The 72,089-nt window shown below is 37.7% G+C and overlaps 4 protein-coding genes across 4 annotated transcripts; all 4 read left to right on the top strand.

The window, feature by feature from the left end:
• The first annotated feature begins 32,261 nt into the window (after positions 1–32,261).
• Positions 32,262–33,233, top strand: LOC124164965. The gene has a single exon (XM_046542203.1). It carries the CDS (start codon positions 32,262–32,264, stop codon positions 33,231–33,233), a length of 972 nt encoding a protein of 323 aa, XP_046398159.1.
• Positions 33,234–35,334: 2,101 nt separating this feature from the next.
• On the top strand, positions 35,335–36,318 carry LOC124164964. Its single transcript, XM_046542202.1, has one exon. The coding sequence runs from the start codon at positions 35,335–35,337 to the stop codon at positions 36,316–36,318; it is 984 nt and encodes a 327-aa protein (XP_046398158.1).
• A 9,546-nt stretch (positions 36,319–45,864) lies between these two features.
• LOC124164963 lies at positions 45,865–46,836 on the top strand. Its single transcript, XM_046542200.1, has one exon. It carries the CDS (start codon positions 45,865–45,867, stop codon positions 46,834–46,836), a length of 972 nt encoding a protein of 323 aa, XP_046398156.1.
• Positions 46,837–48,937: 2,101 nt separating this feature from the next.
• On the top strand, positions 48,938–49,921 carry LOC124164962. The gene has a single exon (XM_046542199.1). It carries the CDS (start codon positions 48,938–48,940, stop codon positions 49,919–49,921), a length of 984 nt encoding a protein of 327 aa, XP_046398155.1.
• The last annotated feature ends 22,168 nt before the right edge of the window (positions 49,922–72,089 follow it).

The raw sequence follows: 72,089 nt of genomic DNA, 5'->3' as shown, positions 1-72,089 counted from the left end.
TAAATTTTAATTTTAGAGAAAAAGTTGACATTTTCGTGGAAATTCCCAAAGGTAAGATATGAGGTTATAAGCCTCTGTGCATTTGCAAGCCTAATGTCAAGGGTAATTCCACATAGAGTAGTATTTTTCTGCTGCATACAGTATACTTCGATAAGTTTGAGGGTGGATAGAATTGTACGAGTCCTTACTAAATAATGATCTCCAAGCTTTATCTTCGCGGCCTACGCGATGGCTAAAATGCCTTTCTTACCTAAAAAGTGCTTACCATTTGATATAAGTGGAGTCCAACTCCTTATTTAAGCTTTAATATGATCATACAATTTATTGAAATCCTTTTTAGATATTCCTTTGATGCATGAACAAAAAATATTTAATCTAATTCAAGTTTTTCTGAAAACCCTTCGGTAAAAAAGTATCCATTTCAACTAGTTTGTAATGCACTTGATATTATTCAGCACAGTATGAGGAGGAACGATTTTGCGATTCTTACCAAACAAAAAAATCTCAAGCATTTAGTTCTCTGATAATACAATCGAACAATATTTTTAAACATGCCAATTATAAGATTCACGTGAATCCCATCACCTCAATCACCGTTGAATGTGCGGTTACTAAAGAGCCTCCAATTGCCATGGTGTCCATTATAAGTGGTGTTTTACCCAGTCGAGGTAGCTTGTCCCGTACCGTCCAAAAATGTCTGCAAACTCGTCGAGCAACGGAAAAGGAACAAATATTTTGAACAGGAAATAATAAATTAAGGGTCTTAACCGCTATTTCCTGTCAATTACGTATGGTTTATCTATAAAATAGTATTTTCGGAACCTTACCCTAGAAGTATAGAGACATGAATTACGTTACGCATTTAGTAGTCACGTGATGGAAACGACGGCTGGAAAGTGTTACATTTAAAAACAGAAATATTTTGTAATTTTACATGCAATAGAATTAGGACTACTAAATTGGCAATGAGAAGAAATCAACAAAAAGTTAAAAAGATAAATGCGTTCTCACTTAACAGCCTAAATAATAAAGTGAAAATATCCTCATACAAAAAACAGGTATGATTAAATGCTTAAATCATCATTTTCAAGGGTAAAAACTTATCCTCGTGGCCAAATTACCATTAAAATCAAAGTTCTCAAAATTTCTATTTATTTACAATTTCTCACATGTACCGAAAATCTACTGTCCTTCTACAGAGATTGAGACTTTCTTTCATTGGGGCATTAGAAAGATAACAAATTAAATTGGTATACTAATTTAAATAACTAAATTGGTGGTACCTTTTTCTCCAACACATACTTTAAGTCCCTTGTCATTGAAACTTTCAAATTTAAATGTATTTTCAGCCATGACTATCGTAAAAGTCCACTGCTCTTTATTTTCTATCGAAACATCCGTTCTGATTTTCGATTCAATCCGTCTTGGTGGCAAATCATATGAAATTTTATGAAAAATACATTAATTGAAGGACTATTCAAGGTTCGATTATCTGTTCCGTACCAGAATTTTTTAAATAAATACTTTCAATTTTCCACGATTATAAAATATATTACGACCTAGGTTTCAATCCTTATGTATCATCTTCAAGGTACCACCTTAAATGTTAGGTGCAGTAAAATTGAAACCAAGATAATAATAATCGTAATAAATTTTATAATTGCGTAAATTGTAAATATTCATTTCAATGTAGAAAACTTTCACTGCACCACGCTTGAATCTACGGGTTTTATGCATATCAGAATTATCGAATATTTACAAGTTACCGTTTATCCCACACCAAGCGAGTCCTGAAGTGATGTAAGTAAATCCATTACTTCTATTTATTCCTCATCAAAATTCCAAATTAAAACGTGAATTTCCCTGCGTAATTTCACCGGTTCCCGTATTCAAGTTTAGAGGCATTTCAGACACGAATGCCTGCACACAGTAGAATGTTTCTCGCTGTTGACGATAACGTAATACCCATTCGGATCGCCTGTTTTATTTTGAACGGCACGCCTTTTACCGGGGGTCCATCAGTTTTCGGCAAACCGAACTCCGAGCGTGTCGATGCGGGCAAACACACGAAGTTGAAAGCCCGCATCCTGAAGGATGCAGGTTCCGCAGCTATTTCAGCATACACACTCCACAAGGCCTGAGCTAAAAACCCATATCAAAGCATTTGCGTAGGCAAATTTCACGTTTTCCACGTGTCTCGTGGTGAATACAGCGAGTGAATAAAGACTTGGGTTCGGATGCATTTGTCTGCTAGGAAGAGGAGGTTCTGCGACACGTAGAGCCTTCGCATGCTTTGGATGGATACAGCATCAATAATGCATTTGGAGCGTAGAAGCATCCATGAATCAGCGAACGTATTTCGAACGAAAAGAGTTGTTCGACTGAATAGCATCAAGGCCAATGCCACGTCGAATGTCAAGCTGCGAGAAATGGTTCCACATTTGTATCTGATGTTTACCCTTCGCGAAATATGGAAGAGCAAAGTACAACAATTTATATAAGTTCTCACAGCATTACGTAGATAATTGAATATGCCACTGTGAATGGAAAATAAACTAAGAAATTGGAGAATTTATTTACAAAATCATAGCCTTAATGTTTATCAACACCCCATTTAAATGTGTATCAACATATAAAAATGAGTTTTCCACGATAATTTCCTCAAAAATTTTAAAACAAACGGGATTGAAAATACTTTTTCTAAAAAATACCAGTTTTGTGATAATTTTTTACTATATAGCAATTTTATCTTAACGTTATGGCTTAATGTTACCACTATATGCGCACGACTTAACTGGCATTTATTTACTCTGCGCGTGAAAACCGAATTCAGTTATACCTTAGGTAACTTACAGTTTATATTAAAATTACCGTAAATAAGCAGATGTACGTATTGTAAACTTACCATAAATTACTCAGTTTGAAAAGAGTAGAATTTTGACCGCACACAATTAATTTGGATATGTCCTGCGATTATAACCATATTGATTGCCGAACCCATAATATATATAAATTTAATTTCAAAATGCCATGTTATCAGGCTCCAACGAAATGGACACAAGATTGTTATAATCATGCCTAATAAAATTAATATTTCTCTCAAAACACTTTAGTGTGTCTAGCTATAAGTGGTTTTGCCATTTTTTTTGTTTTCATTTTCTCAATATTACCTTATATATAAGTGAATACTGTTGTCTCACATGGGGTAAATACATAAATGACAGTTGACATTTGCACATATAAAACCATGAAAACATTATGCCATGATTTTCAGATAAAATTACGATACAGTAAAAAATTATCACAAATCATTGATATTTTTTCAGAGAGAAAAAATATTATCTATCCCGTTTTTTGTCACAACAAAAAAATATTCGATTGATAGGGCGACATAAATAATTTTGTATAAATTGGAAATTTTTCTCGTTCAAATAATACAAATATATTCTGCTTGAACTAAAAATAGTGTTTCAGTAGTAATTTGCATTGATTCAGGAGGTACAGGATTAATTACCTTAGAAGTGCTTAGTCCAAATTTTACTACTTACGAAACAAATGTCCACTTCCGGTTAAAAGAAACCATTTATAATGCTCTTGTTTATTCCAAAATCTCTTATGGCATAATCTGCTAGGGGAGTGCATACATGAACACAGTCAGCGTGTGCACTCACTACTGTGCACACTACTAAGGCATTCGTATTTATTCAAAGTTCTAAAATTGTTTTATACCAGAATTGGCAATATGACGAGTGGATGTGACAATATAAATATAATTTTAGGAGTGAGTCATCTGTAGTCATAAACGGACCAAGGTTAATATTATATAAATGTTGTTTTATTTACATGGGGCCAAAGTTATTTCATATACATCCCACTAAAATTGAAAAAAATTAAATCCTTAAATAAAATGTTAACATTTGCCAAAGACTGACTTTTCTCGCAAGAAATAATTGAACATTTACTTTGATGTTATTTATTGAAAACACTTAGGTACCATTTACTGCATTATTATTTTATTTTATTGGCATACATTTTTGTTATTTGATGGTAGCTCAATTCTGGTCCTATAACTATGGAGACTAACTAAACATCCTTCTCTTTGTTATCTTTGTTATTCAGCTGTAAAATCAAAATGTATGAGTAAATAAAATAATTATTATTTACTCCTACTCTTAAGTCACTGAACTATGGCATCGCTAACATTTTATTGGGTGCATTTACCATGGAAACAGCCGTTTTGACATTTAATTTAATACTCTAGAGTGTTAAGGATTAGAACTAAATAATTAAGGTTCGACGAAAATGAGCGGTTATAATGGTCAGGCAACAATATTCTTTGAGCTTAATTAAACGAGAGATTTGAGCAAGTATCAGCAATACGGTCACTCAATCTCACTCATTTTGAGATTAATCCTTAAGACAATCATTACCAACCTTAATTATCTCATGCCCTTAAAAATTCAGAGCATTAAAGAAAATGCCTCAAAGGCTGGATACACAAAAAAAAACTTTTCATGGTGACTGCAAAGTGGATCCAATGAAATATTAGTGGGGCTATAGCTCAGTAACTAAGGAGTTGAGATCCCACGTTTATGGACAAAAAATGCTTAAAATTGTCTCCCTTACCACTCATCAACTCTGTATAATGGAAACTTTTTTTTAGATTTATATAATGTAACTCATTTTCTGTATTTTGCTTTTGGTTTATAGCCCGAAACGAGTAAGTGAGTTGATTTCATTATTGTATGTTTCTATTTATTCTGTTTGTATTTGCCCTGTGATTTTTGTGCAGTAAATTCGTTTTGTTCTTGGAGAACATAAATCCTAGAACATCTTTCTAAATATAATAATCTAAATCTAACACCCTCTGAAGTATTGCAGATTCCTCCTGCAACAACCTGTATACTCTCTGACCTGATCGAACCATTCCTACTCAATCCACCCCAGTTGTTGTTTCTCCATAACCCAGGGGACCCTCCAACCCTGTGAAGTACACCTGAGAGACCCCATGGGGGGGGGTGGCACACTCTATTGCCCGCAACCCTAATACACCACTAATATCCTTTACCCTCAAGCCTTCGACCGACCACGTTTTTATCCCGAGCCGCGTAATATACACAGCAACAGCGCCGAGGGAGCAAAAGGAAAAATGCAGCAAAAAATAAAGAAAAAACAAGCATGCGAGGATACCCGACCACACGGTGTAGAATGCGTGAGCTAGCGCGTATTCCGCACGTGCACGAGGATTAAAATAAACGAGAAGCGAGTTGCGCACCGCCTTCTTTTTTTCCGCGCACCAGACGTCTAGTTGCACGCTCAAGTGGACCGGAGCAATCGAGACGAAGGTTATGCAAGGGTTGGTTCCCTCCAGAGAGAGACCCCCTCGTTTCGAAGACCGCATTTTACGATCACCCGCGTGTAAATTACAGATTAGTTTACCCACTGATATATTTGCATTGGGTCTTCCGTAACGTTTCGTTTCAAAGCAGAAAAAAGGTATATCAAGATAACAACACAGCACAATGCAAACAACGGATATTGCAATAGTTGATTCGGCCCCTAGACGTGTTGTTAAACATCACACCGCGTATTTAAATTTGTTTACGAAAGTCAATAAATTTCACGGAGAAACAAGCTAAAATTTGGGTTTTTGAACCCTTCGTTGGTCTCGTGGCGTCAAACAGACGCCAGACCATTTTCTTTTATTTGCCAACATCGTTTTGCATACTTAGAAGACTCATATTCCTTTTATCTTATTATTTATTGATTCTGAAATAGTAACCTATATGATTATATTTTTTGTCACGTTTATGGGATAAATTTTGATATTTTGTGGTTTTTGGAGTCTGATAGACGCCACGCGGTAACTGTAGTTACAATATTTTACATGCTAATAGCTTCGTGATAGTCATCGTAAGGTTTTAAAATACGTTTATAATTTAAACTAACATCTATTAAAAGCATTAAATTTTGGATATGCCTCTTTTTGCTCCGAATTTTATATTGTAATCAATTCAACAGCTGAACAAAACTATTATTGCGAAGAATTTACTATGGTTGTGACATTATTTGAGTAAACTTTGTTGTATACTACACCGTTTTCCCCTCTGCTACATACGTTTAAGGTGGCTCATTAAATTGTTTAGATACATTAAATTAACTGTAAACACACACATAAAAATTTTGTGGTTGCATAGGATAATAAATTTCCAATCTGATACGAGATAATTTGGTTCAAGTTCAACTGAACGCGTTATCAATAAAATGTTTCCAAAATCAATTCCTCCGGTAGACAAAATTATTTTTAAGGTTATCAGCAAAATCCGTACTGTGAAAAATATGCTTGCATTCACTGTATAAATTAAATATGCTGATATAATTTCGATGAAAGAAAAACTGAGAAAACTAAGAAACGTCAGTATAAGTAATATTAATCTTTTATTAATACAAATATCTCCATCATTATAATAGATAAATTTGTTATCCATGAAATTAAGTATTCAATAAATGAAAAATGAAAAAGGAGGAGCAATTTCCACAATTTTAAATTTATTGGTATATGATACCTGATGATGTTGTAAAGCGAAACCGGTAGTACCATTAAATTTAAAATTGTGGAAATTGCTCCTGCTTTTTCATTTTTCATTATGTCACGTTTCCACTCCATCTCGCCTGAAACCTCAGATTATATTCAATAAATGATTGATTGTAGGTAAAACAGTTATTTCTACTTTCATGTATTTGTTTAACCATTCCAAAATTGTCTGTGAGGCGCCGCGCGAAAAAAGCGTTCCAAAATGTGACCCTTGAGGGTTGAACGAAACTTATATTCGTGTTGATGTGATCTTTGTGGGATGTACAGAAAATAAAAGTAACGCATATTTATGATAAAAAATTATTTAATTTTTTTTAAACTGTGTGATACTGAAGGTAAATGTACTACTTATTTTTTAAACTTGTCACTTCAGGACTCGCTCACCGTGGGAGAAACGGTAACTTGTAAATCTTCGATACTTCTGATACGAATAAAATCCGAAGATTCAAGCGTGGTGCAGTGAAAGTTTTCTACTTTGAAAATAATATTTACAATTTACGCAATTATAAAATTTATTACGATCTTGGATTCAATTTTACTGCACCTTACATTTAAGGCGGTACCTTGAAGATGATGCTTTAGGATTGAAACCTAGGTCGTAAAATATTTTATAAACGTGGAAAACTGTAAGTATTTATTTAAAAAAGTCTGGTACGAATTCGATAATTCTGATATGAATAAAATCCGAATATTCAAGTGTAATGCAGTGAAAGTTTTCCATATTGATGTAAGTACTTACTTCCAATTTACGCAATTATCAAATTTATTGCTATCTAATTTTCAATGTTACTACACCCTACCTATAAAGATACCTTTATTACCGTTTTATGCACATTCAAGCCGTGGCGGAAGTTTTTTGATTCACTCTTCACAGTACTCTACCGCCATCACCCTTTTAATTATTTCATGTATTCTCATATACACTAGCAAATTAATTTATTATGAGTTTCTTTAATTTTTTATCTCTTTACGGTTCTATAAACCGATTTCATACGAAATTGTCGCAGTAGTGGTACATTTTTTTTACACCTACATTTTTACATTTTTATTGCATTTCAAATTTATGTACCTGAGTATGTATTTTATTACAACAGATCTTTAATTATGTTATTTCTTATAACAAAAGTTTATATTAATAGAATCAATTTATTTTAAATGTCCTCTTTTGACTTTTTTTAAATTTTCATTCTGATTACCAGAATTTTATCATGTTTTAACGTTTTTATTCCAACTTTTAAGCATCTGATTTTTGTTCATGTCCTTCACTGATTGGTGAGAATGCAGCCTATACTTTTATGTGTATTCAAGGTATTTGTTTTTTATAGTTTCAATTAATTATTTATTTTTTATATAGGTACATATCGTATATGTTTGATTTCCTGAGATGAACTCGAATGAAGCAAAGAAAAGACTTGACCAGCCCAACATCCAATGACCATTGAATGTCCACGAAGCTGAACCAAATCTACTAAAAGAAGAAAATAAATACATACCGATATCAAATTTTGTATTGTAAGAATGAACTGAAATACCTATGTAAAAGAGCCCTGGCTCGGGGGAAGTGGGGGCCTGATTGTGGCCTCACCCGAGCCAGGAAAAATAAAACAAATGTGAAGTCTCCTCCTTCCACGAATAGACCTCTTGTTTCACCTCGCCATCGGTTGAATTTTTTTTTTCTAACCATTCGACTCTTGAACGTGAAATGTTAAGGGGCCAAGTCAGGAGTGTATGCAAGGTTTATTGAAATGTCCCAATGAAACCAATGCAAAAATTACACCCGCGACAATGAACCATATGACAGCGCACACTTGTGGGGATTTCTTATCGACGTATTTCTCGGAAGCGGCCAACGACTTGAGTTTCGGTACTATCAAAGGTTGCAGTAGCTCAATTTGTTCAGAGACTATCCATACTAGACTGGTTTTTTATACCACTCAGTGTTGCCAATTATTGAAAAATAATCGCACGAAGTGATATCTCTCCGTGCTGCGGACATTTTTGAAAAGCGGTTAAAAAGCGAATGAAGGGGCAGCAGGAATCAAAAGTCTATGGAACGGAATGGGACCTCCTCGATGCAGTCCCCTTGAGTGGCACTCTCGAATAAAAGCTTCAGATAGGATTGTCCACAGGCAGGGATGGCAAGTGAAACTAAACGAAAATGTTTCGTTTTGACTCGGAGGGAATACGAGGCCTAGTTTCATACCCGCACGAAATTAAAATCACCAAGGATTTTAGTTTCGACCCGGGACGAAACTTTTCTCCCGGAAACGAATCGAAATTAATCGAAACTCCGCTGCTCATAGTAAAGTTTCGATACCAAAAGTGGAGCGTAGGGGTATATTTTATAAGAGGGAATATTTTCGACCCATTAAGTATGGACAACCTGTAGAGAGGTTAAAACATTGACCTAAAAAATCGAATGGCTGGTTTGCGTTCACCACTCTCCTGTTAGTGGTAAAAATTTGAGTGCATTTAATGGCGGTAGGCTGAACCTCTACTTCATTCAATCATACTCCGTACTCGGTACGTGGGTCGAAACTAAACAACTCGAAAGTGAAACACGTGGTCCTTGCGGTGCGAAGCATTACACAGGCCAACAATGAAAAAACTTTTTTACTGAAAATACCTTATTCTTATGTTCTTAAAGTTTCTGAATCCAAATATGATGATTTTAAAGTTGTATCACCAACCATTTATTCACATTTTCCATTTTATTTATGAATTAAGAAATATTTTTAGAATTTAACAGCTTTTTTATGGTTACAATAAAATTGAAAAAGTAGGACTAATGAACGAAGATAATGGGGGATTACTGTTGGTACTTCACCGAGAAGTTCAGCAAGCGATTCATCGCAGAAAAATCTACACAAGAAGCTTCAAGGAAAAAAAGGAAAGAAAATGTAGACCAATTCCAGTTGACAAGTGAACCCTGTATTATCACGCTGTATTAAATACAAACAATTTTATCACGATGCAGTGAACAGTAAATACAAACAATTTTATGATGTAACACAGTGTTTCATTGATTTCCCTACATACCATATAGGGTTATTAGACTAAATATTAAATACATATTGCTTGGAAACTATGGGTGATACAAAAAAAAATTAAGGCCAGGTTTGGATTCGGCACATAAAAGTCTATAAAGATCAGCTAATAAAATAAAAAAAAGTTTTCAAACAATATTGTTTTGTTGGCCTGTGTTATCTGTGTTTCGTTTCGTCCCAGAGTTTTAGTTTAGTTTCGACCCGAAGTAATTTTGACTCCGATTTCATTTCGACCCTGAGTTCAGCTCCCCGGGTATAAATACATTTCGTTTCGTTTCTACATTTCGCTCCCGGGAACGAAACTATTGAAATTTTACTGGTTTTTGCTTTCGTTTAATTTCCCTTGCCATCCCTGTCCACAGGCATTTTTGTGACAGGTATTCCAAAACGTTTGGCTTAAAAAGCGGACATGGTTGTGTGAAAATTCCACATAAAAAATATCACTCACCTTGACCGGGATTCGAACCTCAATCCACCGATTTCCGGTCGAGTGCTTTAGAAATTTAAGCTAACGAAAATTTGTGGACAAAACCGGGCAAGCAATTAGTGCATTGCGGTTCTGCAGTGCTCACCGTACATAGTCCCGTATACTTAAATCAGTAATAATCGCTAAAAAGAACACAATTTCAAACATAGCCTGAATTAGTGACACACTGCGCAGTCGCGCGAACTGATACATAGATATAAACACATCAGATATAATATACGCAAGAGTGTGCAATAACGCCTGCTCATTTACAAAGAGCCGAGGGTAATACATTGCAAAAAAACTTCCGTTTTCTAATGGGTGATCGTTTTCGAACGTAAATTTTATGTTTTCAGTGGAACATAATGATTTTGAACAATAAAATTGGCTATTACCAAGAATGGATTGAGCCGCGAAACAAAGTTGAGCCTCAGGGGCGTGTGCCACTCATCAAACGTGGGCCCATGCCGTGAGCAGCCTCCGATGACTCCGTTTAAACTCTGACGTGTCGATGTATTCCGCACCGCATTCAGAGGAAGACTCACGGAGACACAAATTCACTCCCGTCTACGGGGTGAAAACAAACGAGTTACTAAAAGCGAAAGTTTTGTGGCACCGCCAAGAGGTGGCGTGGCTCAAATTTAACAATTCAAAAGCCACAATCAAACGTTGGAAAGAGAAACAGGCAAGTTACTAAAGAAATAGATTACATTTGAATACTGAGATTCCCCTCTCTTCGTGAATATTGCATTCATGGAAATAAATTTTAATAATACACGTCCACATATACTATGATGAACTAGCGGAAAAACCGACTGAAAATTAGGAGAAAATGTTTGAATGCTCTTCAGAAATTTTTTTTCTTATAACAGCGGATCATTTCTCTTCATTATTATATTTACTATTAAATGACACAACTTCCACTATATTAAGAGTAATTAATGGCTTTTCATACCTTTTAATCGCTTAAATATTCATTAAAGAAGTTTCTATGCACTTCATTAGAATCATGTATGACCTGATGATGATGAATTCGATCAAAACCAGTCGCATTAAATTTTAAAGTGCGAAAAAATCCAATTTCTTGTAACAATGTTGTGCTGTTCTATAACGTCAAAAATGACTCGACTTGTTTGAGAAACTTCAAAGCAGGAAACACATTCAAAAAGAAAGTAAAAGACTAGACGACCCTGAAAGTAGTAATCATTTCTGGGCACAAATGCGTATGCGCCAAGCTCTAAATACATAAATCGCGGAAGCCAAGTGGCCACTGATCACGAAGCAAGTGCTTGCTTCACCTCGGAAAATGAGCCATCTACATATTTCTCTTTGTCATCATAAATTGCTTTTCGTTGATTGAGCTCGTTATTGACCATGGGAATATGATGTTATTGAGAGGAATTAGCGTAAATTTGGACACGATGAAAGTAAAAAATTAAAGGAAACTATTACCATCGCAAAACAAGGATAAAAAATCATTGAACGGCAGTTTTTGATGGCGCGAATCAATTGGATGGATTTCTATCGGAAAATTAAAATTGTGCTCAATCACAAGAAATGTTTTCTTCAAAAGCTTATGATAATGACCTACTTTCTTTTAATACTCTTAGCATATCTAAGCAATGTTAATTAGGCAGCGCCGGGTACTCATACCTAACGGCGAAGTATCTGATGATGAAACCATATCATTGAGTAGAATTCACCGATTAAGTCATTATTAGTCATTATTAGCAATAAAAAGAATTAAAAATACGCTGCCTTAACATTTTTACATTTTCCGCCAACCCTTGCTGATTAGGTTCTTATAGACGCTATTATTATAAAACTAATCATCACCCAAGCTCTAATCTTCGAGTGATGAAAATGCTATATTTTGCCTTTTAGTTCATTTTATACTTTTTTTGGAAAAAGCGTGCTTTAAAAACTTTGCATTTTCTACTCTTTTATCTTTACAATCATATGATCGATTACACCATAGCTGTTAACGAAATTTCTGCCAAAAAATGTATCACTTACGCCGTATATAGAAATATTTAAAACTAATGTTGCATATGGGAATTTAGTTAATTAAATACGGTACCATGGATCAAATTAATAAAACGCGTGTAAATATGACGTAACTTGAGCATCATTATGCCAAATGTTCCAATTCCTCTACAAATCACTCCACTTTCATCGTAATAATATCCGAAATCAGCATGTCAAAGGCTTTTGTTGTTTATACTCCCTAACACAACGTTCCCCTTTGCACCTCAGAATCAACATTAAATACGAACAGAAACAGCAATGTCTGCGTATCTTGGCACACCTTTTCTTCTCTCCGAAAACGCCACAATAGATCATACGACTAAAACCAAGTTTTCGAAAGAGCTTCCCCACGTTAGAATCCCAATGGTAATTTAGGAGCTAGGACAAGCATTTCAAACTAAATGGAAGACAGAGCATATTTGTCGCCGCAACAGTGAAAGGTCACGTCCGTATAGCAAGCAGGGAGAGAAAGATAATCTTCGGTGCATAGGTAGAGAGGGCCAAACTTTGATATACGCGACGGGCTTTTCTCGGAATGACTTTAATGAAAACGGGAGATGACATGGTGGCTGTCGAAGGACAAACAGAGAGGTCGAATGAAGATGTGACTCAACAAGGGAGATCACTGAGGTCGCAGGGCGAATTAGCACAAGGGAGAAGGAAGGGGGAAATCCGGAGCCGCACCAATCTTCTGATTGCAGGACGAGCGACTGAATACCAGGTGGAAACGTTGGAGGATTGTTTTCTCTCAGTTTCCTTGTCTATCTGGAAGAGCTAAATATTTATTCCGCCCAAGACGAATAAAAAGGAACTCTTCAGCCTCGGTTGGCTACCCTTTTCAAATAGTCTGGTCCACCTGCTTCGTTCCATTCAATCATGGAAACCAATTCTCACACAAGCTCGACGAAAAGAAAGTCCGCAACTATGTTGTATAAGGTCTGGGAAAGCAAGGATTCTGAGAAGTGAGGTACTCCCAACCTTTTCCAGTAAATACAACAACCTACATTTCCAATTCCCCCAATCAGCATGAAAAACTCTTGACGAGCACAAGATAAATAGATACTAAATAGTCTTAATTAACCCCTTATGTCAATCATGTAACTCTCCTCCAAAGGCTGTTATCTTACAATGTCATTTGCTAAAGAGTTGTACAGAGCGATGCGATTTTCTTAGACGACATGAAAGTTGAACGATAAAATGTAATGCATAGACCTTACATTAAATTTAAATTTCAGTTTTGGACTGTAGTTTTTACTCATAAGGCATATGACTTTCTATTCCCATGCACCCAATCGATCTCTATGCTGTTATTGAAAATATAAATATTAAGAAGATATTTAGTATTGGCTCTAAACACAAAAATCCCCTTTAATTATATGATATATTCATGGTGTTTTACATTATTACACACAGCTACAGCTATGAAGAAAAGTAAAACTTACCATTCGTTGAAATGAAAACTATTATCGCTTTAAACATGAACTGTTACATATGTAGTTATCCTTTTTTTTACAAAACTTCCAACAACGTCTCTAATAAGTGCCTATTAAACTTATTAATTATTAATTAAGAACCGTAAATCTAGCAACCGTAAATATGCAAAGAATTTTCCAATGGGGTGGGTAGATTAATTCGCCGATTATGTAGTACTCCATATTTAAAGAGGAAAAAACTATGATTCGGTATTAGATATTTAAAAATTTATTCAATCGGTATTTGAGTTACTCTTCATCCAAAGCTTCTCTTCTGGTACTCATTGCCAGAAAATAAACATCAAAATAGCAAATTCTCATCTATGATCCGTCAACACGATGACTAAGACTGTTGACAGAGATCGATTAACCCTTAACCAGTGACGTGCAATTCTTGTTACACTGCCAGTGACGTGCGGTCTGGGAGACCGCAATAAAAAAAATTCATAAAATGTTGCAAAGACATTTTTAATGGTTAGTTTAATTTTTCTTTGACTTCTCAACTATTATTAAACTTATATATTTAATATTATGCATTCCCAATACGAACCAAATTTTTCAGTAAAAATTGTTACTTGAAACAGGATCCAAACACTGATATCAAAAACGCTTGAATTATTATTTTTAGTATGGTACTTTTTTTGATTAAGCACTTAATTATCCACGTTATGCAACTAAAAATGCTTCCTTACAAATTATCAATTATTATTATTGAAAAATCACTAGGAATTGTTTTTAACAACTTTTTGAAATATTTCCACCAGCATTACGTTTATTGGTTTTTCCAATTTATTAACGTAAGGTCACACAGACCGCTACTAAAATTCAGTTGCGAATTTTCAGAAATAAATAATAGGAACGTTAAATTTTAAGAGTACTATGTCCTTATTATACCAAATTAAGATGCTCCCGAGGATTATAGATATTTTGAAATAGCAATTTTGAAAACATTCATAATTTTAGAAACGCAGCGGTCTCTCAGACCCCACGTCACCGGGTAAGGGTTAAAAAATGAAGCTTTTTGAAAAATCAAACAATAGGAAACTTTCGTTTCCCGAACGGAATCCACGAAGGTTCCCAGGAGGAAGGACTCTTCGGAATTTTTTGAGAAACCCTAGCCCGGAACGAGACGAGGGGTTGAAGGTTAAATGTTTAAATAGATACACGGTTCATCTCGACGGTGGAGAAGAGGGCACCGACGCTCTGTGTTTGTAGAAAGAGAGAAGGTGCGTGCATTATTCATGGGGCACTTTGCAGCAGATCGCAGCGGGAGGAATGCTGCCGTGACAACTTCGATGCCGCCGCCGTAGAGCATTGGGTGGACACAAGGAGATGGGGAAAAAGGACGTGGAGGGAGCTAGTTTCATGCATTCAGATGTGCTGCGCAATCGTAGAGAATGGACTGACGTTGCACCAGGGCGAAAGAAAGGCAAGAGGGGCAAACGCGATGGATTAGGTGGCGCTCAGAGTGGTGGAGGGGCGTGTGTGACGTAAAAGACCGTTCCCCCCCTGGAGCCGTGACCGCTCCGTGATAAATTGGATGGGGCAAGCCACGGATTGCACCTGTTGTGGAGGAGGGATGAAAAAGGAGAACGAGGCGATGGGTTCCGCCCGTGAGTTGCATCGGCTCCAAACCGAAGACGCGAAATATTCCCATTAATCCGAATCTCAGCACAAAAGGCGAATTTATCCCGATGGATTTTCATAGACAGATAGAAGGATGGGAATGGCAAAAGAAGTTTTAACGAAAAGAGTGTTGCTTAACAAGGGACTGGACTTAAAATTGAGGAAAAAAATTGGTGAGGTGTAATTCGTGGAGCGCGTTAATTGTGGATTGATTTAAGAAGAGAATTTCCTTGAAAATGACGTATTATTCATTATTATGGCATTCACTGAAGTCCAGATATAAATTCGCAAAGTACAGCGGCATATCAATTTGACGCCAACAGAGGTTGAATTTTATCAGGGGGAATAAATAAGTTCTCCTGGAGAAAAAACGTTTAGATGTAACAACAAACAGTTACAATAATCAGATTTCTCCTTTTTGGGCGGAAACATCTGGGCAATTCGAATGAACATAAGAATTTCTATATTTTTTTGTTTCCTTTAATATGAGATTCCACGCATTCGTAAATTTATAAAACCGTGTCTCGACTCAAATTATTATTTTACTAATAAAATCTGGTAAATAATTTTAATGTAGATAAGGCGTATGATCTTTGTAGTGCGTGTAATCCCATTTTAAGGAACACAAAAAAATGATAGACTCCTCCTCTTCTAACTGTATTACCTTGATATTTCCGAACTATCAGGAATAGCCAGATGCTTGTATTTGTATATTCTTAATATTTTATTTGGTGATTTTCAATTATTGAAAATATAACTTAATTAATACAAATAACACAAATGGAAACGAAGAATATGTTTTGCGCTCTGTGTAGAATTTAATACACAGTGAATTTCTTACTAAAATTAGAATCCGCAGTCTCAACGCAAGAAACACTCGATCACTCTCCATCCACTTGTTACCACAATTTTTCAGTTAATTCCTCATTTCTAGGCTGAAATTCAAAGTCTACCAATTAGTTTCAGGAATTCTATTTTCGGACAATTTGCGAGGTACATTTATGTACGCTTATTTGGTGCCAATAATGATATTTCCTATAAATGAAAAGTGAAGGTTTTTCTTGTTGAAATAATTTTCTTAAAAACAGAAAACTGAAACAATATTTGAGAAATGTTAAAATTAAATCTGTGGAATAAGAAGAAAAAATAAGAGGAATAATATAAAGTAGTATGCGTAAGTATTCAAATACGGTCTTTTATGCGTCAAAATATGTCTCTATTAATCTTACATAATTTAGGCTCAAATTGAATAAGAGATGTTTATTTTATTGGAATCCCATTTTAAAGATAACAAAGAAATTATAAAGCTCCTCCTCTTCTTTCTGCATAACCTTGATACATCCGAACAATCAGGAATAGCCAGATGCTTGTATTTGCATATTCTCAATATTTTATTTGGTGATTTATAATTATTAAAAATATAAATTACTTAATACAAATAACGAAATAGGAAACGAAGAATATTTTTTGCGATTTGTGTACAATTGAATACACATTGTGAATTCCTTACTAAAATTATAATCCGCAGGTACAACGCAAGAAATACTCCATGACACATTAGAAGAAAACATAGGAGGAATAATATAAAGTATTATACGTAAGTATTCAAATACTCTCTTAAATGCGTCAAAATATGTCTCTATTAAACTAATGAAATTTAAGCTCCAATTGAATAAGTCATGTAAATTTGAAAATTATAAAAGAAAAAAAAATAATTCCTAATTTTGTTTCATTACATTTATTTTAATTAATCACTATGAATAAGTATTTTTTATTGCATTTAAACGGTATTTAAAAACAACACCACAGAAACATTTGTTTATTCTGGCTGTTGAGAGTGATAATTTGGTTTGTATTAGTGATGGTATTTAAAGAAAAGAGGACACAAAAAAACAGTGAACTTTGATACCCACTAAATATTAGTCGGAGGATTAAATCAGCAAGAATAAATGCTCTAACAGCCATAAAACTCCGATAAATCAATAAATATATACCAAAATATAAGCACCTAGCTCAATAAATATATGATATTGAGGGATGCTACATCCACTTTGGAAATTTCGCTTAAACATCGAATTATAAAATGTGAACTCGCTTATCTCGATGCTAACCTCTATATCTAGAGATCAACCCTCCATACGAAACCCAACGGACGCTCTCGGTGGCTTCAAGCTCAGCCGCGAGGATTATTAATTATTAACTTTTTTATTAAAATAATATAAATAGAGTGTAAGTAAATTAAATTTCCTTAATAATCTAAAATATCCACACTGATTGCCCAATGCAATACTAATGCCTAATGCAACTCATTACCTTACGGTCAACAATCACAAAAACGTTGCTACGGAAACTTCAGTTCATTTGAAGCCTGAAAAGGTGTCGAAGCGAACGTGATCGTTAGAGAACGAGACAATTTCTCTGCTTTTGCTCACTTAAGAGTGCCAAAGACTGTCGTCTAGGGAGTTATTAAGAGTGTTGAAGACTGCTTTTCGATTTTGGTATCGAGTGTTCGTGACCATTGCCCGGCAAATATATTGAAAGCGTTGATCGCAAGATGGGTGCCCTCTGTGAGTATGAATTTCATTTTTTCAACCCTATGAAAGTTAAATTTGCTAATATAATGCGCATATGTGATTCTTAAGATAAGCATATGGATAAATACATGGCCGTTAAGACTTAAGGGTAGGTACCGAATATTATAAAGACATTATGTACGGAGCTCTAAAATGTCAAAATGCATTTTTTCACATTAACGATATTAATTGAACTGTTTCATGTACATGTTATTGAGTAGAGAACTTTGCAGTTCAATTTTAAGTTACAATGCCAAGTTTAGTAACTTCATGGTAATTTAAAACTAGTAAAGATTTAAAAGAAAAAGATATAAACCTAAAAAAAGGAAGAATTTAATTGTCACCGTTCCTAATAAGCATATACTAAGTTATTATGTTTTTTTTTAGATTTGAGGCCTAAAAATGAATTAATAGAGCAATATCTATGCCTTAAAAGAGGAATATATTACCTTTAGTATCCTAAATATGCATTTAGCAATAAAAAGTAAAATATTCATGTGGTGAGTGTTGACCAAATGTCGACAAGTAAAATACCGTTCAGCTCGTTTCGATCAATTCATCGAAACCGCTCAATTTCATTTATTTTCACGGTCAACTAATATGGAAAGAGGATGATGATCTGAAGTGAAAACAGTTCATCACACTTTGCAACAATCATTCTGATGGAAAAACTAATGATAATATCTGGTAATTCATAACACGATAATGAGTAACTCAAACCGCGGAGTATAAAGATATAAAAAAAAAACAGATTCATCTTAACATTAGTTCCATTTCTATTTATCCACCACTCAATTTTAATTTATGAATATAGTCTACGCTAATTTCTATTCCAAATTATTTCAAATCAACATCTTTCTGAGTGAGCATTTTTATTTTTGTGAATTTGCCGAAATTCTGAGTTGTCGTTGAGCCACGCTCTCAAAAAATCCTATGGGCCAATTCAAATGTCTGCTATTGTTAAAACTATTGGAAAATAAATTATTCGTCAGAATTTAAGATCTGGGAGATACCATGTGAAAAATAGTTCGGCATAATTATAGAAACTAATGGCTGGTGATCTCAAAGAACAAACTCCATGAAATTAAGACAGCAACATCCGAGTGGCAGACCTCCGTGGAAATCATATTAGCAAGTTTGATAAAAATCATCGAGTCCAAATCACTTCATAACTATTCACGGAAAGGAATATTCAGCCCGATCTGCAAAGATTACGATTTTCCACTAACAATGCGACATTTCCTGTCAGACTAGGAAATATACCGCGTCTATATACGCGAATTTCCATTCGTAAAGCAGTTCTTAATTAATAGCATAATAATCAGTGATGTATTTTGGTGAATGCATATGAGTAATATTAAATTAGAAGGATGAATGAATTCAAGTTCAATTAATAAATTTCAGCATAAAGTGTCACATGATATACCATTGAAATTAAAATAAAGCTAATTAAAACTCAATTAAAAAAAGAGTCGGATGAAATACTGATGAAAATTGAGAAAAGTAGCTGATGTGCTATGAGACAATGCCGAACATATATATGAACTCATCACATACTTACGCTCAGCTGATCCTTTTAATAAAATATAATTAATGCTATTTTTTAAATTTTACTCATCGTATTTTAAGACCGGATCCTTTAAAAATAATATTCTTTACTTTTCTCCTGTCAGCTTTCTCCATATTAGCATTAATAATAGTATTTATTCTCGTTTAAAGAATGGCCTTGATTGTCAATTCACTCTACAAATATAATACCACTACTTTGTCAGGAAAAAGTTGAGGCTTAACACGACTGCTCAAATGTTGGGTCGAAATGGGAAACTCATAGGAATCTTAACAATTTCCTTCTCATTTCAGGCGGCTGTTTTAGGAGGAACAAGGTGGAGGAGAAGACGGAAATTTTCGACATATACATCAATCAAAATTCGCTTCGTTATTCTACCGACTCCGAACTAGCTATACTGCCAGACCTTCACTTTGAACCCCCGGAACATCGTGTTGACCCCTACACCCACACTCCTTTGGCCGATCAATGGGATTTACTATTGGATCAAAATTTTATGTTACATGATTTCGAGCCGGAAATTTCGGACACCACGCCATCACCCCTATCAAGTAGAACTCATCCACCATCTGAAAATTCCGAGTATCAAGCAACCATTCCGGACGATGACAAATTATCTGTATCAACCCTACCACCTTCCCCCAACATTGAAACGATGCTCTTTGATCTGGGGGAGAAGAAACTGTTCCGTTACTGGATACATTTCGAAATTACCAGTTCAGGTAAAAAATTTGTTTAAAAATATCGTACATCCTTTTTAATGAATGAGCCAATATACATTTCTTTCGTCAACCGAATTTCATTAGCATCAGGCTCATTGTACTAGATTAACTAAATAAACGGTAAGCCAAAATCGTAAAGCCAAAAAGCGTAGTACGTTGTTCCATTCCGGATACAGGAGAATTTTTTTCTCATGGAAATTCATGCATATGTACTCCCTGTAAACGCTGCAGATTATGAAATATTTTGAATTTTAATTATTTTATTATTAGGTGAGAGTGAATTCAAATTTTAACTTATATTGCCTCAAATAATTCTCTATTAGTAAAATTGTGCATAAATGTAAAAATTCTTTTGATTGAAATGAATGTATAACTCTTAATTACCATCTATTTTTAAAAAACTCAACTTAAATCCATCTTGCTTGCGACTACTTTAAATGATAAATTCTCGGTTAATAACTTGCAATAACGGATGTAATATTTTTTCATATCCACTCAGAAATTATTGATAAATAATGCGTGGCGTTTCATTCTTCAACCATTTTGTGGAGTTATAATTTATTTTTTTTAGATCAGAGTAAGTGTGAAATAATTACCGTAAGTACATACTCTATAAAATGATTTATAACATAGCAGAAATGAATTAATGTCCAAGAATTTATGGTAAAAGTAAATTTATGGAATGGCAGCGAAGTATACTAAATTATAGCAAACACATTTTAACATCTTATAGCCACTTACGCATAGATGAGCAATTTACCATTAATGGCCTAGCATTTTCTAACAAGTTTCTCTATTTTCAGTGAAATCATCATGAAGATAATTTGAAGTCCGGGTCTATCCTAAATTTTTTGTACCAATGTTACTTTCGAAATGTATCGGAAATTATTAATTGTAATACAAAATATACTTTGAACAATTTCTCAGAATATATTTTTTATAATAATTTTATGGAAATGCAAACATAGAGAATAATAATGAACAATTAAGATCTTTGCAAAGTCCTATAAACTAAATTATAGACTGAAATATTGTAATTACTAGGCATGAAAAGAATATCTTGTTTAATTTATAAATTAAAATATAAAAATTGGGAAAATTTAGACTCATAATATGTTCCCTTTGATGTTTGGCGACTTTGGAAGAAGACATAGATGTGAATCGGTCACTGAACCGACGAGTATCTTTAATTTTTATATCTGATATAGTCGTCCAAAACGCCATAAAATTCATTGTTACGCGGAAAATATTAGTCATTTGAATGGCAAATGCGTTGTACTTTCATTATAATGTATGTTAAATCAAAACTTGAAGCTTTTACGCGGTGGAAGGGCTCCATATAAATAATGAAAAAGTAACTGTTTTTCATTATGAATAATGTATGTTATTTCTTACAGCATGAATAGTCTTTGAGGAATCTTCAGAGATCATCAAGAAGGTTTGCTAGTTATTGTTTTTTGTGATTATAATCTTAGAGAAAGGGATTATAGAAGTACTCTGGCGTGTTTGACAAATTATAGTTTCAGCGTATGTTATATCTGATCAAGTCAAATGGACTCCCAGAAGACATCGAATGCATGAGAAGTACACGAAAGTTGACTACGAAAAATTTAGGACTTTCTTGCCCCGGTCCTACTTGACCGATTTTATAGATTGTCAATAGATAAGGTAATAGATATTAAATTCTCCATGAAAATTAATGATATTTTTTACCGAGAAAGCAGTTGAAGCTTCAGCTATCGACCAATGAAAACATAAATACCGCAAGCCTCAAGTTTAACGCGACGTGAACAATCTCACGAAATAACTAACCAACGCATACTCATAAAGGTAAGAATTATACTCCGTTTGTTTCACCGAACTGTCTGAAAGAATATTTGAAATATGCGTAAAGAATGAAATTTGAAATCCGTCATCATTAAAGCCCACGGAAAAGTTACTGTTCTCTAAAAAAATTTAATTCAATAGGCAATGATATGGTGGCCGAATTTATGATACACCAGTGCAATTTCTCTGTTAATTTTTCTTCTAATTATGCCGCTACTTTGAATATTTCCATTTCTGCTCTAAGATACTTTGAAAGGGGTTACGATTACAAATAAAGCGGAGATATTAAGGACAAGTAGTCATATCTGTTGGTATATTCTCTTAGATTTTGTAATCATAATTTCGTCTTAGCAATTTTCATCAATCATAATCCTGATCATGTCATTTTGCAAGTGTTTAACAGGGCATATGAGGAAAGAACATAAATGGACAAAATAAATGAAATAATAGGTAACTGGCTAGGACATGTGATGAGAGATAATAGCATTTTGAAGGTAGCTTTGGAGGGAACGAAGGAGAAACAGATGAAGAGGAAGGAGAAGGCTTAAATTCCTTGAAAATTTATAGGTGGGAACATTTCAAAGAAATGGCCAACACACAGGAAAAATGTAGACAGCGTTGGGACAAGGGAACTTCCGACAGACCACTACTATTCTTTACAATGTTTAGCTTATGGACAAGGGAATCGGATACATCTACATGAGTTTGCGTGAAGTCCTCTCGAGATCATCACCTGTATATTTCGTTGTATATACTACTGACATTTCAACTGACCACGAGTTGATTCTTATCAGGAAGAAGGAATAAGTTCTCCTGAAGAGAAAACGTTTAGATGTATCTACAAACGGTTACAACAATCAGATTTCTTATTTCTGGGCGGAAACATCTGGGTTATTCGAATGAACATAAGAATTTCTATATTTTTTTATTTCCTTTAAACTGAGATTCACCTCATTGGAGGGTTTATAAAACCGTGTCTCGGCTCAAATTATTATTATACTAATAAAATCTGGTAAATAATTTTAATGGAGATAAGGCGTATGATATTTGTAGTGCGTGTAATCCCATTTTAAAGAAAATAAAAAAATGATAGAGCTCCTCCTCTTCTAACTGTATTACCTTGATTTTTCCGAACTATCAGGAATAGCCAGATGCTTATATTTCTATATTCTCAATATTTTATTTGGTGATTTTCAATTATTGAAAATATAACTTAATTAATACAAATAACACAATTGGAAACGAACAATATGTTTTGCGTTCTGTGTAGAATTTTATACACATCGTGAATTTCTTACTAAAATTAGAATCCGCAGTTTCATCGCAAGAAAGACTCGATGACACTCCATCCCCTTGTTACTAATTTAATTTTACAATTTTTCAGCTAATACTTCCATTCTAGGCAGAAATTCAAAGTCTAACATATACTTTAAAACATTCTATTTTTGGAGAAGTTGCGAGGTATATCTATGTACGTTTATTTGGTGCCAATAATGATATTTCCTTTAAATAAAAAGTGAAGGTTTTTCTAGTTGAAACAATTTTCTTAAAAACAGAAAACTGAAACTCTATGTGAGAAATGTTAAAATTAAATCTGTGGAATTAGAAGAAAAAATAAGAGGAATAATATAAAGTAGTATGCGTAAGTATTCAAATACGGTCTTTTATGCGTCAAAATGTATCTATTAATCTTATGAAATTTTGGCTCAAATTGAATAAGAGAAGTTTATTTGAAAGTAATAAAAGAAAGAAAAAAATTCGTAATTTTGGTTGATTACATTTATTTTTATTAATCACTATGAATGAGAATTTTTTATTTGCATAATTATGGTATTTAAAAACATAACCACAGAAACAGTTGTTTATTCTGGCGGTTGAGAGTGATAATTTTGTTTATATTAGTGATGGTATTTAAAGAAAAGAGGAAACAAAAAAACAGTGAACTTTGATACCCACTAAATAATAGTCGGAGGATTAAATCAGCAAGAATAAATCCTCTAACAGCCATAAAATTCCGAAAAATTAATAAATATATACCAAAATATAAGCACCTAGCTCAAAAAATATATGATATTGAAGGATGCTACATCCATTTTGGAGGAATTCACAAAAATTTTGGTTAAAAATCGAATTATAAAATGTAAACTCGCTTATCTCGATGCTAACCTCTATATCTAGAGATCGACCGTTCCATACGCAACCCAACGGACGCTTTCGGTGGATTCAAGCTCAGCCGCGAGGATTACTAATTATTAACTTTTGTATTAAAATAATATAAATAGAGAGTAAGTAAATTAAATTTCCTTAATAATCTAAAATATCCACACTGATTGCCCAATGCAATACTAATGCCTAATGCAACTCATTACCTTACGGCACAACAATCACTAAAACGTTGCTACGGAAACTTCAGTTCATTTGAAGCCTGAAAAGGTATCAAAGCGAACGTGATCGTTAGAGAACGCGACAATTTCTCTGCTTCTGCTGACTTAAGAGTGCCTAAGACTGTCATCTACGGAGTTATTAAGAGTGTTGAAGACTGCTTTTCGACTTTGGTATCGAGTGTTCGTGACCATTGCCCGGCAAATATATTGAAAGCGTTGATCGCAAGATGGGTGCCCTCTGTGAGTATGAATTTCATTTTTTCAACCCTATGAAAGTTAAATTTGCTAATATTATGCGCACATGTGTTTCTTAAGTTAAGCATATGGCAAAATATACTGCCGTCAAGACATAAAGGTACCGATAATTATAAAGCCATTACGTACGGAGCTCTAAAAAGTCAAAATGCATTTTTTCACATTAACGATATATATTGAACTGTTTCATGTACATGTTATTGAGTAGAGAACTTTGCAGTTCAATTTTAAGTTACAATGCCAAATTTAGTAACTTCATGGTAATTTAATACTATTAAATATTTAAAAGAAAAAGATATAAACCTAAAAAAAGGAAGAATTTAATTGTCACCGTTCCTAATAAGCAATTACTGATAAAGTTATTGTTTTTTTTAAGATTAGAGGCCTAAAAATGAATTAATAGAGCAATATCTATGCCTTAAAAGAGGAAAATATTACCTTTAATATCCTAAATATGCATTTAGCAATAAAAAGTAAAAAATTCATGTGGTGAGTTTTGACCAAATGTCGACAATAAATTACCGTTCAGCTCGTTTCGATCAATTCATCGAAACCGCTCAATTTCATTTATTTTCACGATCAATTAATATGGAAAGAGGATGATGATCTGAAGTGAAAATAGTTCATCACACTTTGCGACATTCATTCTGATGGAAAAACTAATGATAATATCTGGTAATACATAACACGATATTGAGTAACTCAGACCGCGGAGTATAAAGATATTAAAAAAAAACAGATTCATCTTAACATTAGTTCCATTTTTATTCATCCACCCCTCAATTTTAATTTATAAATATTGTCTACGCTAATTTCTATTCCAAATTATTTCAAATCATCATCTTTCTGAGTGAGCATTTTTATTTTTGTGAATTTGCCGAAATTCTGAGTTGTCGTTGAGCCACGCTCTCAAAAAATCCTATGGGCCAATTCAAATGTCTGCTATTGTTAAAACTATTGGAAAATAAATTATTCGTCAGAATTTAAGATCTGGGAGATGCCATGCGAAAAATAATTCGGCATAATTATAGAAACTAATGGCTGGTGATCTCAAAGAACAAACTCCGTGAAATTAAGACAGCAACATCCGAGTGGCAGACCTCCGTGGAAATCATATTAGCAAGTTTGAGGATAAGTCATTGAAGCCAAACCACTTCATACCATTTCACGGAAGATGATATTCAGCCCGATCCGCGAAGATTACGATTTTCCACTAACAGTGCGACATTTCCTGTCAGACTAGGAAATATACCGCGTCTATATACGCCAATTTCCATTCGCTAAGCAGTTCTTAATAGCATAATAATCATTGATGTATTTTGGCGAATGCATATGAGTAATATTAAATTAGAAGGATGGATGAATTCAAGTTCAATTAATAAATTTCAGCATAAAGTGTCGCATGATATACCATTGAAATTAAATTAAAGCTAATTAAAACTCAATTTAAAAAAGTCGGATGAAATGCTTCTTTCACTATTTCTATAACCTACTTGAGAAAAGTAGCTGATGTGCTAGGAGACGATCCCGAACATGTCTCTCAACTCATCACATATTTACGGCCAGCTGACCATATTAATAAAATTATAATTAATGCTTCTTTTAATTTAACCCATCGTATTTTAAGACCGGCTCCTTTATAAGTAATATTCTTTAACTTTTCTCCTGTCAGCTTTCTCCATATTAGCATTAATAATAGTATTTATTCTCGTTTCAAGAATGGCCTTGATTGTCAATGCACTCTACAAATATAATACCACTACTTTGTCAGGAAAAAGTTGAGGCTTAACACGACTGCTCAAATGTTGGGTCGAAATGGGAAACTCATAGGAATCTTAACAATTTCCTTCTCATTTCAGGCGGCTGTTTTAGGAGGAACAAGGTGGAGGAGAAGACGGAAATTTTCGACATATACATCAATCAAAATTCGCTTCGTTATTCTACCGATTCCGAAATAGCAATACTGCCAGACCTTCAATTTGAACCCCCGGAACATCATGTTGACCCCTACACCCACACTCCTTTGGCCGATCAATGGGATTTACTATTGGATCAAAATTTTATGTTACATGATTTCGAGCCGGAAATTTCGGACACCACGCCATCACCCCTATCAAGTAGAACTCATCCACCATCTGAAAATTCCGAGTATCAAGCAACCATTCCGGACGATGACAAATTATCTGTATCAACCCTACCACCTTCCCCCAACATTGAAACGATGCTCTTTGATCTGGGGGAGAAGAAACTGTTCCGTTACTGGATACATTTCGAAATTACCAGTTCAGGTAAAAAATTTGTTTAAAAATATCGTACATCCTTTTTAATGAATGAGCCAATATACATTTCTTTCGTCAACCGAATTCCATTAGCATCAGGCTCATTGTACTAGATTAACTAAATAAACGGTAAGCCAAAAGTACGTTGTTCCATTCTCGACGCAGGGGAGTTTTTTCTCATGGAAATTCTTGCATTTGTTATCACTGTGCACGCAGCATATTATGAAATAGCGGTGAATTCTTCTCGGGTTTCCACCGACGATTCCGCTGCCGACGATAGAATCCTTTTCTATCGTCATCGGTCCTGATGACGATAGAAAAGGATTCTATCGAAACGTCGGCAGCGATGGAGATGGAGCTCACCCGGATGGAAACCCGAGAAGAATTCACCGCCATCATACGCCGGGAAAAAGTGAAATCTTACATATTATGAAATATTTTGAATTTTAATTATTTTATTATTAGGAGAGAGTGAATTCAAATATTAACTTATATTGCTTGAAATAATTCTCTATTAGTAACGTTGTGCATAAACGTAAAAATGCTTTTGATTGCAATGAATGAATAACTCATAATTATCATAATTTTTTTTAACTCAACCTAAATCCACCTTGCTTGCGACTACTTTAAATGATAAAATCTCGGTAAATAACTTGCACTAACTTATGTAACATTTTTTCATATCTACTCAGAAATGTTTTATAAATAATTCATGGTGTTACATTCTTCAACCATTTTGTAGAGTTATAATTTCATTTTTTTAGATCACAGTAAGTGTGAAATAATTACCGTATGAAAATACTCTATAAATGATTTATGACATAGCAGAAATGAATTAAGGTCCAAGAATTTATGGTAAAAGTAATTTAATGAAATGGCAGCGAAGTAAACTAAATTATAGCAAACACATTTTAACATCTAATAGCAACTTACGCATAGATGAGCAATTTTTCCATCAATGGCCTAGCACTTTCTAACAAGTTTCTCTATTTTCAGTGAAATCATCATGAAGATAATTTGAAGTCCGGGTCTATCCTAAATTTTTTGTACCAATGTTACTTTCCAAATGTATCCGAATTATTGATTGTAATACAAAATATATTTTCAACAATTTCTCTGGATATATTTTTTTATAATAATTTTATGGAATTGCAAACATAGAGAATAATAATGAACAATCAAGATCTTTGCAAAGTCCTAAAAACTAAATTATAGACTGAAATATTGTAATTATTAGGCATGAAAAGAATAACTTGTTTAATTTAGAAATTAAAATATAAAAATTGGGAAAATTTAGACTCATAATATGTTCCCTTTGATGTTTGGCGACTTTGGAAAAAGATATAGATGTGAATCGGTCACTGAACCGACGAGTATCTTTAATTTTTATATCTGACTAGCTGACCCGGCGAACTTCGTACCGCCTAACAATCAATGAACTTACAGTTTACTTACACCATTTATAAATCAAGAGCGGCTGTATCGTTTTTAATCATGTTTAATTTATTGTAATAAAATAAGGATACAAATTCAATAAAACTACGTAAATGAGTACAAAAATTGCTTGTCAGAAAGACATTTTCTTTATTGAATCTACATGGGGTGGATCGGAGCACGTTTACGCGGATTTTTTTCAACAAATTTTCTTACGTTTTGGCTTAAGAAACTTTGGGCATTGTGGTTTAATAAAACAGTTTATGAAATAAAAATTATACGCATTCAGTTGTTGGCTATTTGCGTTATTAGCTGTAAAAAAATGTTTTTAGGTCCAAGTCTGTTGCATACACTTGGCCCTTTCAGAGGGAAGGTTGACACAACCCCAGACCGACGCTTGACTGATGCTCAAAATCGTGCAAGAAAAGCCCCTATGAAGCAGCATTCGCAATAAATGACTTAAGGCACGCCAGTTATAGTATCTCTATTTGGAAAAAATGCACTGCGTAAACGTACTGCATGCGTAAACGCACCACGGTGAGCCCTACACATTCGGGTTTAATGTCTTGCGTCAACCACCTTCTGATAAACAACAGTTTTTGTTTTGTATCAGGCGCAAGATGAAGCGGATGAAGCTAAATAAATATAGCGAAGCAAAGCAGTGACGCAGCGAGGGGAGGCTATCGGGGATAACCCCCCCCCCCAAGAGCTTAGAGAATTTTTTTATGAAAGATTTTGTTATTAATATTAGGGGGACGGATGACTAACAAACAAAACATATTTAACTATTCACACAGCCGCAAAACCCACTATTTTGAACCATTTATCTTAAAAAATGTCTTGGGGAAGTGCCCCCACACTTCCCGCTTACCTTAGCGAGTTTTCTATAACCTACAGACCCGTGGTATTAGCTGCGCCCAAAACCCCCTATCCTAGCTACGCACTTGAAGCGAAGGAAGAAATACAGAGGATGGTTTATCGACTCGTGAACATAGCACGCTAAATTGACCATGAGAAAATCATGGGTTTTCATTAGCACATGATCACAAACAACATAAAAACTGAAAGAATGACCATGCGATTTTTTAATCGTTATCACGAATGCATAACGGATTTGAAATTGGATACGTTTAAGCTCAAAAGAGCATACGAGTTGAGATCATGGAATCTACGGAATGAGGACTTCCTAACCTTTGAATTTTCCTTTGAGTAAAGTTGCGTGAATCACATTCATCACCAATTTTTTAATGATCACACACGTTCCGTTGGATAGTTATGGTTGGTTTAGGCATCGAAAGATCATGAGCACAGAAACTACATTTTTCTGTAAATCGTGCCTTGGTAAGCCAGGTACGTCCAAGGACTTAAAATATTCAGATAGATAGTTGGTGATTTCGTCTTCGTTTGTTACACATATAAAAGATTCGAATCCATGCAGAGTACGAACTATTTGAATTTACCTCGTTTTAGTCATCCACATCTTCGTTCTTGCTCGCTAAATCAACCATCTTTGATTCGGAACACGGACATTACCGTTTGTCAACAATTGCTTGGAGATTTGTTTACAAACACGCTAGTGAAGTGTCAACTCGAGCTGGGCCACGGCTGGGCTTACAATCAGCTCGAATTAAATTTAAAAAATTTAATTTCAATTTAATTAATATTTTTAATATATTTAGTAATTAAAATGTTATATTTTTACTAAATTCAGTTATTAAAGTGGTAAAAACAAAACAAATTATTTAGTTTGTAGTTTTGACCGACTTAACAATTGTTGTGTTACTATAACTCCTAAAAGCATGTCCATATGAAAGAGATGAATTTTTTGTGTGAAATTATCCTTTTTTTAATGGCCTTTATGTTAACCCCGCCTGAGACGAATCCAAAGAACCAAATTTCATTGAAATCGGTGCAGCCGTTCTCGAGTTATAAGTATTCTAACTAACACGATTTTCGACTTTCTTTTATATATATAGATATAGTCGTCCACAATGACATAAAATTCAGTATTACGCGGAAAATATTAGTCAATTGAATGGTAAATGCGTTGTACTTTCATAAAAATGTATGTAATTTCTTTCAGCATGAATAGTCTTTTAGGAATCTTCACAGTTCATCAAGAAGGGTTTTAGCTATTGTTTTTTGTGATTATAATCTTAGAGAAAGGGAATAGCAGTCAATCGTGTTTGACAAATTATAGTTCCAGCGTACGTCATATCTGATCAAGTCAAATGGACTCCCAGAAGACATCGAATGCCTGAGAAGTACACGAAAGTTGACTACGAAAAATTTAGGACTTTCTTGCCCCGGTCCTAATTGACCGACTTTATAGATTGTCAATAGATAAAGTAATAGATATCTTAAGTTCTCCATGAAAATTAATGCTATTTTTTACCGAGAAAGCAGTTGTAGCTTCAGCTATCGACCAATGAAAACATAAATACCGCAAGCCTCAAGTTAAACGTGACGCGAACAATCTCACGAAATAACTAACCAATGCCTACTCATAAAGGTAAGAATTGTGCTCCGCTTGTTTCACCGAACTGTCTGAAAGAATATTTGAAATATGCGTATAGAAATTTGAAATCTGTCATCATTAAAGCCCACCGAAAAGTATTCGTTCTCTGAAAAAATTTAATTCAATAGGCAAAGAATTATATGGTGGCCGAATTTATGATACACCAGTGCAATTTCTCCTTTTAATTTATCTTCTAATTATGACTATACTTTGAATATTCCCATGTTCTGCTCTAAGATACTTTGAAAGGGGTTACGACTACGAATAAAACGAAGATGTTAAGGACAAGTAATCATCTTTGTTGGTATATTCTCTTAGATTTTGTAATCATAATTTCGTCTTTAGTAGTTCTCATCAATCATCATTCTGATCAAGTCATTTAGCAAGTGTTTTGCAGGGCATATGAGGAAAGAACATTAATGGATAAAATAAATGAAATAATAGGTAACTGGCTAGGACATGTGATGAGAGGTAATGGCATTTTGAAGCTAGGACATGTGATGAGAGGTAATGGCATTTTGAAGGTAGCTTTGGAGGGAACGAAGGAGAAACAGATGAAGACGAAGGAGAAGGCTTAAATTCCTTGAAAATGTATACGTGGGAACATTTCAAAGAAATGGCCGGCACACAGGAAAAATGTAGACAGCGTTGGGACAAGGGAACTTCCGACAGACCACTACTATTCTTTCCAACTTTTAGCTTATGGCCTAGGGAATCGGATACATCTTCATGAGTTTGCGTGAAGTCCTCTCGATATCATCACCTGTATATTTCGTTGTATATACTACTGACATTTCAACTGACCACGAGTTCATTTTTATCAAGAAGAATGGATAAGTTCTCCTGAAGAGAAAACGTTTAGATGTATCTACAAACGGATACAACAATCAAATTTCTTATTTCTGGGCGGAAACATCTGGGTAATTCGAATGAACATAAGAATTTCTACATTTTTTTATTTCCTTTAAAATGAGATTCCTCTCATTGGAGGTTTTATAAAACCGTGTCTTGACTCAAATTATTATTTTACTAATATAATATATTAGTAAAATAATAATTATATTTTAATAATATAATCTGGTAAATAATTTTAATGGACATAACGCGTATGATGTTTGTAGTGCGTGTAATCCAATTTTAAAGAAAACAAAAAAACTGTGGCGCATCGTCCGCCACAATGTAGAGTTGGACCAGTGGATAAGTGTCCGCCTACTAATCGGACGGCGCGCGTTCGAGTCCTGGCGCCGGCCGGTATTTTTTCCTATATCTTTTCAGGAATTCTAGAAGGCTCGAGGAAGATCCGGCGCGGCGTTCCAGAATATTCGCCGCATGTATATAAGCTAGCCATCTGGGCTACCCAAATTCAGTTCTGTATTGTCAAGTCACAATAAACGCCTCTCCGCAGACAACCGAAGAGTGTTATTTAGCGTAGCCATCGCTACAGTGGTGACCCCGACGTGATGCGACCATGGCAGACGCAGATCAACTCGCCAAACTGCAGGCTCAAATCGCGGGACTCCAGCAGCAACTCGCTGCACACCAAACGAACCACAGCCAACAGCTAGCGCTCCTTCAAGAACAGCACCAGCAGGCTCTGCAGCAACAACAGCAGCAAACAACGCTGTCATCGCAGCAAGCCTCACCGTCTCCATCATCCTACGGCGTCGACACTGCTGCCGTCTACCGCGTCACTCCGAAACTGCCTCCTTTCTGGCCAGCACAGCCTGAAATATGGTTCGCCCAAGTCGAAGCACAATTTTCTTTGGCCAACATCACCTCGGACAAGACTAAATACGATTACGTCGTGGGAAACCTAGACCATCGTTTTTCCAGTGAAATAAGCGATCTTATCGTGAATCCTCCGGCCGAGAATCGTTACCTAACGCTGAAAAACCTATTGATACAGCGCGTCTCTCCCTCCGAGGATCAACGGGTGCGGCAACTCCTCACAGCAGAAGAGCTCGGTGATACCAAGCCTTCGCAACTATTACGACGCATGCGGTCTCTCATCAGCACCACCCTTGTGGAGGATTCTTTCCTCCGCACATTATGGTTGCAACGTCTTCCGGCCAACGCTCAAGCCATCCTGCAAACGCAAGTTACTTCAATGCCTCTTGATGAACTTGCAAATATGGCCGACCGCATCGTCGCCGTGGCTCCGCCTCCAACTGCACCCGCCATCCATGCAGTACGCCATACCAACGATGTTTCGTCATTGGCCCAACGGGTTGAGAAACTCTCAAAGCAGCTCGAAGATATACAAGCTCATCTGAAAAAACCTCCGTACTCACGGACTTGGAGCAGATCTCTACCCGCGCCGCGCCCCGCTCAGCCTGAGATGTGTTACTACCATCGCAAATTTGGAGCCGAAGCCAGACGTTGCATCCAGCCATGCACCGCAAATGCAGTGAATCCGGTAAACTCCAACAGCGACTCGTAACGGCGGCTATGAGTCGTTCTATCACAGGCTGCCGCCTCTTCGTCACCGACCGCCTCTCCCAGCGGCGTTTCCTCGTAGACACAGGATCGGATCTCTCAATCTACCCTGTAAAATTATGCACCGAACAACGAACCTGCACTGACTACGAGCTCTCCGCAGCCAATGACAGTAGGATCCGTACTTATGGTACTTTACTTCTACGCCTTCAGTTCGGCCTCCCGCGTGACTTCCTTTGGAGATTCATCGTTGCCGACGTTACTGAGCCAATCATCGGAGCAGATTTCTTAACCCACTTTCAACTCATTCCTAACATGGCCACTGCTCAGCTCATCGACGCAATCACTGGCCATTCTACATCGGGTCATCGAGGTCGAACTTACCAGGACAGCGTGCGCGCTCTGTCGGGCTCTTCATCCTACCACGACCTCCTGGCCGAATTTCCTGATATCACGCGGCCATCAGGGACTCCTCGGGAGATCCACCATCATACCAAGCACCACATACGCCTACAACCTGGACCGCCAATCTACCACCGTGCCCGCCGTCTAGCCCCGGATCGACTCCGAGATGCACAGGCAGAATTCGAGCTACTAGTACGCGAAGGCACTGCTCGTCGCTCACACAGCCCTTACTCCTCACCACTACACATGGTTCGCAAGAAGGATAGTAGCTGGCGACCTTGTGGTGACTACAGGGCTCTCAACGCACGTACGATACCGGACCGCTACCCCGTCCGCCATCTGAAGGATTTCTCCCACGCTCTTCAGGGGTGCAACATCTTCAGTGTTATCGACTGTGCCAAGGCCTTCACTCAAATTCCAATGGCTCCCGAAGACATAGAGAAGACAGCCATAATTACACCCTTCGGCCTTTTTGAATTCCTATTTATGCCATTTGGACTTCGAAATGCCGCCCAAACATGGCAGCGCTTCATCGACGAAGCTCTCGAAGGCCTAAATTTTTGCTTTCCTTACATAGATGACATCTTAGTATTTTCCCGTTCGCAGGAAGAGCACCATCAACACCTGCGGATATTATTTCAGCGCCTTTCTGACTACGGTGTCATCGTCAACTCAGCTAAGTGTGTCCTAGGATCTTCCAAGGTCACATTTCTGGGCTTTCACGTGAGCGCTGACGGATGCTCGCCGTTACCTGACAAGGTAGCTGCTATCAACAACTTCCCTCCACCGAAGACCATAAAGGACCTTCGGAGATTCCTCGGTATGCTGAATTTTTATCGACAGCACATACCACACGCCGCATCCACACAGGCCCCTCTCAATGCTCTACTTCAAGGTCCTGATATCAGGAGCTCCACTCCAATTTTCTGGACACCAGAACTTCAGCAGAGTTTCGATGCCTCTAAAGGCGGACTAGCCAAGGCGGCAACCCTGTCGCATCCAATCGACTCAGCACCTCTGGCTCTTGTCGTCGATGCTAGCCGAACCGCAATCGGCGCTGTCCTACAGCAAAATTTTGGGAACTCTTGGCAGCCACTCGGTTTCTTCTCTCGCAAGCTGACACCTTCCCAGCAGAAGTGGAGCACTTACGACCGCGAACTCTACGCCGCCTACCAAGCAGTGAGGCACTTTCGGCCGATGGTTGAAGCCCGCGATTTCGCCATCTTCACCGATCACAAACCACTCTCTTATGCCTTTGGCCCCAGCAAGAAGAGTAGCGACACCTGCTCACCACGACAATTTAATCACCTGGAATTCATCTCACAATTCACCACGGACGTGAGACACATCTCCGGACTTGACAACGTCGTCGCGGACTGTCTCTCCAGGGTAGAATCCATATCCACACCGTCTCCGATTGACTTCGCCGCTCTCTCTCGCTCCCAAGATGAAGACGAAGAGCTCCAAAGACTACGCCACAGCGGTACGGCTCTTCAACTTCACCGTAGGCCTGTACCCGGAACGAACATTTCACTATGGTGCGACACCTCCATGCCAACCCCACGCCCCTAAGTTACTCCCTCATATCGCCGGCAAATCTTTGACAACATCCACTCCCTTAGTCATCCTGGTGCAAACTCCACCATTAAACTCGTCTCCCGTCGATATGTTTGGCCATCCATGCGAAAGGACTGTCGCGCATGGGCTCGCAGCTGCCTCTCCTGCCAACGTTGCAAGGTGTCTCGTCACATCACAACGCCACTTGGAGACTTCGTTCCGCCAACCAGGCGTTTCGAACACATACATATGGACATCGTGGGACCTCTCCCGTCTTGCTCCGGCTACCGGTACCTCCTCACAATTATCGACCGATTCTCCCGCTGGCCAGTCGCGAACCCCTTGCAGACATCACCGCAGACAGCGTCTCCCGCGCCTTTCTCCTTGGATGGGTTGCTCACTACGGCTGTCCTCAACACATCACCTGCGACCGTGGACGACAGTTTGTGTCATATCTTTTCCAGAGACTTTGCACCACTCTGGGAACAACGCTACATCACACCACGAGCTACCATCCCCAGGCAAACGGACTCGTCGAACGACTACATCGCGTTCTTAAGGCGGCCCTCATGTGCTCTTCTTCCAACTCATGGATGGACGCACTACCCACAGTTCTTCTCGGCCTCCGCACAACTTGGAGAGCCGACCTGCAGACAACACCTGCCGAACTCCTCTTCGGGGAGCAACTGCGTCTTCCCGGGGACTTCTTTGTCGACTCTGCCCAGCATCTGGACTCCCAGGATCTTGTTTCTCAGCTGCGTAACCACATGAGCCAGCTGCGTCCGACCCCTGCGTCACGCCACATCTCATCGCAGCGTGTCTTCATCCACAAGGACTTGGCCACATCCTCCCAGGTCTTTGTCCGCCAAGACGCTTTGCGGCCAGCCCTGCAACCACCTTACGCGGGACCATATCCTGTCCTCAGCCGCGGTGAGAAGACGTATACCCTGTACATCAATGGCAAACCAGCCACTATATCAATCGACCGTCTCAAACCAGCCCATCTTCTTGAGGAGGACCCTCCGCCTACTCCGTCACCAGATACCATCACTCGCTCCGGCCGCGCCGTCCGTCCTCCAGAACGTTTTGTTGCCAACACTCTGTCTCTCCTCCAAGGGGGGGAGTAGTGTGGCGCATCGTCCGCCACAATGTAGAGTTGGACCAGTGGATAAGTGTCCGCCTACTAATCGGACGGCGCGCGTTCGAGTCCTGGCGCCGGCCGGTATTTTTTCCTATATCTTTTCAGGAATTCTAGAAGGTTCGAGGAAGATCCGGCGCGGCGTTCCAGAATAATCGCCGCATGTATATAAGCTAGCCATCTGGGCTACCCAAGTTCAGTTCTGTATTGTCAAGTCACAATAAACGCCTCTCCCCAGACAACCGAAGAGTGTTATTTAGCGTAGCCATCGCTACAAAACGATAGAGCTCCTCCTCTTCTAACTGTATTACCTTGATATTTCCGAACTATCAGGAATAGCGAGATGCTTATATTTGTATATTCTCAATATTTTAATTGGTGATTTTCAATTATTGAAAATATAACTTAATTAATACAAATAACACAATTGGAAACGAAGAATATGTTTTGCGTTCTGTGTAGAATTTTATACACATTGTGAATTTCTTACTAAAATTAGAATCTGCAGTTTCAACGCAAGAAAGACTCGATGACACTCCATCCCCTTGTTACTAATTTAATTTCACAATTTTTCTGCTAATACTTCCTTTCTAGGCAGAAATTCAAGTCTAACAAATACTTTAAAACATTCTATTTTTGGAGAAGTTGCGAGGTATATCTATGTACGTTTATTTGGTGCCAATAATGATATTTCCTTTAAATGAAAAGTGAAGGTTTTCCTAGTTGAAATAATTTTCTTAAAAACAGAAAACTGAAACTTTATGTGAGAAATGTTAAAATTAAATCTGTGGAATTAGAAGAAAAAATAGGAGGAAAAATATAAAGTAGTATGCGTAAGTATTCAAATACGGTCTTTCATGCGTCAAAATGTCTCTACTAATCTTATATAATTTAGGCTCAAATTTAATAAGAGAAGTTTATTTGAATGTAATAAAAGAAAGAAAAAAATTCGTAATTTTTAATAATTATATTTATTTTTATTAATCACTATGAATGTGAATTTTTTATTTGCATAAATATGGTATTTAAAAACATAACCACAAAAACTGTTGTTTATTCTGGCAGTTGAGAGTGATATTTTTGTTTGTATTAGTGATGGTATTTAAAGAAAAGAGGACACAAAAAAACAGTGAACTTTGATACTCAATAAATATTAGTCGGAGGATTAAATCAGCAGGAATAAATCCTCTAACAGCCATAAAACGACAATTAATTAATAAATATATACCAAAATGCAAGCATCTGGCTCAATAAATATATGATATTGAGTGATGCTACATCCATTTTGGATGAATTCACAAAACTTTTGCTAAAAAATCGAATCATAAAATGTGAACTCGCTTATCACGATGCTAACTTCTATATCTAGAGATCGACCGTTCCATACGCAACCCAACGGACGCACTCGGTGGCTTCAAGCTCAGCCGCGAGGATTACTAATTATTAACTTTTGCATTAAAATAATATAAATAGAGAGTAAGTAAATTAAATTTCCTTAATAATATGAAATATCCACAATGATTGCCCAATGAAATACTAATGCCTAATGCAACTCATTACCTTACGGCACAACAATCACTAAAACGTTGCTACGGAAACTTCAGTTCATTGGAAGCCTGAAAAGGTATCGAAGCGAACGTGATCGTTAGAGAACGCGACAATTTCTCTGCTTTTGCTCACTTAAGAGTGCCACAGACTGTCGTCTACGGAGTTATTAAGTGTTTTGAAGACTTCTTTTCGATTTTGGTATCGAGTGTTCGTGACCATTGCCCGGAAAATATATTGAAAGCGTTGATCGCAAGATGGGTGCCCTCTGTGAGTATGAATTTCATTTTTTCAACCCTATGAAAGTTAAATTTGCTAATATTATGCGCACATGTGTTTCTTAAGTTAAGCATATGGCAAAATATACTGCCGTTAAGACATAAAGGTACCGATAATTATAAAGCCATTACGTACGGAGCTCTAAAAAGTCAAAAAGCATTTTTTCACATTAACGATATATATTGAACTGTTTCATGTACATGTTATTGAGTAGAGAACTTTGCAGTTCAATTTTAAGTTACAATGCCAAATTTAGTAACTTCATGGTAATTAAATACTATTAAATATTTAAAAGAAAAAGATATAAACCTAAAAAAAGGAAGAATTTAATTGTCACCGTTCCTAATAAGCATTTACTGATTAAGTTATTATGTTTTTTTTTTTTAATTGAGGACTAAAAATGAATAAATAGAGCAATATCTATGCCTTAAAAGAGGAAAATATTACCTTTAGTATCCTAAAGATGCATTTAGCAATAAAAAGTAAAAAATGCATGTAGTGAGTGTTGACCAAATGTCGGCAAGTAAATTACGGTTCAGCTCGTTTCGATCAATTCATCGAAACCAATCAATTTCATTTATTTTCACAGTCAATTAATATGGAAAGAGGATGATGATCTGAAGTGAAAATAGTTCATCACACTTTGCGACAATCATTCTGATGGAAAAACTAATGATAATATTTGGTAATTCATAACACGATAATGAGTGACTCAGATCGCGGAGTATAAAGATATAAAAAAAAAACAGATTCATCTTAACATTAGTTCCATTTTTATTTATCCACCCCTCAATTTTAATTCATAAATATTGTCTACGCTAATCTCTATTCCAAATTATTTCAAATCATCATCTTTCTGAGTGAGCATTTTTATTTTTGTGAATTTGCCGAAATTCTGAGTTTTCGTTGAGCCACGCTCTCAAAAAATCCTATGGGCCAATTCAAATGTCTGCTATTGTTAAAACTATTGGAAAATAAATCATTCGTCAGAATTTAAGATCTGGGAGATGCCATGCGAAAAATAATTCGGCATAATTATAGAAACTAATGGCTGGTGATCTCAAAGAACAAACTCCGTGAAATTAAGACAGCAACATCCGAGTGGCAGACCTCCGTGGAAATCATATTAGCAAGTTTGAGGGTAAGTCATTGAAGCCAAACCACTTCATACCATTTCACGGAAGATGATATTCAGCCCGATCCGCGAAGATTACGATTTTCCACTTACAGTGCGACATTTCCTGTCAGACTAGGAAATATACCGCGTCTATATACGCCAATTTCCATTCCGCTAAGCAGTTCTTAATAGCATAATAATCATTGATGTATTTTGGTGAATGCATATGAGTAATATTAATTTAGAAGGATGGATGAATTCAAGTTCAATTAATAAATTTCAGCATAAAGTGTCGCATGATATACCATTGAAATTAAATTAAAGCTAATTAAAACTCAATTAAAAAAAGAGTCGGATGAAATGCTTCTTTCACTATTTCTATAACCTACTTGAGAAAAGTAGCTGATGTGCTAGGAGACGATCCCGAACATGTCTCTCAACTCATCACATATTTACGGCCAGCTGACCATATTAATAAAATTATAATTAATGCTTCTTTTAATTTAACCCATCGTATTTTAAGACCGGCTCCTTTATAAGTAATATTCTTTAACTTTTCTCCTGTCAGCTTTCTCCATATTAGCATTAATAATAGTATTTATTCTCGTTTCAAGAATGGCCTTGATTGTCAATGCACTCTACAAATATAATACCACTACTTTGTCAGGAAAAAGTTGAGGCTTAACACGACTGCTCAAATGTTGGGTCGAAATGGGAAACTCATAGGAATCTTAACAATTTCCTTCTCATTTCAGGCGGCTGTTTTAGGAGGAACAAGGTGGAGGAGAAGACGGAAATTTTCGACATATACATCAATCAAAATTCGCTTCGTTATTCTACCGATTCCGAAATAGCAATACTGCCAGACCTTCAATTTGAACCCCCGGAACATCATGTTGACCCCTACACCCACACTCCTTTGGCCGATCAATGGGATTTACTATTGGATCAAAATTTTATGTTACATGATTTCGAGCCGGAAATTTCGGACACCACGCCATCACCCCTATCAAGTAGAACTCATCCACCATCTGAAAATTCCGAGTATCAAGCAACCATTCCGGACGATGACAAATTATCTGTATCAACCCTACCACCTTCCCCCAACATTGAAACGATGCTCTTTGATCTGGGGGAGAAGAAACTGTTCCGTTACTGGATACATTTCGAAATTACCAGTTCAGGTAAAAAATTTGTTTAAAAATATCGTACATCCTTTTTAATGAATGAGCCAATATACATTTCTTTCGTCAACCGAATTCCATTAGCATCAGGCTCATTGTACTAGATTAACTAAATAAACGGTAAGCCAAAAGTACGTTGTTCCATTCTCGACGCAGGGGAGTTTTTTCTCATGGAAATTCTTGCATTTGTTATCACTGTGCACGCAGCATATTATGAAATAGCGGTGAATTCTTCTCGGGTTTCCACCGACGATTCCGCTGCCGACGATAGAATCCTTTTCTATCGTCATCGGTCCTGATGACGATAGAAAAGGATTCTATCGAAACGTCGGCAGCGATGGAGATGGAGCTCACCCGGATGGAAACCCGAGAAGAATTCACCGCCATCATACGCCGGGAAAAAGTGAAATCTTACATATTATGAAATATTTTGAATTTTAATTATTTTATTATTAGGAGAGAGTGAATTCAAATATTAACTTATATTGCTTGAAATAATTCTCTATTAGTAACGTTGTGCATAAACGTAAAAATGCTTTTGATTGCAATGAATGAATAACTCATAATTATCATAATTTTTTTTAACTCAACCTAAATCCACCTTGCTTGCGACTACTTTAAATGATAAAATCTCGGTAAATAACTTGCACTAACTTATGTAACATTTTTTCATATCTACTCAGAAATGTTTTATAAATAATTCATGGTGTTACATTCTTCAACCATTTTGTAGAGTTATAATTTCATTTTTTTAGATCACAGTAAGTGTGAAATAATTACCGTATGAAAATACTCTATAAATGATTTATGACATAGCAGAAATGAATTAAGGTCCAAGAATTTATGGTAAAAGTAATTTAATGAAATGGCAGCGAAGTAAACTAAATTATAGCAAACACATTTTAACATCTAATAGCAACTTACGCATAGATGAGCAATTTTTCCATCAATGGCCTAGCACTTTCTAACAAGTTTCTCTATTTTCAGTGAAATCATCATGAAGATAATTTGAAGTCCGGGTCTATCCTAAATTTTTTGTACCAATGTTACTTTCCAAATGTATCCGAATTATTGATTGTAATACAAAATATATTTTCAACAATTTCTCTGGATATATTTTTTTATAATAATTTTATGGAATTGCAAACATAGAGAATAATAATGAACAATCAAGATCTTTGCAAAGTCCTAAAAACTAAATTATAGACTGAAATATTGTAATTATTAGGCATGAAAAGAATAACTTGTTTAATTTAGAAATTAAAATATAAAAATTGGGAAAATTTAGACTCATAATATGTTCCCTTTGATGTTTGGCGACTTTGGAAAAAGATATAGATGTGAATCGGTCACTGAACCGACGAGTATCTTTAATTTTTATATCTGACTAGCTGACCCGGCGAACTTCGTACCGCCTAACAATCAATGAACTTACAGTTTACTTACACCATTTATAAATCAAGAGCGGCTGTATCGTTTTTAATCATGTTTAATTTATTGTAATAAAATAAGGATACAAATTCAATAAAACTACGTAAATGAGTACAAAAATTGCTTGTCAGAAAGACATTTTCTTTATTGAATCTACATGGGGTGGATCGGAGCACGTTTACGCGGATTTTTTTCAACAAATTTTCTTACGTTTTGGCTTAAGAAACTTTGGGCATTGTGGTTTAATAAAACAGTTTATGAAATAAAAATTATACGCATTCAGTTGTTGGCTATTTGCGTTATTAGCTGTAAAAAAATGTTTTTAGGTCCAAGTCTGTTGCATACACTTGGCCCTTTCAGAGGGAAGGTTGACACAACCCCAGACCGACGCTTGACTGATGCTCAAAATCGTGCAAGAAAAGCCCCTATGAAGCAGCATTCGCAATAAATGACTTAAGGCACGCCAGTTATAGTATCTCTATTTGGAAAAAATGCACTGCGTAAACGTACTGCATGCGTAAACGCACCACGGTGAGCCCTACACATTCGGGTTTAATGTCTTGCGTCAACCACCTTCTGATAAACAACAGTTTTTGTTTTGTATCAGGCGCAAGATGAAGCGGATGAAGCTAAATAAATATAGCGAAGCAAAGCAGTGACGCAGCGAGGGGAGGCTATCGGGGATAACCCCCCCCCCAAGAGCTTAGAGAATTTTTTTATGAAAGATTTTGTTATTAATATTAGGGGGACGGATGACTAACAAACAAAACATATTTAACTATTCACACAGCCGCAAAACCCACTATTTTGAACCATTTATCTTAAAAAATGTCTTGGGGAAGTGCCCCCACACTTCCCGCTTACCTTAGCGAGTTTTCTATAACCTACAGACCCGTGGTATTAGCTGCGCCCAAAACCCCCTATCCTAGCTACGCACTTGAAGCGAAGGAAGAAATACAGAGGATGGTTTATCGACTCGTGAACATAGCACGCTAAATTGACCATGAGAAAATCATGGGTTTTCATTAGCACATGATCACAAACAACATAAAAACTGAAAGAATGACCATGCGATTTTTTAATCGTTATCACGAATGCATAACGGATTTGAAATTGGATACGTTTAAGCTCAAAAGAGCATACGAGTTGAGATCATGGAATCTACGGAATGAGGACTTCCTAACCTTTGAATTTTCCTTTGAGTAAAGTTGCGTGAATCACATTCATCACCAATTTTTTAATGATCACACACGTTCCGTTGGATAGTTATGGTTGGTTTAGGCATCGAAAGATCATGAGCACAGAAACTACATTTTTCTGTAAATCGTGCCTTGGTAAGCCAGGTACGTCCAAGGACTTAAAATATTCAGATAGATAGTTGGTGATTTCGTCTTCGTTTGTTACACATATAAAAGATTCGAATCCATGCAGAGTACGAACTATTTGAATTTACCTCGTTTTAGTCATCCACATCTTCGTTCTTGCTCGCTAAATCAACCATCTTTGATTCGGAACACGGACATTACCGTTTGTCAACAATTGCTTGGAGATTTGTTTACAAACACGCTAGTGAAGTGTCAACTCGAGCTGGGCCACGGCTGGGCTTACAATCAGCTCGAATTAAATTTAAAAAATTTAATTTCAATTTAATTAATATTTTGAATATATTTAGTAATTAAAATGTTATATTTTTACTAAATTCAGTTATTAAAGTGGTAAAAACAAAACAAATTATTTAGTTTGTAGTTTTGACCGACTTAACAATTGTTGTGTTACTATAACTCCTAAAAGCATGTCCATATGAAAGAGATGAATTTTTTGTGTGAAATTATCCTTTTTTTAATGGCCTTTATGTTAACCCCGCCTGAGACGAATCCAAAGAACCAAATTTCATTGAAATCGGTGCAGCCGTTCTCGAGTTATAAGTATTCTAACTAACACGATTTTCGACTTTCTTTTATATATATAGATATAGTCGTCCACAATGACATAAAATTCAGTATTACGCGGAAAATATTAGTCAATTGAATGGTAAATGCGTTGTACTTTCATAAAAATGTATGTAATTTCTTTCAGCATGAATAGTCTTTTAGGAATCTTCACAGTTCATCAAGAAGGGTTTTAGCTATTGTTTTTTGTGATTATAATCTTAGAGAAAGGGAATAGCAGTCAATCGTGTTTGACAAATTATAGTTCCAGCGTACGTCATATCTGATCAAGTCAAATGGACTCCCAGAAGACATCGAATGCCTGAGAAGTACACGAAAGTTGACTACGAAAAATTTAGGACTTTCTTGCCCCGGTCCTAATTGACCGACTTTATAGATTGTCAATAGATAAAGTAATAGATATCTTAAGTTCTCCATGAAAATTAATGCTATTTTTTACCGAGAAAGCAGTTGTAGCTTCAGCTATCGACCAATGAAAACATAAATACCGCAAGCCTCAAGTTAAACGTGACGCGAACAATCTCACGAAATAACTAACCAATGCCTACTCATAAAGGTAAGAATTGTGCTCCGCTTGTTTCACCGAACTGTCTGAAAGAATATTTGAAATATGCGTATAGAAATTTGAAATCTGTCATCATTAAAGCCCACCGAAAAGTATTCGTTCTCTGAAAAAATTTAATTCAATAGGCAAAGAATTATATGGTGGCCGAATTTATGATACACCAGTGCAATTTCTCCTTTTAATTTATCTTCTAATTATGACTATACTTTGAATATTCCCATGTTCTGCTCTAAGATACTTTGAAAGGGGTTACGACTACGAATAAAACGAAGATGTTAAGGACAAGTAATCATCTTTGTTGGTATATTCTCTTAGATTTTGTAATCATAATTTCGTCTTTAGTAGTTCTCATCAATCATCATTCTGATCAAGTCATTTAGCAAGTGTTTTGCAGGGCATATGAGGAAAGAACATTAATGGATAAAATAAATGAAATAATAGGTAACTGGCTAGGACATGTGATGAGAGGTAATGGCATTTTGAAGCTAGGACATGTGATGAGAGGTAATGGCATTTTGAAGGTAGCTTTGGAGGGAACGAAGGAGAAACAGATGAAGACGAAGGAGAAGGCTTAAATTCCTTGAAAATGTATACGTGGGAACATTTCAAAGAAATGGCCGGCACACAGGAAAAATGTAGACAGCGTTGGGACAAGGGAACTTCCGACAGACCACTACTATTCTTTCCAACTTTTAGCTTATGGCCTAGGGAATCGGATACATCTTCATGAGTTTGCGTGAAGTCCTCTCGATATCATCACCTGTATATTTCGTTGTATATACTACTGACATTTCAACTGACCACGAGTTCATTTTTATCAAGAAGAATGGATAAGTTCTCCTGAAGAGAAAACGTTTAGATGTATCTACAAACGGATACAACAATCAAATTTCTTATTTCTGGGCGGAAACATCTGGGTAATTCGAATGAACATAAGAATTTCTACATTTTTTTATTTCCTTTAAAATGAGATTCCTCTCATTGGAGGTTTTATAAAACCGTGTCTTGACTCAAATTATTATTTTACTAATATAATATATTAGTAAAATAATAATTATATTTTAATAATATAATCTGGTAAATAATTTTAATGGACATAACGCGTATGATGTTTGTAGTGCGTGTAATCCAATTTTAAAGAAAACAAAAAAACTGTGGCGCATCGTCCGCCACAATGTAGAGTTGGACCAGTGGATAAGTGTCCGCCTACTAATCGGACGGCGCGCGTTCGAGTCCTGGCGCCGGCCGGTATTTTTTCCTATATCTTTTCAGGAATTCTAGAAGGCTCGAGGAAGATCCGGCGCGGCGTTCCAGAATATTCGCCGCATGTATATAAGCTAGCCATCTGGGCTACCCAAATTCAGTTCTGTATTGTCAAGTCACAATAAACGCCTCTCCGCAGACAACCGAAGAGTGTTATTTAGCGTAGCCATCGCTACAGTGGTGACCCCGACGTGATGCGACCATGGCAGACGCAGATCAACTCGCCAAACTGCAGGCTCAAATCGCGGGACTCCAGCAGCAACTCGCTGCACACCAAACGAACCACAGCCAACAGCTAGCGCTCCTTCAAGAACAGCACCAGCAGGCTCTGCAGCAACAACAGCAGCAAACAACGCTGTCATCGCAGCAAGCCTCACCGTCTCCATCATCCTACGGCGTCGACACTGCTGCCGTCTACCGCGTCACTCCGAAACTGCCTCCTTTCTGGCCAGCACAGCCTGAAATATGGTTCGCCCAAGTCGAAGCACAATTTTCTTTGGCCAACATCACCTCGGACAAGACTAAATACGATTACGTCGTGGGAAACCTAGACCATCGTTTTTCCAGTGAAATAAGCGATCTTATCGTGAATCCTCCGGCCGAGAATCGTTACCTAACGCTGAAAAACCTATTGATACAGCGCGTCTCTCCCTCCGAGGATCAACGGGTGCGGCAACTCCTCACAGCAGAAGAGCTCGGTGATACCAAGCCTTCGCAACTATTACGACGCATGCGGTCTCTCATCAGCACCACCCTTGTGGAGGATTCTTTCCTCCGCACATTATGGTTGCAACGTCTTCCGGCCAACGCTCAAGCCATCCTGCAAACGCAAGTTACTTCAATGCCTCTTGATGAACTTGCAAATATGGCCGACCGCATCGTCGCCGTGGCTCCGCCTCCAACTGCACCCGCCATCCATGCAGTACGCCATACCAACGATGTTTCGTCATTGGCCCAACGGGTTGAGAAACTCTCAAAGCAGCTCGAAGATATACAAGCTCATCTGAAAAAACCTCCGTACTCACGGACTTGGAGCAGATCTCTACCCGCGCCGCGCCCCGCTCAGCCTGAGATGTGTTACTACCATCGCAAATTTGGAGCCGAAGCCAGACGTTGCATCCAGCCATGCACCGCAAATGCAGTGAATCCGGTAAACTCCAACAGCGACTCGTAACGGCGGCTATGAGTCGTTCTATCACAGGCTGCCGCCTCTTCGTCACCGACCGCCTCTCCCAGCGGCGTTTCCTCGTAGACACAGGATCGGATCTCTCAATCTACCCTGTAAAATTATGCACCGAACAACGAACCTGCACTGACTACGAGCTCTCCGCAGCCAATGACAGTAGGATCCGTACTTATGGTACTTTACTTCTACGCCTTCAGTTCGGCCTCCCGCGTGACTTCCTTTGGAGATTCATCGTTGCCGACGTTACTGAGCCAATCATCGGAGCAGATTTCTTAACCCACTTTCAACTCATTCCTAACATGGCCACTGCTCAGCTCATCGACGCAATCACTGGCCATTCTACATCGGGTCATCGAGGTCGAACTTACCAGGACAGCGTGCGCGCTCTGTCGGGCTCTTCATCCTACCACGACCTCCTGGCCGAATTTCCTGATATCACGCGGCCATCAGGGACTCCTCGGGAGATCCACCATCATACCAAGCACCACATACGCCTACAACCTGGACCGCCAATCTACCACCGTGCCCGCCGTCTAGCCCCGGATCGACTCCGAGATGCACAGGCAGAATTCGAGCTACTAGTACGCGAAGGCACTGCTCGTCGCTCACACAGCCCTTACTCCTCACCACTACACATGGTTCGCAAGAAGGATAGTAGCTGGCGACCTTGTGGTGACTACAGGGCTCTCAACGCACGTACGATACCGGACCGCTACCCCGTCCGCCATCTGAAGGATTTCTCCCACGCTCTTCAGGGGTGCAACATCTTCAGTGTTATCGACTGTGCCAAGGCCTTCACTCAAATTCCAATGGCTCCCGAAGACATAGAGAAGACAGCCATAATTACACCCTTCGGCCTTTTTGAATTCCTATTTATGCCATTTGGACTTCGAAATGCCGCCCAAACATGGCAGCGCTTCATCGACGAAGCTCTCGAAGGCCTAAATTTTTGCTTTCCTTACATAGATGACATCTTAGTATTTTCCCGTTCGCAGGAAGAGCACCATCAACACCTGCGGATATTATTTCAGCGCCTTTCTGACTACGGTGTCATCGTCAACTCAGCTAAGTGTGTCCTAGGATCTTCCAAGGTCACATTTCTGGGCTTTCACGTGAGCGCTGACGGATGCTCGCCGTTACCTGACAAGGTAGCTGCTATCAACAACTTCCCTCCACCGAAGACCATAAAGGACCTTCGGAGATTCCTCGGTATGCTGAATTTTTATCGACAGCACATACCACACGCCGCATCCACACAGGCCCCTCTCAATGCTCTACTTCAAGGTCCTGATATCAGGAGCTCCACTCCAATTTTCTGGACACCAGAACTTCAGCAGAGTTTCGATGCCTCTAAAGGCGGACTAGCCAAGGCGGCAACCCTGTCGCATCCAATCGACTCAGCACCTCTGGCTCTTGTCGTCGATGCTAGCCGAACCGCAATCGGCGCTGTCCTACAGCAAAATTTTGGGAACTCTTGGCAGCCACTCGGTTTCTTCTCTCGCAAGCTGACACCTTCCCAGCAGAAGTGGAGCACTTACGACCGCGAACTCTACGCCGCCTACCAAGCAGTGAGGCACTTTCGGCCGATGGTTGAAGCCCGCGATTTCGCCATCTTCACCGATCACAAACCACTCTCTTATGCCTTTGGCCCCAGCAAGAAGAGTAGCGACACCTGCTCACCACGACAATTTAATCACCTGGAATTCATCTCACAATTCACCACGGACGTGAGACACATCTCCGGACTTGACAACGTCGTCGCGGACTGTCTCTCCAGGGTAGAATCCATATCCACACCGTCTCCGATTGACTTCGCCGCTCTCTCTCGCTCCCAAGATGAAGACGAAGAGCTCCAAAGACTACGCCACAGCGGTACGGCTCTTCAACTTCACCGTAGGCCTGTACCCGGAACGAACATTTCACTATGGTGCGACACCTCCATGCCAACCCCACGCCCCTAAGTTACTCCCTCATATCGCCGGCAAATCTTTGACAACATCCACTCCCTTAGTCATCCTGGTGCAAACTCCACCATTAAACTCGTCTCCCGTCGATATGTTTGGCCATCCATGCGAAAGGACTGTCGCGCATGGGCTCGCAGCTGCCTCTCCTGCCAACGTTGCAAGGTGTCTCGTCACATCACAACGCCACTTGGAGACTTCGTTCCGCCAACCAGGCGTTTCGAACACATACATATGGACATCGTGGGACCTCTCCCGTCTTGCTCCGGCTACCGGTACCTCCTCACAATTATCGACCGATTCTCCCGCTGGCCAGTCGCGAACCCCTTGCAGACATCACCGCAGACAGCGTCTCCCGCGCCTTTCTCCTTGGATGGGTTGCTCACTACGGCTGTCCTCAACACATCACCTGCGACCGTGGACGACAGTTTGTGTCATATCTTTTCCAGAGACTTTGCACCACTCTGGGAACAACGCTACATCACACCACGAGCTACCATCCCCAGGCAAACGGACTCGTCGAACGACTACATCGCGTTCTTAAGGCGGCCCTCATGTGCTCTTCTTCCAACTCATGGATGGACGCACTACCCACAGTTCTTCTCGGCCTCCGCACAACTTGGAGAGCCGACCTGCAGACAACACCTGCCGAACTCCTCTTCGGGGAGCAACTGCGTCTTCCCGGGGACTTCTTTGTCGACTCTGCCCAGCATCTGGACTCCCAGGATCTTGTTTCTCAGCTGCGTAACCACATGAGCCAGCTGCGTCCGACCCCTGCGTCACGCCACATCTCATCGCAGCGTGTCTTCATCCACAAGGACTTGGCCACATCCTCCCAGGTCTTTGTCCGCCAAGACGCTTTGCGGCCAGCCCTGCAACCACCTTACGCGGGACCATATCCTGTCCTCAGCCGCGGTGAGAAGACGTATACCCTGTACATCAATGGCAAACCAGCCACTATATCAATCGACCGTCTCAAACCAGCCCATCTTCTTGAGGAGGACCCTCCGCCTACTCCGTCACCAGATACCATCACTCGCTCCGGCCGCGCCGTCCGTCCTCCAGAACGTTTTGTTGCCAACACTCTGTCTCTCCTCCAAGGGGGGGAGTAGTGTGGCGCATCGTCCGCCACAATGTAGAGTTGGACCAGTGGATAAGTGTCCGCCTACTAATCGGACGGCGCGCGTTCGAGTCCTGGCGCCGGCCGGTATTTTTTCCTATATCTTTTCAGGAATTCTAGAAGGTTCGAGGAAGATCCGGCGCGGCGTTCCAGAATAATCGCCGCATGTATATAAGCTAGCCATCTGGGCTACCCAAGTTCAGTTCTGTATTGTCAAGTCACAATAAACGCCTCTCCCCAGACAACCGAAGAGTGTTATTTAGCGTAGCCATCGCTACAAAACGATAGAGCTCCTCCTCTTCTAACTGTATTACCTTGATATTTCCGAACTATCAGGAATAGCGAGATGCTTATATTTGTATATTCTCAATATTTTAATTGGTGATTTTCAATTATTGAAAATATAACTTAATTAATACAAATAACACAATTGGAAACGAAGAATATGTTTTGCGTTCTGTGTAGAATTTTATACACATTGTGAATTTCTTACTAAAATTAGAATCTGCAGTTTCAACGCAAGAAAGACTCGATGACACTCCATCCCCTTGTTACTAATTTAATTTCACAATTTTTCTGCTAATACTTCCTTTCTAGGCAGAAATTCAAGTCTAACAAATACTTTAAAACATTCTATTTTTGGAGAAGTTGCGAGGTATATCTATGTACGTTTATTTGGTGCCAATAATGATATTTCCTTTAAATGAAAAGTGAAGGTTTTTCTAGTTGAAATAATTTTCTTAAAAACAGAAAACTGAAACTTTATGTGAGAAATGTTAAAATTAAATCTGTGGAATTAGAAGAAAAAATAGGAGGAAAAATATAAAGTAGTATGCGTAAGTATTCAAATACGGTCTTTCATGCGTCAAAATGTCTCTACTAATCTTATATAATTTAGGCTCAAATTTAATAAGAGAAGTTTATTTGAATGTAATAAAAGAAAGAAAAAAATTCGTAATTTTTAATAATTATATTTATTTTTATTAATCACTATGAATGTGAATTTTTTATTTGCATAAATATGGTATTTAAAAACATAACCACAAAAACTGTTGTTTATTCTGGCAGTTGAGAGTGATATTTTTGTTTGTATTAGTGATGGTATTTAAAGAAAAGAGGACACAAAAAAACAGTGAACTTTGATACTCAATAAATATTAGTCGGAGGATTAAATCAGCAGGAATAAATCCTCTAACAGCCATAAAACGACAATTAATTAATAAATATATACCAAAATGCAAGCATCTGGCTCAATAAATATATGATATTGAGTGATGCTACATCCATTTTGGATGAATTCACAAAACTTTTGCTAAAAAATCGAATCATAAAATGTGAACTCGCTTATCACGATGCTAACTTCTATATCTAGAGATCGACCGTTCCATACGCAACCCAACGGACGCACTCGGTGGCTTCAAGCTCAGCCGCGAGGATTACTAATTATTAACTTTTGCATTAAAATAATATAAATAGAGAGTAAGTAAATTAAATTTCCTTAATAATATGAAATATCCACAATGATTGCCCAATGAAATACTAATGCCTAATGCAACTCATTACCTTACGGCACAACAATCACTAAAACGTTGCTACGGAAACTTCAGTTCATTGGAAGCCTGAAAAGGTATCGAAGCGAACGTGATCGTTAGAGAACGCGACAATTTCTCTGCTTTTGCTCACTTAAGAGTGCCACAGACTGTCGTCTACGGAGTTATTAAGTGTTTTGAAGACTTCTTTTCGATTTTGGTATCGAGTGTTCGTGACCATTGCCCGGAAAATATATTGAAAGCGTTGATCGCAAGATGGGTGCCCTCTGTGAGTATGAATTTCATTTTTTCAACCCTATGAAAGTTAAATTTGCTAATATTATGCGCACATGTGTTTCTTAAGTTAAGCATATGGCAAAATATACTGCCGTTAAGACATAAAGGTACCGATAATTATAAAGCCATTACGTACGGAGCTCTAAAAAGTCAAAAAGCATTTTTTCACATTAACGATATATATTGAACTGTTTCATGTACATGTTATTGAGTAGAGAACTTTGCAGTTCAATTTTAAGTTACAATGCCAAATTTAGTAACTTCATGGTAATTAAATACTATTAAATATTTAAAAGAAAAAGATATAAACCTAAAAAAAGGAAGAATTTAATTGTCACCGTTCCTAATAAGCATTTACTGATTAAGTTATTATGTTTTTTTTTTTTTAATTGAGGACTAAAAATGAATAAATAGAGCAATATCTATGCCTTAAAAGAGGAAAATATTACCTTTAGTATCCTAAAGATGCATTTAGCAATAAAAAGTAAAAAATGCATGTAGTGAGTGTTGACCAAATGTCGGCAAGTAAATTACGGTTCAGCTCGTTTCGATCAATTCATCGAAACCAATCAATTTCATTTATTTTCACAGTCAATTAATATGGAAAGAGGATGATGATCTGAAGTGAAAATAGTTCATCACACTTTGCGACAATCATTCTGATGGAAAAACTAATGATAATATTTGGTAATTCATAACACGATAATGAGTGACTCAGATCGCGGAGTATAAAGATATAAAAAAAAAACAGATTCATCTTAACATTAGTTCCATTTTTATTTATCCACCCCTCAATTTTAATTCATAAATATTGTCTACGCTAATCTCTATTCCAAATTATTTCAAATCATCATCTTTCTGAGTGAGCATTTTTATTTTTGTGAATTTGCCGAAATTCTGAGTTTTCGTTGAGCCACGCTCTCAAAAAATCCTATGGGCCCATTCAAATGTCTGCTATTGTTAAAACTATTGGAAAATAAATTAATCGTCAGAATTTAAGATCTGGGAGATGCCATGTGAAAAATAATTCGGCATAATTATAGAAACTAATGGCTGGTGATCTCAAAGAACAAACTCCGTGAAATTAAGACAGCAACATCCGAGTGGCAGGCCTCCGTGGAAATCATATTAGCAAGTTTGAGGATAAGTCATTGAAGCCAAACCACTTCATACCATTTCACGGAAGATGATATTCAGCCCGATCCGCGAAGATTACGATTTTCCACTAACAGTGCGACATTTCCTGTCAGACTAGGAAATATACCGCGTCTATATACGCCAATTTCCATTCGCTAAGCAGTTCTTAATAGCATAATAATCATTGATGTATTTTGGTGAATGCATATGAGTAATATTAAATTAGAAGGATGGATGAATTCAAGTTCAATTAATAAATTTCAGCATAAAGTGTCACATGATATACCATTGAAATTAAATTAAAGCTAATTAAAACTCAATTTAAAAAAGTCGGATGAAATGCTTCTTTCACTATTTCTATAACCTACTTGAGAAAAGTAGCTGATGTGCTAGGAGACGATCCCGAACATGTCTCTCAACTCATCACATATTTACGGCCAGCTGACCATATTAATAAAATTATAATTAATGCTTCTTTTAATTTAACCCATCGTATTTTAAGACCGGCTCCTTTATAAGTAATATTCTTTAACTTTTCTCCTGTCAGCTTTCTCCATATTAGCATTAATAATAGTATTTATTCTCGTTTCAAGAATGGCCTTGATTGTCAATGCACTCTACAAATATAATACCACTACTTTGTCAGGAAAAAGTTGAGGCTTAACACGACTGCTCAAATGTTGGGTCGAAATGGGAAACTCATAGGAATCTTAACAATTTCCTTCTCATTTCAGGCGGCTGTTTTAGGAGGAACAAGGTGGAGGAGAAGACGGAAATTTTCGACATATACATCAATCAAAATTCGCTTCGTTATTCTACCGATTCCGAAATAGCAATACTGCCAGACCTTCACTTTGAACCCCCGGAACAACGTGTTGACCCCTACACCCACACTCCTTTGGCCGATCAATGGGATTTACTATTGGATCAAAATTTTATGTTACGTGATTTCGAGCCGGAAATTTCGGACACCACGCCATCACCCCTATCAAGTAGAACTCATCCACCATCTGAAAATTCCGAGTATCAAGCAACCATTCCGGACGATGACAAATTATCTGTATCAACCCTACCACCTTCCCCCAGCATTGAAACGATGCTCTTTGATCTGGGGGAGAAGAAACTGTTCCGTTACTGGATACATTTCGAAATTACCAGTTCAGGTAAAAAATTTGTTTAAAAATATCGTACATCCTTTTTAATGAATGAGCCAATATACATTTCTTTCGTCAACCGAATTCCATTAGCATCAGGCTCATTGTACTAGATTAACTAAATAAACGGTAAGCCAAAAGTACGTTGTTCCATTCTCGACACAGGGGAGTTTTTTCTCATGGAAATTCTTGCATTTGTTATCACTGTGCACGCAGCATATTATGAAATATTTTGAATTTTAATTATTTTTTTATTAGGAGAGAGTGAATTCAAATTTTAACTTAAATTGCTTTAAATAATTCCCTATTAGTAAAATTGTGCATAAATGTAAAAATTCTTTTGATTGCAATGAATGAATAATTCATAATTATCATAATTATTTTTTAAACTCAACGTAAATCCACCTTGCTTGCGACTACTTTAAATGATAAAATCTCGGTAAATAACTTGCACTAACTTATGTAACATTTTTTCATATCTACTCAGAAATGTTTTATAAATAATGCATGGTGTTACATTCTTCAACCATTTTGTAGAGTTATAATTTCATTTTTTTAGAACACAGTAAGTGTGAAATAATTACCGTATGAAAATACTCTATAAATGATTTATGACATAGCAGAAATGAATTAAGGTCCAAGAATTTATGGTAAAAGTAATTTAATGGAATGGCAGCGAAGTAAACTAAATTATAGCAAACACATTTTAACATCTAATAGCAACTTACGCATAGATGAGCAATTTTTCCATCAATGGCCTAGCATTTTCTAACAAGTTTCTCTATTTTCAGTGAAACCATCATGAAGATAATTTGAAGTCCGGGTCTATCCTAAATTTTTTGTACCAATGTTACTTTTGAAATGTATCCGAAATTATTGATTGTAATACAAAATATATTTTCAACAATTTCTCTGGATATATATTTTTTATAATAATTTTATGGAATTGCAAACATAGAGAATAATAATGAACAATCAAGATATTTGCAAAGTCCTAAAAACTAAATTATAGACTGAAATATTGTAATTACTAGGCATGAAAAGAATAACTTGTTTAATTTATAAATTAAAATATAAAAATTGGGAAAATTTAGACTCATAATATGTTCCCTTTGATGTTTGGCGACTTTGGAAGAAGATATAGATGTGAATCGGTCACTGAACCGACGAGCATCTTTAATTTTTATATCTGATATAGTCATCCAAAATGACATAAAATTCAGTATTACGCGGAAAATATTAGTCAATTGAATGGTAAATGCGTTGTACTTTCATAAAAATGTATGTTATTTCTTTCAGCATGAATAGTCTTTGAGGAATCTTCAGAGTTCATCAAGAAGGTTTGCTAGTTCTTGTTTTTTGTGATTATAATCTTAGAGAAAGGGATTATATAAGTACTCTGGCGTGTTTGACAAATTATAGTTTCAGTGTATGTTATATCTGATCAAGTCAAATGGACTCCCAGAAGACATCGAATGCATGAGAAGTACACGAAAGTTGACTACGAAAAATTTAGGAATTTCTTGCCCTAGTCTTACTTGACCGATTTAGATATTGTCGGTAGAAAAGGTAATAGATATCTTAAGTTCTCCATGAAAATTATTGTTCATTTTTTCACCGTGAAAGCAATCGCAGCTTCCATTCTTCAGCTATTCTACGAATATCAGCTTAAATACCGCAAGCCGCTAGTTTAACGCGCCGTGAGAAATATTACGAAATACCTTACCAAGGCTTTTTTATAGTACATTGTAAAGTGAAGAATAGTACTCCGCTTGTTTCACGGCATTGTCGGAAAGAATATTTTAAATATGCGTATGAATGAAATTTGAAAACCTTCATCATTAAAGCCCACGTAAAAGTATTTGTTCTCTAAATAAATTTAATTCAATAGACAATTATCGGTCTTCGCCATTTGTTTCAAATAAAAGTTCCAAATCGCTTTAGAGTTCCTTTTAAAAATTTATATTTTTACTGCCTTGTAACTAATAATAATAATAATAATAATAATTCCTCTTAATATAAATAAGACATGAAATTTGCAGGAACAATGACTTGGACTTTATCCCACTTTGAGACTTTCGCCTCCTTTTAGGGTTTGCTGACTTACTCGTTAACTCAGAATCCCAAATTTTAATTTGGCCTATGCTGCATGCATATTTTCCACTTTTTGCACTCTAACTCAACTTCTTGAGTCTGGGATGGCAACAAAAACGAAAACGAAAATGCTACGTTTCGACCAGTAACGAAACGGAAATACGAGGGCTACGTTTAGTTTCGTTCCCGCACGAAACTTAAATCACCGAAGAGTTCAGTTTCGACTCGGGACGACACTTTACTCTCGGGAACGAAACTAAATTAATCGAGAATCCGCTGCTCATAGTAAAGTTTCGATGGCAGAAGTTGAGTGGAGGGGGAGAAGGGGGAATAGTTTCGACCCATTACGTTTGACATACTTGCGTGTAGAGAGGTTAAAACATCGAGCTTAAAAATCGAATGGTCAGTTTGCGTTCACCGTTCTCCTGTTAGTGGTAAAAAGGTGAGTGCCCCATGCATCTAATGGCGGTATGCGAAATATGCGAATAATTTGGGAAGCGGTACGCCGCTCTCTGTTCCACCAGATTCGTCAGTTACGGCGTCTTTGGTGGAGAAGGATGCGAAGTCTGTTTACACAAAATTCATTAGTCGTGATTATACTGCGGAAGATTATGGTAAGAATACTGTACCACCTACTATCACAGTTGGTGATTACACTGATATTGACATTGTAAATATACTAGAGGTGTGAACTCTAAGTTATTGTTCTATCCTGGTTGTAAAATTTTTGAAATGTAAAGACTATTTACATTCTGATCAAAAGTATAAGGACGTGTGGGATATGCTTAAAGACGCTGGTAGCATAAAATGTTTACCTACTTTGTATATAGGATGTATTCCTCCGGACTCAGTGGATTTCGTGCAGAGTGTAGAAGCCAACACTCAGTGTAGAGTGTTGGCTTACCACCCGGCGGGCTCGGGTTCAAATCCCAGCAGTGGCAGAGAATTTTCTGCTCTGGTGCTGCTCGAAGGTGAAGCACGTGATCCTAGTGGTGCGAAACATTTATCTACCGATTCGATCGATGGATTTTTCCTCCGCATAGGAAAATCCACTAGGATCGATAGATCACTAATTGCTTACGCTTGGTTTCGCTAATAGTAGGGCCCCCTTCGCTTCTATAGCGTTGGGGTGTTTTTCCCTCGTCCCCTCCCATCCGCACCTTTCCCTTCCCAGAGGCGTCGGCGGGCTCCTATCGCGGCGGCGCCTCTTTCCTTTTACCTTCCTCTCCAGCCCCTACTTTAGTTTCGACCCGAAGTAGTTTTGACTCCGATCTCGTTTCGACCCTGAGTTCAGCTCCCCGGGTTTGATTCTTTTTCTTTTCGTTTCTACATTTCGCTCCAGAGAACGAAAATACTTTACTGGTTTTGACTTTCTTTCAGTTTCGGTTGCCATCCCTGGCTGGAGAGCAAAAAAGAAAGCCAAGTATACAAAAAAGATACATAAAATACATAATGAAAAGGAAATAAAACTTTGTAAGGTTCACTGTCATTTAATTATGGGCACGACCCGGGTTTCGTAATTTGAAATTACGAAATTTCGTAATTTCGTAATACATCGTCAGGTGACTGATCTTGCATGCATCATACATTTATACACAAAGTACACAAGTGACTTTACTTTATGTATAAATGTATGATGCATGCAAGATCCAGGTCGTGCCCATAATTAAATAACAGTGAACCTTACAAAGTTTTATTTCCTTACTTCCAATATGGAGATGTTTCACAAAGTAAAGCCTGAAGTTATTAGTTATACACAAAGAAAATATAGTGCCCAAAAAGTCCATCAAAATCAGTTTTTAACCCCTAAGACTTGAAGAGGCTAGCAGGACGGCTAGCGATCTGCTGCCATTCTTGACATGAACGAATGGTATAGTATGGTATTTGGAGGAGGCGACCGACAGCTGAGGTCATTTGCGCCATGAAAGAAGGGTATAGAAGTAAGGGTGGAGAGAAACCCGGCGTCGGCATTAGCCTGCTCTCTTAACGAAAGGCGCCATGGGGACCACGGCTTCACGTCCCATCTGACGGACGAGGTGTTGCGCTTGAAATTTTCTCCGCACAACAATCAAGCAGGGATTGAGCAGTCTCTGAAAATTCTCTACCACCGCCGGGATTTGAACCCGAGCCCACCGGGTGGGATACCAACACTCTAGCCACCACACCAACCCGATCCCCTGAGATGTGGACGAAGCTCCCGAGAATGCAGAGAAATTCAGTGTTTGTTTCATCGTTAAAGCCTGAAACACACGATCACTTTTTTCGTCGCAAAAAGTGATTACTAACGCGATCACTTTTCCCGTCACGAAAAGCGATCGCTCTAGTGACCACTTTTCTGAATCACACGGTCGCTCCCGCCGTCGCTTTTCGCATCATTTCCGATATCACAGCTCGTTGTCATAGGACCCGCATCACGAAAATATAAAGCGTGTTTGTTTATCTATGTCGCTCACACAATTGTCAAACGCTGCGTTGCAATCACACCATACGGGAATGCGTTCTGATTGGCTGATATGGGGTTTTAGGGACGGTTTTAGCGACGGAAAAAGCGACCGGACGAGTGATGAAAAATAGCGATGGGAATCCTCATCGCGATCGCGAAAAACAATGCCGGCGACGATCATTTTGCGAGCGATCACTCTAGTGATCGCGATAGAAATCACTTTCGCGATAAAAAAAATAATCGTGTGATTCAGGCTTAAGACGCTTCCTAGTTTCCTGCCGTTAATCTCATGTGCGTCTGGGCCCTGTCTTTTATGGCTCTGTTGCTCAGCGCATCGCTGTCTGTCTGCGGGATGTTTTTTCCCGTCGTCCAGCTGCACTCATCCGCTTTCCTCCCTCAAATCTCCCCTCGTTCTTCTTTTTTGTCATCTCGTCTTTCGGACCGAGGCGATCCGTGGGATCGGAAAACCTCTAGCGTTCTCTTTTTATGCTCCTCTGCCCCGCAATCCTCTCTCTTCCTCCTCTCTTCTTTCTTGCTTCCTTTTTTATCCTCCCCGCACCTCGGCGGCGAGTGGGAAGACGACGCTGCTGCCTCTTTCGGCAAAAGAAAAAAATATGAATCCAGTTCCAACGGTGTCCACAGAATTTTTTGCTTCCCACCTTCCTTTGCTTTGCTCCTCTCAATCTTTTTTCCCGTAGAGTCGTCTGGGAGCTATTTGAATATTCTTCTTCCGTTACTCTAACATGTTCTGGTTACGCGACTCATTGTTTTCATTATCTATGCTGCGCCATGATTTGCCAGCATTGAAAAAAATTGTGAATTTACCGTGTCTTATAAAACAAATGTTTGTTTAATTCCGAAAATAATCCGTTTTTCTTCCTTGATAATCGAATATAATTTTCGTCAGATGAAGGATTGGTTTTATTGTTAATGCGTTACGATTTAAGGCGACCATTATGTGGACGATTATCCAATGAAGCCTTCTGGGACATCTGACAAAGAATGAGAGCAGTCTGAAAAATGCAATAATTGTCAACTTTAAGAATTAACTTTCATTTAAAAAATATATATTTACGATGTTACATATGTTAATTTTTACACTAAAGTAACAGAATTATACCACCGACACGATCGGTTTCACCTAAATTTATTTGAATTGACTTAGTTAAATGTTCGTGAAACCTGCAAGAATAGCCGCTTTCGGCCTAAAGAGTATATTTTGAGTAACTGGAGAAAGAGAATAGGGTACGGGTGAAAATGACCATTCTCTTTGGGACTCTATTACTCTCGCTGACAACCACTCGGTATTTGCTTTTGTGAGATAAGCAACTAGCAATAATTCTTTTCGAGTTGGTCACCCTGACGACCCCACCTCCCCCTCGAAGCACAGAGGGGAGGGGAAATTTTTTCTTCCCCTCCAATCAACCTCCCCCATAGTCAATTCCCTTGCTTCTCCCAGCCGTTCTGCTCATTTAGATCTCAAGAACATTTAACAAACTACGAACCGTTGAAAGGTGATATGGATGACCTCTTCCACTGTGAGACCAGAGAAATCGTTACCGCCATTGTTCGCCTGGAATAAAACATTCGATCCAATATTGTTCATTGCTGTTTAGCAGTATAATAAAAAAATTATTGAGAAGTGGGTGTAGTTCGTAAGTGTGTTAAGTAGCAGACGGCTATGGATAGTATATATAAGAGGAAATGAATACAACTTATGCAGAATATGTAAGACATCTAGCAGATGAAGTATATGATGAAGGAACTTTTTCTATTTCTGACCTTTTATATTTATTTCTACGTTCTCCCTTGATGAAAAGTCAGGTCCACCCCAATCATGCTCTACGATGGCGAACACATGTAGCTGCTTGCCTATAGTCACACAGCTAAGTTTTGTCATGTGTGTTTGCATGGCTCTGCAGATTTCCCCAATGTCAGGACAATTCGGAGGAACTCCGCACCGCCACGCACAGCGCCGATGAAATATTAACACTGATAATACCAAATGCTCGGATCAGATTTTTGTGTGACAAAATGTGAAGTGCTGTCAGTGATTTCTCTATCATGAATCCTAGGATCAGCAGAGCAAGGAAAAATGTACTTAATTTTTCACAGAAAAAAGTTACCTTGGGTGTCGAAATCATTTTCATTAAAGCCTCTGAAAAGCCTCTCAATAGCATTTTAGTATACCTATGTGCCGGAAATTAGGTAAATTTCACTACATTAACCTATAAAGGAAGGGAAGGTTCTTCAGGGAAGATATTCTAATTTCGGTGAACAATGCTAAAAGGGCAACTTCATAAAAGAGGTAATCTCTAAATTTAATGCCCTTCATTATATGTCCTCCTTCCTCCATTTTCTTCATCATTTTCTTAATAACGAGTCCTCATGATATCCATGTTCAAGGCACTAAAAATGATTGTAGACATAATATTTTGCATACGCTATACATCTGATTGAAAATACCTTTCGGAATAATATCACACTTAATATTTCAATATTTCCATGTTATAATGTTACAACTAATCCTTGAAAATTATCACATATAAATTTTAAAATTCTCGGGTATAATAAATCTTAAATACCTAAATGCCCTTTTCAGGTAAAAATTTAAAACAAGAAAGAAAAAATTAGATTAACACGCTCTGTAGGAAAAGAAGGTTTTTTTTCGTTAGTAAATGGTGAAAATGGTGACGTGTCCGGCAGTATGACGCACTCCATGAACGCTTTGGAATTCCTCCAATTGAGCTCTTAAATCCCCATTTGTCATCGATCACCTACTCTCTCTTTCCGAAAATACAAACCAAACCAACCGCCTCTCACATAAGGTTTCACGAGACTTTTATCACTGATTCCATGAAGATAAACGGCTCCATTTGCAAGAATTATTCATAGGCTGCAGTAGATAGGAAAATATTTAGTTGTTCTCACTCTACGATAAATGATCTATCACATCAATCTTGTGTGATGTATTTTCTTAATATCATAATATTTCCCGGATTTCCGTGGAAGAGTAAAACAAAAAAGAAAATTATATGTTCCGTTGACTAAAATTCACCTTATTTTGATCTGATTCGGTCTAAATTATATTATGGATAAGTTTTCAGGTGGGGGAGCTTATCAAAATAGACACTAACCAATTATAGTGCTGCAGAAAGGATTAAGTTGAATCATAGGTGGTATGTCAAAAGAAAATGGCTCTCTCCCCTTATTTTCAACATTAAATTTCTATCGTTGAGACACTTATAAATTTATAAACTTCTAAAATAATTTCACATAAAAAGTGGAAACTAACTACGAAGAGATCGAAGATTTGAATTGCATGCACACCAAAATGGAAACTAATAAATCCATATACAAGAATTGCCATGAGAAAATATTCCCCTGGTCCGGGAATCGAACCACGAACCTTTGGCTTTCCAGTCCAATGCACAGACCACTACGCTATCCAGGTTCTTATATTGCACTTAGAATTGCTTAGGCAATTATACCGAGGCTCATGGCATGGCTTCTTGGAAGTCCTTTCTCCCTCGCATTGCCATCCTTGATGGACCTAGTGCCATGAGCCTCGGTATAATTGCCATGAAAATTAAAGAACCTGGATAGCGTTTTGGTCTGCGCATTGGCCCGGAGAGCGAAAGGTCCGTGGTTCGATTCCCGGTCCAGGGGAATTTTTTCTCATGGCAATTCTTGTATGTTTCACCGCCGTTCACGCGGCAGGGTTTGAAATATTACTAATAAATCCCTGTTTCAAATATTCCTTTGGAAGGGGCCTGAGGTATATAATCAGTCACCATAAAAGTGTAAGAGCAATAATTTATTTATTTTATGATAATATTTTTTAAAATCGTTTCATAAATGGTTGCATGGAAAATAACTCAGCCTTCAGCCAATTATTTAATATCATTGTATGAGTTTTTTATTGATCGTGTTCTCATTTCGATCATTGTAAAACTGCATTGTGAAAGTATTTTGTTATAACCACTGTATTGATCTTAAAGACAAGTGAGCAGCTGCAATTTATGGGGATATAGCCTCACTGCATATTTCTCAAAGAGGCTACCTAAAGCTTCCCATTGTTTAGCACAAAAACTTATTCTTTTATGAGTAAATTGTTATTTTGGGAAGTAATAAAAACTTATTACTGTTAGACATTAAAATTATCTCATATAAAAATTCGTGATACCGTTACTTATAAATTGACCACGAGATTATAAATACTAAAATATTTTAGCATTATAAGCTTTAAAAAGTCAGAGGGAATGACTAAAATAGTGCGTATTATCGAATAGGCTAGCTAGGTTTGTTTGAAATATGACAACCAAAGTTACTTTTTTCGTTATACCTGTACGTCCATTGAAGCATTATAGAAATATTTTTAATACCAGATGATCTTTAATGCGATAAAATGAAGTAAATGAAAGCATTCCTCCCTCAGAAGTGAATGATTCTAAATGAAAATACAAAATACTCTATGAACGGTTTAGACCAATAAGACAAAGGGCTCTAATTTATTTTCCTAGACGTAGACTCACTGTTCACAGAAAACCCGTTTTTGCGTATCTGGATAATATTCAAAAAATATTATGCCCTGACATCTAAATTTATTGGTAGTATTAATTACTTTAATCATCTAAAGCTTTTGAAAAGGATATTCAAGCGAAATCGTCTGCCGATAAACAAGAGCTATTTCGTATTTTTCAATAAAAATTACAACTATTTCTGGTTCAATAAATTTTTCTTTACATTTTCGTACTGTTGAATATATCACATTCCCTAATTTTACTCAAACAATAACTATTTTCAAAATCAGCATAAATAATAATGTTTTATTTTTCCAGGTGTTCCAAAAATGGAACATTCAAATCTCTCCCGTACATAAGAATGTTTGTGGGCCATCTGGATCGGTATCTCGGTCCATTCATGAGATACGACGCTGGAAATCACTGGCAATAAAATACTATTTCTGGCACATTAGTCAGAAAATGGAGAAGAAATTCACCCTTCGATTTTCGCCTCGAATTGGGTTAATATGATGAGTTTCGTATACGTGTTTCTTCACAGGGAATGAAACAAGTCACACCATAAACTTGGAAATAATTTATAACGGATTTGAGCCAAATACGTTTCTATCTTTTGTATCTGGCCATCTCGCTCCATTACTGAACGGTGAACTATTGCGAATACGTCGAAGCCACGAATTTAAGAGGACCGTAACTTTCAGGCAAACATGACGTGGCCCAGTTACTCAAAATTTCTAGGATGGTTTCGAATTGAGTAAGAACCTTTTGAAAAATAGATGCACTAGAAACGGAATATTCTGGTAACGAATACTTTATAATGAATATAACAATGAATGATTCTCATGAAACCTTTTATGCATGATTATATATAAAATTAAGTGAAAAAATTGATTATGCAACCCAGTGCTACCTACAACTAATAAAAAAAGTTGGAAGAACGAAATGAATATTCCCGAAGATACGATAATAGAATGGAATCTGAAATGCGAAATAAAATAATATAAATAGAGATTCCGAAAAATAACTCCTACAGATAAATTAAGAGAGATACCTACTGCATATTCCCGTTTAATTAGAACTCGCAAATTCATTTCCTTGGTATTGCTTACCGAAATTAACTGACCCATTACCATCGCAGTATATTGAATTCAAATCTAGCTCAGAAGCTCAGATTTCTCATTCATGCATCATCAAAAAAATAGTGAAGAGACAAAGCATAGCTACTTTCTCCAGGAAATAAACTCCGGTTTCCACTTTCATGGTATGGTATTTGGAGGAGGCGACCGACAGCTGAGGTCATTTGCGCCATGGGGGAAGGGTATGGAAGGAAGGGCGGAGAGAAACCCGGCGTCGGCGTTAGCCTGCTCTTAACGAAAGGCGCCAAGGGGACCACGGCTTAACGTCCCATCCGACGGACGGAGTGTTACGCTTGAAATGTCCTCCACACAACACTCCAGCAGGGATCGGGCAGTCTCTGAAAATTCTCTGCCACTGCCGGGATTTGAACCCGGGCCCGCCGGGTGGGAAGCCTACACTCTAGCTACCACACCAACCCGATCCCCTTTCACTTTCATTTTCTGGTATAAATACATAACTAATGATATTAAAAAAGCCAACAATTAGCGTTGCAGTTAGTATTACATGATAAAAAAAAGATTTTTCTTTAAATGAAATTGAAATAGGATCATCAACATTAACGCCAACTACAAAAACCAATCATTCTACAAAGGTATTTTTCCTGTTGTTTTTGCGAGATTAAATTTATACCGGAAGTCGACCGGTACGATGCATGATAAACATTGGTTCTATCCTGTTACGCGCAGATCTGCATGAAATATTTCTTGGCTCCTTTCGTGCATTCAACTCCGTAAGAACTCGACACCTGAACTTCGAAGCCGTCCTCCATTAGGTTTTCGATTTCCATATTTTTCTCCCCTTCCTTCTCTCCCGTCAGTTCATTCAAAACAGCTCTGGAGCAGCCGTCGCCGCCAGGAATATTATTCCCTCCCTTCCCACGACGAACAGCTCGTGTGACTCCCCCTATCTGCATTTCCCATCTCCTCCAATCTGAGAGCCCACTCCAAGTCGCTCCCGAGCAATCGATCAATCGGGCGCGCACGCATTCCCCATCACAAATTTCCAGAGGACGACCCGACACCTTCGCCTCATTCCCTACGCGAACAAATCTACGGACGAAGAAAAAACTTTGAAGACATTCACTCTTTCACAGAATTCCAACGTTGTATTCGCCAATTGCTATGGGAACTCACTAATTTCCCGGAAATAGTTTAAAGCATACCGGGACTAGCTACGGTGATAACTTATACGGGAGTCACCCGCGATGCACAATCGTGCGAAAGATCCACAGAGAAAAAATCATCCGCCTTGACCGTGATTCGAACCCGGATCCCCCGATTTCCGGTCGAGTGCTTTAGCCAGTTAAGCTACCGAGGCGTCACTCTTCCCTGTGGATATTTTTTGACACTAGGTGTTGCTGGACTGCTGAGCATATGTTGCCACAAGCAGTGCAAATCGTGCGCACAGCGCCACAGCCGGAGAGCAGGCCCGGACATAGAACACATAGAGGTGTTCGCTCTTGACTAGTTTAAAGCATACCGGGACTAAGTAGTAAGCCAATTCGTTGCAATTACTTTCTTCGCAACCCATCCTACCTCACAAGCTTCACCCTAATCATGCCAACATATCCGGCTTCGGTGTCGGCGGGGTTATGTCCTGGCCTGTCAAACTGAAAGTCGCGGGTTAGGATCCCGCCTGGGTAGATGTTCCTTATCCATTGCCTGGATGTTTGTAATAGTTCACCGCTATTGATTGTTTAAATCACTTAAACAAAGACCTTAAATGTGCTTTTTTCGGGAAGGTCAAAATAAAACATTAAAATTTTCAAATTACAACAGCATGTCGTAATACGCCGTAAATAGACAGCAATTTTTTCCTCGACATTCCGTTAAAGCTAGTTGCTTCTTGGCGAGGGAGAGAAAAGGAAAAGCCGCAGTGCTCAGCAAACAGTAAAATAACGTAACACGAAATGGAGCGAGATCCGCCGCCGTATATGAGTTTTACCACCACTATAAGGAATCGCATTCATAAGCAGTGGCAACGTCTACCTACGTTCTGCTGTGACGTGATAAAAAATTAAGGTATCCATAAAATGTTTTTGCTATAAATATTTACAATTTGTCGTTTTTGTGTCCTGATTTTGACATTTTATGATAAATAACACTTTTCTGGGCATGAACTTGCCTTCATGCTCAGATATTTTTGTTTATCTGTACTGACATATGTACCGAATGGTACCCTGCCAAAGAAGTGCTCTTCTAGGGTAGCTACTTATATTCTTTTTGTAACTTACGCCTAATATATGCTATGAATCATGTCAATAAATGAAATAAGTCATACATTATGTTTACTTTCTTTGAATCTAGCACGCGGTTGAAGAGCACCTACCTGATCGTTTGGCATTTTCGTACGTTTTGCTTCCGAATATCTGCTATGATTCCGTTTGCTGTAAGCGCAAATATACCCAGTGACAGGTGGGTGTATATGAAATGTAAATTATCCTCCCGGGTTTCCCGAGTGATTTTCTTTTACCAATTTCCTCAACGAGACGGTAACCTGCGTCACAGTAAGGTAGGGATGGATATTCTGTAGGAAATATGAACATAAGTAAGTGCTGAAAGGTTTACCTCGAGGAACTATTCAGTCAAAAAGTGTGGGAGAGAATTAGTTGCTCTGTCTACGGAGCAAACTTCACTAGAAGAATATACAAGAATTGCCATGAGAAAAAATTCCCCTGGACCGGGAATCGAGCCACGGACCTTTGGCTTTCCGGGCCACTGCGCAGACCACTACGCTATCCAGGTTCCTTAATTCTCATGGCAATTATACCGATTCGTTCCCCGCGCCGTTCACGCGGCAGGTTTAGAAATATTTCACTAGAAGAGTCGATAGGTTTTTCTTCAATTTTCGAAGTCTAAGGAATGATGACTGCGGATTGTTGCATTCTATATTTAACTCATTTCACTAAGTGAAAATCTTGAACTACATTAGCAGCATATAAATCGAAAATTTTACGCAACAAAATGTAAGGAGAACGTTATTGCTCTAGGCTGAAAGTGCATTTTCTTTGCATGGAGATGACTCAAACCATAAAGATGATAAATAACACTTCCATAAATTAAGTTTATATTAAATACCTAGTTTACATGTAGCGTCGCAAAAAAGCAAGTAGGATTTTCCGTCTACCTAAAGCTAAGCAAAAATTGATAATTTCGTCCTGCAATTTAAATATTATGAACAAAATAAGTTCTTACTGTAATCACTTATTTTTTATTCATGCCTGATAAAAAATCCAATACTTCATTCACATACTCTTTTATTACATTCATATTTAGCCTTTAGAAAGAAACTTTCATGTGAGTGGTGAGCAAGCTAAGATCCCCATGGAAAAATACCGATGAACAAACTTCCATTTCCTCGCTGACATGTCGTCACATAATTTTTGGTTACCTCAAGGGTTTTTAGAACCTAAAACGCCTTGGCATGCTTGCAAATGCTAAAGTATGATGCAAGCATAATGATTTCATTCTACCTGGGTGACTGCGGCAGTGTCTCGAACTGACTATCATCTAGGCTTGGTAAACATTGAGAACCCGAAGCCAAAAGCCGGTGAGCCAATTGACAGAGAAAGGAAGAAGGCATTGCGACGATTAAATTAGCTTTTTCCATATTAAAATCCCTTTTAGAGCGCAGTACAAAAGTACAAAGCGTTTCAGAATATTTCTTTTCCTGAGAGCACTGGTGAATCCTTTTTTCCTGGTATTTTACATGGCTACAAAAAGCACACATTTTTACTGCGAAGATTAATTAAGCAACAAGATGCAATTTATGGATGATGCAAAATAAATTCTTCCATACACATGCAAGCCATGGAAATTACCTCTAGTTGAGGAAACGTCAAGTAGGTGCGATGGACAGAGTATACTTGCAGGCTGTAAGATGGGGCCGCTTTCCCGTTTAATGGTATTTTCCCAAGCGTTGGACAGCAGGAGATCAGCATCTATTATAAAATATAAAGAACACATGGTAATTTATATACTTTGAAACACACACACATATTGATGGCCAAGTTCTAACAACACGTATCTCAAAAATAGCAACTTTCCAGGAGAACAAAAAAGCGATGATTTTTTATTACTTGTACACCGAAATTAAAAACCAAAAGTTCATAAAATTGAAAAAGAACTATTCATTTACAAACAAAGAGTTGTTTTTTGCTTGTATTTTATTTTGTTAATGTCATTACACTCTGTTTAACATACCTGTCTCAAACCGGCCGAATTTGAGATAAGTGTTGTTAGAACTTAGCCATCGATATCGCATTCCAACCACATCAAGCTTGAAACGTTTTTAAAATATGATCAGTATATCGGCAAATGTATTCTCCATAATATTAAAGGTGCATTATACATGCAAATAACGAAAATCTCTATTTATGATCACAGTAACATGAAGACGTCTGTTCTATGAAGGGTGAGTGTTATACACGGAGGATTACGGGATTATCACCCTCTTTCTTATACATCGGCAATGTTTCCGACACATACGTAGGGAGCACTGTCCCCTAAGTAATTGCGGATGCACATTGCTCTTCATCCAGACTAAATTTAAACATACATAGTCGTGTCTTCAACATAAGTGAGTACAATTTACTGGACAGTGGACATACATATGTATATTATTTGTCTCACGGGAATTTCCCACTACACGGAGGAAATTTAGGAGTTTTGGCTAACCACTTCGTGGCTTCCAGCCGCCATGAAACAAGAAACAGTTTAGAGATGGGAAACAAAATTCTGAGGTCTGAAAACTTCAGCAAGCTAATACGTAAATACCAATTCAATAAATAAATACACTATGGTTAAAACATTTATTTTGTGATTTCCCTGCATTTAGATGTAGCTTGGCCTCCGATTCTCCCTTCACTATCGGAGACCTCGGTTGGATGTTTGCAACCATGTAGCAAAGTCTGAATGATAAGTAGGGAACGGAATTTCTAAAATCGAAATTATACCTTTATATTTATGCAATTTTCCTTAACTTTTCATCTTTTCCAGAAGATTGGGCTGCCTGCCCGTAGCAGTCTTTCATCTTAAGATCGAAGGTGAACCTCTAAAAGTGTCAAACAATTGATACGAATCTAATTAAGTTTTATTGGTGCGACTGGTTTCAGCCGTTAGGAATCATTAGGTGGAACATAAGGAATGATTAAAAATATTTCTGCGGATGTTACAAAGATTGCAACTCTTTCAATTTATTCATGAAGTCAAAATTCGACGGAATTACATTGGAAAATGTCGATTTTATAAATTTCCATATATTTTAAAGATTCCAAAGCATTCCGGAGGTAAACAGTGTGGGAGTCTCAAATAAATATTTTCCGAGGCAACAAGCGAGCATCGGAAAAGAGAGAGGGAAGTCTAAGTTCAGCAATTTCTGCGAATGGCCCCCAGGCGGCGTACACGAGAATCCAAACCCATAAATAAAGACATACACCACGGTACTGCAGTTCCACGATAGGAAACGCTCAAGGAAAGGATAATGAAAGTGATGCGAGTAAAATCGGTATCTTTTTTTTAAAACGGGACCTGGAGATAGAGACCAAAAAGAATTGGAAAAATCCAATTATCTGCATTGCCCCGTACTTTTATTCCGAACGCAACCCACCGTACTGATGACTCTTGCGTGTTGCAAAGGACGTGAGGCGCAAAGGCAAGGCCGTCCTACCTCCCCCGCCGCCTGAGCTAAGAATGTAGCTCAATACCCCATCTCGTGGCTGCTACCATTCGTAGATAGAAATAGTCCTTCAGGTAAAGGTGCAAAGGCTAGAGAAACGCGGAGAATACACATCCAATAGGCCTGGGATGGTAGCAACGTGGAGGGAATGCTATAATCGGCTTTACAGCTGTGAAGACCCACTAAAAACAAAGTTGGTAGGATTGTAAAGGTCGAATAAGGATTATTAAGAGACTAAAAAGTTTCGTGGGATGGAATTTGAAGGCGCGCTAGTATCATTGTGAAAATCAGTACCCCTTAGAGTAGTATCAATTCGATCCAAATGGGATTCACTGCATACGATATTAAGCTATTTGATTGCGAGTGTTGGGTCAAAGATTTTATTTTCGGTCGCAGGCTTTACAAATAGACGACGATATCAAAACATATTATGAATATTTAAGAGTAAACAAATTTAAAGTAGCAAAATATTATTCACTCTCCGACTAATACCAATGCATCAAGAACAATACTAATTTGAACATATATCATTCTTGCTAGTGTTAAATTTAAGGTCCTTTCATCTTAATGGCGAAATAAGCACCACCAGTATGCATGAGGATATAGCGCAGATCTCTTTATTTATATAAAAATTGTTAATTACCAAAACCACATTAATATTCCTAACATAATGAACTTAACGTAATACTCCAATGGGCGATACGTGGTCACCAGCAAAATAATTTAAAAATATTCATTTCTAATTTGTTTTCACACGTTTTGTCGTCTCTGATTCGAAATACGGTATCGCTATGGGTTTTAAACCAGCTAGAAATGGTAGACTCACGATGTAACTGAAGGAGCTAACCCTATCACATTAAAATACTTGAAGCATGGAATACATTATCCTGGGTGAAATAATGCGTAACCAAAAAGCTTCAAAATGAAAGTTAGCCGAAATGAATTAGCATTTGCAACAACAAGAGAAATCTGCTAAACGACTTGTTTCAATGTATTAATTGTTTTTCAAACACCTTCATAGGGAATTGGAATTGAAGGAAATTTTACACAAAATAGAAGATCCCGCTAGACCAGGGAAATATAGGTAAAAATCTGGTTTATTTGCTAATGCACCTTTGGCGTAAATATGTAAGGGCATTCCATCATCAAAATGCACACAGAGGAGTATATTCATAGGCCTAAGTGCATACATTGTCTCTCGTTTTCTTCATTCGAGCATAATTTTCATATGATTTTGATCGAAAATTAACTGTGGCTTTGGGCAGGCGGCTCAACAAATTTACACAGCGTACACAGGAACTATTCCGTTTTTTTAATACAAATATAGTCATTACTTAAATTTTTGGGATATTTTATTAGTTTTTGCTTATCTCGACCGCCAAAAATTAGGGCATCTATGGCCTTTACAGCGGTAGACTCGAATGAGTAACAGCGTAAGACTATCACAGAGAGCCATGCCCTGAAGAGGTGCAACCCAACCACTCGGACTTGCAGCCTTCGGTTTGGCAGGCTAGGAGAGGCCTGCAAGGTATAGTTAAAGATAAAAAAAAGCAAGAGACCCAGGAACATTACTGCTTGAGAATGGTAATGATTCGACCAACCTAAGCCGTTTTTCATAAATCGGATGCAAACTATTTTTAAACATTCATTGTCTCTCTGTATGTTCATAATTAAAATTAACCCCTCGCCAATGCCATTCCTCAACGCCTTACCACAGAAATATTCATCAGAAATATTTTCGAACGGCACCCCTAAAAGCCGAGGTTCTTTTTCTTTCTCTGCATCTTAATTCCCATTAAATGTTGCTGTTCCTAACTAAATATTCGCCTCCAATTCACTCGATCCTGAGAATCCGTTTCAGTTAAACCCTCCTCCCGCAATACTTTCTTGACACAGTCCCTCCATCTTCTCCACGGCCTTTCCCTCGTTTTCTTCCCTTCTACCTGCATATTTCTCCCCCACATACTCCTCATCCCTTCTTTAAATATAACCGAACCATTACATTCTTCCCTCTCGCACCTTCCTTGAGATTTCAATCCACTCCTGCCATCTCCCTTATTTACACAATAATTACCATGAGAAAAACTTCCCCTGGACCAGGAATCGAACCACGCACCTTTGGCTTTCCGGGACAATGCGCAGACCACTACGCTATCCAGGTTCTTTAATT

Source organism: Ischnura elegans, chromosome 9 (genome assembly GCF_921293095.1).
Source record: "Ischnura elegans chromosome 9, ioIscEleg1.1, whole genome shotgun sequence".
NCBI classification, from domain to species: Eukaryota; Metazoa; Arthropoda; class Insecta; order Odonata; family Coenagrionidae; genus Ischnura; species Ischnura elegans.
The sequence above is the reverse complement of the archived record's forward strand: the minus strand, read 5'-3'. Positions and strand labels throughout refer to the sequence as shown.

Coding starts and splice junctions, on each gene's coding strand:
- LOC124164965 (XM_046542203.1), top strand. CDS start 32,262: ATGGCAGACGCAGATCAACTCGCCAAACTGCAGGCTCAAATCGCGGGA.
- LOC124164964 (XM_046542202.1), top strand. CDS start 35,335: ATGGGCTCGCAGCTGCCTCTCCTGCCAACGTTGCAAGGTGTCTCGTCA.
- LOC124164963 (XM_046542200.1), top strand. CDS start 45,865: ATGGCAGACGCAGATCAACTCGCCAAACTGCAGGCTCAAATCGCGGGA.
- LOC124164962 (XM_046542199.1), top strand. CDS start 48,938: ATGGGCTCGCAGCTGCCTCTCCTGCCAACGTTGCAAGGTGTCTCGTCA.